General features: G+C 40.3%; 4 protein-coding genes across 4 annotated transcripts; 2 read left to right on the top strand and 2 right to left on the bottom strand.

The window, feature by feature from the left end:
• Positions 1–9,799: 9,799 nt before the first annotated feature.
• On the top strand, positions 9,800–13,145 carry LOC131303142 (uncharacterized). Its single transcript, XM_058329934.1, has 4 exons — positions 9,800–10,474; positions 11,442–11,499; positions 11,603–11,679; positions 13,002–13,145. Exons 1-4 carry the CDS (start codon positions 9,800–9,802, stop codon positions 13,143–13,145), a joined length of 954 nt encoding a protein of 317 aa, XP_058185917.1.
• An 18,843-nt stretch (positions 13,146–31,988) lies between these two features.
• LOC131303616 (rust resistance kinase Lr10-like) lies at positions 31,989–36,305 on the bottom strand. Its single transcript, XM_058330571.1, has 4 exons — positions 35,365–36,305; positions 34,933–34,956; positions 34,048–34,095; positions 31,989–33,216 (listed from the first exon to the last, which is right to left on the bottom strand). Exons 1-4 carry the CDS (start codon positions 36,248–36,250, stop codon positions 32,153–32,155), a joined length of 2,022 nt encoding a protein of 673 aa, XP_058186554.1. The 5' UTR covers positions 36,251–36,305; the 3' UTR covers positions 31,989–32,152.
• Positions 36,306–36,681: 376 nt separating this feature from the next.
• On the top strand, positions 36,682–40,027 carry LOC131303618 (rust resistance kinase Lr10-like). Its single transcript, XM_058330573.1, has 3 exons — positions 36,682–37,623; positions 38,595–38,624; positions 38,748–40,027. Exons 1-3 carry the CDS (start codon positions 36,774–36,776, stop codon positions 39,851–39,853), a joined length of 1,986 nt encoding a protein of 661 aa, XP_058186556.1. The 5' UTR covers positions 36,682–36,773; the 3' UTR covers positions 39,854–40,027.
• Positions 40,028–53,571: 13,544 nt separating this feature from the next.
• Positions 53,572–54,211, bottom strand: LOC131304763 (uncharacterized). The gene has a single exon (XM_058332131.1). It carries the CDS (start codon positions 54,032–54,034, stop codon positions 53,675–53,677), a length of 360 nt encoding a protein of 119 aa, XP_058188114.1. The 5' UTR covers positions 54,035–54,211; the 3' UTR covers positions 53,572–53,674.
• Between the last annotated feature and the right edge of the window lie 17,878 nt (positions 54,212–72,089).

Raw genomic sequence — 72,089 nt, 5'->3', positions numbered from 1 at the left:
GAAAACACAGTTGAAAAGGAACCAATCAAAATATGTCCACATAGGGCCAAAAATGATATGAAAGCAAAACTTCCAATGTCCAAAACCAGTGGCAACCTCCATTAATTAGCATTAGTTAGCAGCTCTAATACAGTTCATCGTTAGTACTAATCCAACCACAAAAAGCTTCTCCATTACTACACCATCTAAAACGTTTGTTGTAGATTTAGAGATGCGGTAAAGCTTTTAGAGTTTCAGTTATTCTCAATGGGAAATGCTACGGTGTCCACCCGCCGTTTGGGGACACCGTAACTTTTGGCATTACCGACTATCAAAAGCATAACAAAAACCAGCGATGTGTATAACCAAAACCTTACAAAGGCATAACCCCCAAAATCTCCAAAATTTCTGGGGATTTTGAGGGTTATGCCTCTGTAAGGTTTTGGTTATGCACATCACTGATTTTTGTTATGCTTTTAATAATCAGTTATGCCGAAAGTTACGGTGTTTCCAAAATGACCGGGGACACTGTAGCATCATCCCTCATTTTCAATTGGGAAAAAACTATGGTGTCTACCATCTATTTGGAGACACCATAATTTTGGCATAATTGGACCATTACAAACATAACTAAAATCAGTGATTGTATAACCAAGGCCTTACACACTGATTTTGATTATGCTTGTAATGATCCGGTTATGTCAGAATTACGGTGTCCCCAAATGAAGGGTAGATACCGTAGCATCATCCAATTCAATTGGGATGATGCTATGGTGTCCCCAGTCATTTTGGAGACACCGTAATTTTTGGCATAACTTCACCATTATGAGCATAACTATAATCCATTACAAGCATAACAGAACCCAAACAAGGCATAACCAAAGAATATCCAAAAAATCAATCAAGGTATAATAAACAATTTATGCCTTGTTATAGTTCTGTTATGCATATAATGGGTTTTGGTTATACTCATAAAGATTTTGTTATGCCAAAAGTTATGGTGTGGGGACACCGAAGTCATTCCAACAAGGCATAACCAAGGAATATCTAAAAAACCAATCAAGGTATAACCAAACTCAACTAAGGCAATTTATACCTTGTTATGGTTCTGTTATGCTTATAATGAGTTTTGGTTATACTCATAATGGTTTTGTTATGCCAAAAGTTACGGTATCCTCAAAATGACCGAGGACACTGAAGTCATTCACATTCAATTGAGAATGGCTACGGTACACACTCGGTATAACTAAAAATGTTACACCTCTCAATGGTTAAGGTTATGCCTCTCAATGGTATGGGTGCATACCGGTATGCATGGTACGTTACGCTTATGTTATGCCTTACAATGTTTTGGTTACGCCTATAATGTTATGCATATGTTACGCCTTTCAATGGTTTGATTATGCCTCTGAATGGTTTAGTTATACGGGTGCATATGGTATGTATTTGTGTACTGTAGTTTTTTTCTTTTCCAATTTTGATAGAAATCTTCCCTTATCTGTATGTCCATGTTTGTTAAATGGGTCTTGAGTCTTGACTCAGCTATATATGAAAATCATTCAATCAATAATGGTCATGTAACTAGAACTCCATAAAGCAACAAAGACTTGTCAAAATCACGTGTCATTATCGTAGAACTAATGAGAAGAGTCTTTCCTCATTTTTCCGTGTTGGTTCTGCTTATGTAACAACATGAGCTCAACTCGTTCAAAAAATCTTTCGATCATGATCATGGCATTTTTCTTGGAGTCCATAAAGTAGCAAAGACTAGGAGAAGCCATAAGTAACATAGAAAAGACAATAATAGAACGCCTTTGTTCAGTTCCCATCCTTGAAAAATATTTTTGATGTTGAGTGTTAAAGAGTAGAGAGAGATAGATAGAGAAAATTATTTAAAAAATGGGCAGAAAAAAAAAGGGTTTCTCAAATATGAAAACCAAATCCTCATCTTTCCATCTCTGTTTTGTTTTATTATAATATGGGCCTGATTGGAAAAATCTTGCAATCAATGATGGCCATATCCTTGAGAGTCTACAAAAGTTAGCGAAGACTTGGTAAAGTCAATTTAGTGTCATTATTAGAGAATAGAACTCGTGAGTTTGATTGCAAGATTTTTCTAACGAGTTCTATTCTCTCATAATGACAGTGAATTGGCTTTGCCAAGTCTTCGCTAACTTTTGTACAAAGTGTCAAGAACATGGCTATCATTGATTGCAAGATTTTTTCAATCTGCAGGCCCACATTATAATAAAACAAAACAGAGATGGAAAGATGAGGTGATGCGTAAAGTAGCACAAACTTGATAATGTCCACTTGTAGTGCATTATTGGCCATTTCGTTTCCGTCTCCATCGATTTTAGGCTCCATTTGTTTGGACGTAAAATGTTTTTGGATCAAATATTTTACCCATTTTCTGTTGCTTGGCTGGTAAAAGAAGGGGGGAAATATTTTCAAAGTAAAACATTTTACACCAACAGGGTGAAAACGTTTTCCTCTAATTTTGGCCGTAAGTCATTTTTGCATTCCACTTCCAATGGTCCGACATTTTCCAAAACCACGTATTCCCTTCCCTTCTCCCAAATCATATTAGATTCAAAAAGAGAGAGGAGGAGGAGAGAGAGATTACTTGATTAAAATATTTCAGAACCTACAATCTGCCATTTTTTTTAGAAAATATTTTTCATGTGTCAATCAAACACCGAAAAATAAAAGTTTAAAATTTATTTTCTGAAAAATTATTTTGCATGAAAAAAAATTTATATTAAAACAAACGGAGCCTTAATTACACTTGAGTTTGTTCAAGATCATGACTTGTTGATCTAATGCTATGAGAAAAGCCTAATAACTTTATGAGAGCTTAATAGGAGCTTGTCAATGGTTGTGTTAGCAGTTATCCGTTTTATGTTGCTTTCTTTTAAGTTTCATTGAGAGTGAGGCTCAAATATTTTTATCAAATAGTATCAATCTAACTGTTTTTTCTGATTACTTCTTCAATAAGAATATACCGGATACTTATAGGATAACAAGCATATGTTGTATTCCAATTTATTTGGTATTCATGCCTCAATATTTAGCACTTGTGACAATTCGTGTCCTAAAGAGCTTTCCTACTTCGGAGTATTGTTCCCTTTTCCATCAAACTTTTAATGGGAGAAAATGAATTAGTTATTTAGTGGTCTTGGGACACTACCATGTGGTGCCCCAATACCCTTTTCACTACATATTTTCGTGGTGTCCCAAGACCACCCGATAACCCTTCGGAAAAATAAGATGTTGCGCCTTTATTTTTATAGGGCATTAAGATAAGAATTTGCTATTTGGCATTCAAAAGGGGATTTTATTTTTACGGGCCTTTCGATAGTTTGATGATTGTGGCTAGAAGCAAGAGCGTTTTCTCTTTGTTGGGCCGGAGACATTCAACAGGGCTTTGGACAATGATTACCCATTTCTGAAACTATGGACACCGAGCTTTTTTTTTCTCTTTTTTACAACGCAGGAAGGAAAAATAAGTGATGGACCTTTTCAATAAGAGAGACACTTATTCATGATAGTGTTTAATTTTGATCGTCCAAAAGTGTTTTGAACTCCATAAACTTTCTTTATGGAAAGTTCCGTAATAAGTTTTTTTCCCTTTCAACAAATACTGGTACAATTTGTTGGGCTTTCAACTTCGTAAAATACTATCTACACCCACAAATACATACACATGGTCGTCGAGGACTCGCAGACCTTGAACAACAAGTTCAGAAACAAAATATTAGATGTGAGCATGGACTGGATTTGGTTCGGTCTTATAGCAAACCAAGAACCAAACCACTACCTATGGATGATGAATTTGAGAAAACAAACCAACCCACAAAAAGTATAGGACCAAACCAATCCACACCATTACACTTCGGTCCGGTTTCGGTTTTGAACCACGGTTTATTTAAAACTGAAATATCATCTTCGTAAACTATTTAAAGTACTCAGAATTGTGGAGATAACTAAGAATTGGTTTTATTTATAGAAATATAGGAAAAATTAGGAATTAATTGAACTGTGGAACCACTATTCACTAAATGAATCATTATATATTTATATACCATGTATTTTTGGTGTACCAAAATTATATGAATAATTTTTTTTTTATAACATCACTGGATTACAACACAAGCAAAACTAGGAAAAGTCCTTAATCAAAATAGAATTAAGCGCGGGCGGAATACAACCCTTAAAATGGAAATTTTAATTATTGAAATAAGTTGTGATATATAGAAGTTTATGCTAAATAATTTTGGCAGTAAATGAATACTGAATAGGACGGTGGATTGAATAGATTATTAATAATTTAGAAAATTAGTTGACTATATATAACTATCATGTATACTTGGTGTATTTAAATTAAATTAGATATATAATTATACGGTTTGGAACCGAAACCATTAACGTAAATCCACAGACCAAACCATTTAATGTGGTTTCTAATTTTTTTAAACCGGAACCAAATCACCCTACTAAAAACCCAAACCAAATCATTCGGTTTGGATTGGTTTGGACTGGATTCGCAGTTTGACGGATTTTTTCTCACCCGTACAAAATATTAGAGCTCCATCCCACCTCATCAGCACCAGCGCAGACCAGATGGCCAAAAATTTGGCAGCCTATCACCCCAAAACCCCACCAGCTCCATCCCAAGCGCACCTAAAAAACCATGCCAATCCAAACTCGAATCAGTCAAACACCAATATAAAACCAAATCCCTTCTGAATCAAATAGCAGAAACTCAATGGCATAGCCTGAAAGACAACCAAATTTCAGCCCCATACCGATTCTTGACCAACCTGACCTAGCAGAGTGATATGTTTTGGAGAGGAGAAGGGGGATAAAATAAGAAATTAAGGGCCTGCTTGGATGCAGGTAAAAAATCGGAGGTAAAAAATATGAAGGGGGAATAAGATAGTTTGGGATAAAATAGTATGTGGTTTGGATATGGTATTAAATAGGAGGATAAAATTTGACTATGTTTGGATGGTTTATAAAATGGGGGAATAAGAAGGGGGGATGATGGAAAAGCTGTCAAATGACTATTTTGCCCATGTGCAATGTTAAATTTGATCATGTATTAAAATAAGTATATAAATTCATAAATCAATATATTTAATCAATTTTGGACAATTGGAAGTATAAAAAAATAAATTAATTAAAAAATGTCTATTCTAAAAAATTTATATTAAAAAACGTTTTTTTTAATTAATGGTTTGTATTTATCATTTTTTTGATAAAATCAATTCATTTAATCTATAAAATGTTTAAGCCTTATAAATTCATTTAATCTAGAAAATGTTCATTGAGGGAGATGCAATTTTAATTTTTCGGAAAAACGAAAACATTTTTTTTGGAAAGTGATTTTTTTAGGAATTGGATTTTGATGATTGTGTTAGAATGAATTTTCATTACGTTGTTAAAGATGCTAATGTTAATCTAATTGGCTTTTGGAGATAAAATGTTAGTTTCAACTTGACTGTTATTAGGCATATTTATATGGACTTGATATAGATATTGATTGGGCTTATTTTTTGGTTTTGCTAGTTTACAGGAAATTTACTTTAGTGGGCCTCTTTTGAATATTGGGCCTAATAATATTCAATTTGAATATTGGGCCTAATAATATTCAAGAATCTTGGGCCATTTTTTGGCAAGTTGCATTCTCTCTTTCAGCATGCATCCGAATGGAACTCCGAATGGAGTAGTGGTTGAAATATAGGTCAATCGGCTGGTTGACCGGGCCTGGATCCGGTGGCTGCCAAAAAGCTTAAAAAACAGAGCACTCTGTTTTCGTCTCTCTCTCTCCTCTCTAAACATGGGTCCATATTTCGCCTCATTATTTTTTATAATTCTTTTTATATGAATTTTATTCTCACACCTATATTGATTATTTGCCTTACTCAATTTGTAAGTTGCAAGCATGATTTGAAAGTTGCATTCTTTTTCAAATTGAAGCCATCGCCACCAAAACCCTCTCTTCTTCCACAGACAAAAAAAAAAAGGGCGGCAACAGTAAAATGAGGAGGCCTAGAGATGGAGAAAGGGGAAATTAGGGATATTTTTGTCCACAAAATACCCCTCTACAGTCGGATTATTTTTGGGAACCTCAAGAGGAGCCCAAAACTAATACCAGACAAACCCTAAAGCTGGCGAAAACGAAGAGGGAGTAAAAAATAATAGGGGACGAAACTGGGATGCCAAACGAGGGAAAACGGGTGGGCTCCTCTCCATATACCCCTCTTATTTTTCCCCTCCTCTTTTCACTCCTTCCAAGCAGGCCCTAAGGATGGGAGATATGAAATGAGGAGGAATTATTTTAGGATGGACGATTAAAAGTTACATGGTATGTTTTGCAATTGATATGAGGGGTGGATTAAACACGTTTGTGTACACTTTCCAATTTTGCCTCAAAGCCAATGGGACTCAAAACGGCGTCGTTTTGGGGCTTTGCATTGTTGACTGGCCTGCACCCTTCGTCGAGTTGGCTTGCTTCCAACCCAGATCTCACTCACCTACCCTCTCACCTTCTTCTTTTCCCTTCTCCCTTCTATCATCTCCTCTGTACCGAGCAATCTCTTTCACAAGGAGGAAATATAGGATGAGATGATAATGGACATTGGCCCCAACGTTCAATTTTGGAATTAGGAAGCTAATATAAGACTCAACTTTTTTTCTTCCACAGTTTTGAACTGCTATTTTGAAGTAAAGAGCAGGTGAGAGGTTTGATGATTCCCAAAAATATATATGTAACATTTGGTTTGCGATGGTGAATGGGAACAGGAGAGAGAGAGAGAGAGAGAGAGAGAGAGGGCCCAAGGGGTTTTCGGTAAACATCCAGCTGGATAATATTTGGACTGGGGGAGGGGTGACCAAATTATATCCCCACCGAAGGGGATATATCCGGGGCTAAAATTTATCCGGGTTCTTGTGCACACAAAGAAAGGATATAATACCACCCAGATTTCTATATCCCCCTCAACTCTATATCCGGCTTCTTTTGGCTGCTACCAAACAGAACAGGGAAAAATTGCAGGGCAAAGTTCACTCACCCCATGTGGTTTGGATCATGTGCAAATACACTCATTATAGTTTAAAAGTGTGCACATAACCCCAATGATTTTGAAAATGTGCGAATGAAACCCTTGTCGTCATGTTTTTCATCAATATTAATGAAGGTGTATCTCACACGTCTTTAGAATCTAATATGAGCCTTTCATAATATATTAAATAAAGAATAGAGTACCTCCGTAAAAAAAATCATCTAGATCAGACATCCATAATCCAATGATCTAATTCTTGGTAAGTTGAAATTTGAAATTTTAATTTCATAATAAATTCGATTGACCATAAGGTTTTTATTTTTTGATCGACTTGAATTTTAGCATGGATGTAGTACTCGTCAAATTCTATAATAATATTAACGATTTGGATCTAATTTTTGGTATAGGGGATGGATTTGTTAGATTTAAGGAAAAATAATAATCAAGGGAGAGGATGAGGGCATATCAGTCTTTTAATCTTTTGTCTGTTAATTTGGATAGAAAACATCACGGCAAATGATGGCCAAACATACCCGGTGGTAATCTCCTCCGCCCTCACCGAACTTCAGGAGTTTCAATTACTCTCTAAGTTGAGGAAGCATTCAAAGGCTATTGGGTGGTCCATAGCCGATATCAAAGGAATATATGGATCTTTTTGCTCTCATCACATTTACATGGAGGATGATGTTAAGCCCTTTCGCCAGCCTCAGCGACGATTAAACCCGATTATGAAGGATGTGGTGCGAGCGGAAGTTCTTAAATTGTTGGATGTTGGCATTATTTACCCGATAGCGGATTCCAAGTGGGTGAGCCCGATACAAGTGGTACATAAGAAGTCTGGGGTGATTGTGGTGAAAAATGACAAGGATGAGCTTATTCCAATGCGTGTTCAGACTGGTTGGCGGGTGTGCATTGATTATCGGAAGCTGAACGCCAGTACAAGAAAGGACCACTTTCCCCTTCCCTTCATCGATCAAATTTTGGAGAGAGTGGCCGGGCACAAGTTCTACTGCTTCTTGGACGGGTACTCCGGTTATAATCAGATTGAGGTGGCCTTGGAAGATCAAGAGAAGACTACTTTCACGTGCCCATTCGGGACCTTGGCCTTGGAAGATCAAGAGAAGACTACTTTCACGTGCCCATTCGGGACCTTTGCGTATCGGCGTATGCCGTTCGGGCTTTGCAACGCCCCCGGTACCTTCTCAAGGTGTATTATGGGCTTTTTCAGCAACATGGTGGAGAAAATTATGGAAGTGTTCATGGACGACTTCTCAGTTTTTGGTGACTCTTTTGAGGCTTGTCTTACCAACTTGGGGTTAGTGTTAGCCCGGTGCAAGGAAAAGAACCTGGTGCTGAATTGGGAGAAATGTCATTTTATGGTGTCCGAAGGCATTGTCCTAGGCCATATTGTATCTTCAAAGGGTATAGAAGTGGATCGGGCAAAAATTGATTTGATTGGGAATCTTCCGACTCCAAAGTGTTTGAAGGATATCCGATCTTTCTTGGGGCATGCCGGTTTCTATCGGCGTTTTATCAAAGATTTTAGTGCAATTGCCCGGCCTTTGTGCCATCTGCTTGCAAAAGATGTGCCGTTTGTGTGGACACCGGGTTGCGAGGCCGCCTTCGCCAAGTTAAAGCCAAGTCTCACCTCTCCACCTATTGTGCGATCTCCGGATTGGGAATTGCCCTTCGAGCTAATGTGTGACGCCAGTGATTACGCCGTTGGAGCTGTTTTGGGTCAACGAAAGGGGAAAGAACCGTACGTCATCTACTATGCAAGTAAGACCCTCAATGAGGCTCAAATGAACTATTCGACTACGGAGAAGGAGTTGCTTGCCATAGTCTTTGCGTTGGACAAGTTTCGGTCTTATCTAGTGGGAGCTCCGATCACCGTGTACATCGATCATTCCGCTCTCAAGTACCTTTTTACGAAGCAGGATGCCAAGGCGAGATTGATTCGGTGGATCTTACTCCTACAAGAGTTTGACCTCACTATTAAGGATAAGAAGGGTGTAGAGAATGTGGTGGCCGATCATTTGTCTCGGTTAGAATTCGAAGATCATTCATCGCACATTCCTATCGGTGACTATTTCCCCGATGAGCAATTATTTTCAATTTCCACGGCTCCATGGTACGCGGATATTGTGAACTACTTGGTTACCGGTCTGATGCCTGCCCATTGGAATTTGCAAGAACAGCGTCGGTTTTTGGCCGAGGTGAAACGGTTCTCTTTTGACGACCCGTATTTGTTTAAGTATTGCGCCGACCAACTGGTCCGCCATTGTGTGCCTGATTCTGAGCAACAAAGTGTTATCAAGTTTTGCCACACGGAGGCATGTGGCTGCCATTTTTCGTTCAAAAAGACCGCCGCCAAGATTTTGCAGTGCGGTTTCTATTGGCCACATTTGTACAAGGATACGTTTGCTTTCTGCCAAGCGTGTGCTCGTTGCTAGCTTTTGGGATGTGTGACACAACGGAATGAGATGCCGCTTACGCCCATCTTGATCATCGAAGTGTTTGATTGTTGGGGAATAGACTTCATGGGGCCGTTTCCTACATCTTTTGGGTACCTCTACATCTTGTTGGCCGTTGACTATGTCTCTAAATGGGTGGAGGCCATCCCCACTCATACCAATGACGCCCAAGTGGTCGTTGAATTTCTCCGTGAGTACTTTTTGGCCCGATTTGGCATGCCACGGGCTATCATTAGTGACTAAGGGTCCCACTTTTGTAACCGATCCATTGCGGCCCTCATGCGTAAGTATGCCATCATCCACAAAGTCTCCACGGCTTATCACCCGCAAACAAATGGCCAAACGGAGCTTGCGAATCGGGAAATCAAGAATATCTTGGAGAAGACGGTTAATCATACCCGCAAAAACTGGTCAACTCGTTTGGTCGATGCTTTGTGGGCTTACCGTACTGCTTACAAGACGATTTTGGGAATGTCACCGTATCGGTTGGTCTACGGGAAAGCGCGCCACTTGCCGGTAGAGCTTGAGCATAAAGCATATTGGGCCATTAAGAAGTTAAATTTCAATATGGCCAAAGCCGGTGCCCGCCGCAAGCTCCAATTGACGGAACTCGAGGAGTTGAGGTACAATGCTTACGACCATTCTAGCGCTTACAAATCTAAACTCAAAGCCAAGCATGATAACAAAATTGTGATTAAAAACTTTGAGCCCGGTCAAAAAGTGTTATTGTATAATTCTCGATTGCATTTGCATCCCGGTAAGCTGCGCTCACGTTGGGCCGGGCCGTATGTTGTCAAAACTGTGTTCCCTCATGGGGCAATAGAAGTAGAAAGCATGAGTACCGGTTCCTCTTTCAAAGTTAATGGTCAACGGCTTAAGCCTTTCCTTGGTGGCTTTGAAGCTGGCGAGCCCGATGAGGTTTTGGCCGACCCCGTTTATACGGATGGCCCATCGGTTTAGTTTGCGTTACTTTAATTTGCACGGGGAGCGAAAGCGTAACCGCTGAACTTAACTGTTTGTCGGACCCGGCCCCCGGGTAGGGGGTACTCTCCATTGACTTGGGTATATGTAGCTCCGCACGCCGGTACTAAAAAAAGGATCGTGTGCCCAGCTCCGGTTAGTAAGGGCAATTTTAATATCAGTGACATAGGGCTTTCATTAACTTTTCTGATAGGAGTAATTCACAGTGCACCACTCACGTCTTCCAGATTAGCCCCAACGGGGGCGGCATAGATCTTAGGTTAGGCCTTGATATTCCCGTGCTCCATTACCGCACTTGGCTCTATCTTGTGCTTGCCTGGTTACGATCTTAGGGGACGCTGGACTTCATTATTTGGCAGAGTCCAGCTGTGACTTGGACGCTCCGAGCTCTGATATTAAATTCTGTATGTTTGTACATTTGTAAATATTGCTTTTATGCTTTGTTCTTTATTTATCATGTTTTGGGATACTCTCACCAAAAGATTTCACCAACGCATCATTGTATCGGGCTTTAATTAGTCCTTCTTTGGCGTAGTTTGCCGTTAACGACCCATGCTCACCAGATATGTCCCTATCGGGGGCAATTTAGGTCTTTGGGTGGGGCTTGCTATTCCCGTGCTTTGGCACTAGGCTCTGTCTTGCATCACTTTGTTTTGATCATAGGGAACGCTGGGCTTAATTGCTTGGCGAGGTCGAGTGGTGAATTTTACTTCGGGCATGATGTAACAACTTTGATGGTCTAGTATAGCCACCCGCGTTTTGCCTACTCGAAAACGCGGGAAGAAAAGTATGACTCATAAGATTGCGTGAAAATCGGGTGGTGTTCTTTGTTGTGTTCCTTTTTATGTATTTATGTTTGATGGCGCCCGGATAACACGAGCTAGGCGGTTCTAATGTCATTTGGCTCTTAGTAGGTAATTCGGGCTTAAGTCTTTTACAGGGTGTACGTGCTACCACACCAGCCTTGGTGGATTGGATCTACCGTCGGAGTGATTGCGGCATTCAGGAGCCCTAAGCATGGGTGCGATTACGTGTCACGGTTGTTAGTCCAACAAAGCTTTGGCCATGATCCTGTGTGACTAGCTGTGGTTCCGTTGGCAGAGCCGAAGGAGTTGACCTTGGAAGCCGTTCGGATGACGAAAAGAGCTGGTGACGCAAAAGCCTCCAACTTGCTCCAGGTATAAGGGGGTTGACATTCCCCCGTTGGTACGCTCTTTTGTTCCCTTTCTCCTTCCTGTGTTCTCCATGCTATGGGGACATAGCACCCTTTAAGTTGGGGGGAGGGATATAGTTACGATATATATGTTGTTTCTTTGTTTTCATTTTCGGTAAAAAAAAATTTCGTTTTTAGGTTGCAATCCTTCCGTTATTACAAAATTTAGTGGATTAAAACAACTTGGCACATGCTTATTGTTTCTTAATTGGCAAGAGCTCGGTGTTTGATATTAAGTGAGAGTGTACATTTCAACTCATAAGCATGATTAAAGATGAGCAATTAGGTGTTGAGTATGTTTTAAGCAAGTTTTACCCATATCCCGTTCATGTTTCATCTTAAATTCGTAGCTTAGGTAAAAATACTTTCTTGTCATACCTAAGTGTGCTTGATATCATTGTTGAATCATTTTGGAATCTATAGCGTACTGAGGAAGTGATACAAGGCATTCTTTGTTTAATTAAACCACAAATATGTCCCCTCATCCTATTTTTTTATCTTGGTCCGTGTCCTTCCATTTGTTCAATAACTTAGGGAACCGGATGTTTGGAGGGTGGTTTGGAATGCTGTTTTACCTGCTTAGAGGTGTTCGGGGGATGTTTGGAAGGTGTTGGGAATGAGCGGAGTTCGAAATGTTGAAGTGGGCAAAAATTCAGAAAATCAGGAGACATGAATCGGTACTGTGAATTGACCAGTACCGGTTCATATAGGGCAGAGTTAAACCCAGAATTTCAGATTGCATGAACCGGTACTGGGATTTGGCCAGTACCGGTTCATACTCGACAGAATTTGAAAAAAAAAAAAGGGGTCGGTTCACTTTTTATCTTCTCTCTCCTACCCCACTATATAAACACAAAACCCTATTCTCTCCTACCCCACGACCCAGTCAACAGAACCCACCCTCTTGGCCTCGATTTCTCTCTCAAATCCCTTCCAAATCTTCCAAAATTTCCATCAAACCTCCATTAAACCCCGGATTGTCACGCATGCTTCAAGATTCAAGGGGTATTTCGAGAGTTTCAAGGGTGGATTCTCCCTCTCAAGGTCCAAAAATCTCCATGGCCAAGGTAACTTCGAACCCCAACTTTCTCCCAAGGAATTCCATTGTTCTTCACCATTGTTCATCATGTTTATCCCCCAAAGTGAAGGGTTTTCAAGTTTCATGAAAAGTTTTGCAAGATTTTGAACCCTAGATCCCCAAATCAAGGGTAACCCGAAATTTCTCTCTTTTTTCCCCCAAATTTTTCGAAAATCACCCATAACCCATCATTTCTGACATTGTGCTAGTTCGAGGTTGTTTTACGGGCTATTTTTGTGATCAAAGCGTTGTATGTGTTTGATTTCCGGGGCAGGCTGTATTTGTTTCTGAAATTGGGGGCTGAAATTTCAGTTGTTGTTCTTGTGTTATCGGATTTTGCATTGTCGGGGTAAATTTTTGTGCGAATTTGCTACTATTGGACTGTTTTCGTTATCGGGGGCAAAGAATTGCTGCAAGTTCAGTAGTTTGAATTAAGTTTTGGGGATTGCTCTGTTGTTGCTCTGTTTTGTGGGCTGTTTGTTGCAATGGGGAGAGCCAAGAAACTTATGGGGGATGCGATAAAGTCAGTAGATAGTTCCGGTAAAACGTCGTACATTAAACGCTTCGATCCGGAGAAGAATGCTGAGCGAGCGGAGAGAAGCGAAAAGGAAAATAGGATGCGAAAAAGAGAGAGGAAGGAGGAGGAGAAAAAGAAATGGGAAAAGGAGTTAAAGGGTCGGAAGTATATTTGTGAGCGTCAAGTAGATCGTGCGAAGTTGGGAACTCACCCCATCATCGATATCATTAACCAACGAGGATTACATTTCTTTTTCGATCCAATCAAAGGCTTTAAACCCAAGTTGGTGCTTGATTTCTATGCTAATATGGAAGTGGATGAGAAGGAAGAGAAAATAACCTCTCGTTTGGGGAAGAAAACTGTGCTCATAACCCCGACTGTCATAGCCAAGTACCTAAAAAACTACCAACGCCCCTCACTCCAAGCTATTACTTACCCTGCTAGAGGATGGTCTAAGTCAGAGGAAGAAATCCAAATGCTCTAACTGATAAACCCCTGAAGCTTGACCGTTTTGTCCATGGCAGGTTATTCGAGAAGTATCGGGTTATTAATAAGGTGGTTCATTATAATCTTTGTCCCCATGGCTCGGAGAAGCTTCCACGCAAGGAGGATGGCGAGGTTATTTTTGTTTTTGGTTCCAATGATGAGATGGTTGATTGGGCTTTGTTCATTTGGAAGTCGATGGTGAGGTTTAGGGAGCGTTCGGCACCGTCAAAGCCTAATATTCCATTTCCGGCTATGGTTACCGCTCTTTGCGAGTCTCAAGGAGTACTAGTTCCGAAAAGGCTTCTTCCGGGCACCCCCGGTCCTATTACGGGTGGCTCTGTGGAGAAAAGCAAGGCATTATCTCAGCCACCTCTGCCCGACAGTTTCGGTTTCCCTACGCCTACTGCTAGGACTCAGTCTGGGAGGATTAAAGAATATACTAGAATTATGGCTACTCAGCTCCAATCAGTGCAGAGGAAACAGAAAAAGCTTGAGACTCAAATGCGTCGTACGAGGAAGGATGTCTCGGCCATAAAGAGGGGGATGTTATGGATAACAGCTCGATGTGGGAAAGAAGGTGATGTGTATGTTCCCACGGAGGCCGATATGAGAGAATCGACTCCTGAGGAACCAGAGGCTGTACATGGTGCTGGGATTAGTGGTGGTGGTGAGTCGAGTACTCGGAAGCGAGGTAAAGAACCTGTTCACGAGGAGGATGATGACGAGGAGTCATCGGAAGAGGATTAGGGTCGGTGGTTTCGCCTTTGGAAAATCCCTCTACTTGGTCGGGGTACATGGTGGTTGACAGTCCTCCTATCCTATCTTGTTTTTCATTTTTTGTAGGTGAATTCATAAATAATAGTCTTAGGAAGTTTTTGTTTAGGCCGGCATGTAGCCTTTTGACTTGGTAGTTTGGTGTCGGTGGCGGCCTAGGGTAGATAAACCAAGCTAGCATATGGCCGCTTCCCATTTTGCTAACCGTTCTTTTGTTTAACCAAGGTCATTACAAGCTTTAAAGACCTTAGTTGATCCTTCGTACGTTTTGATTCCCTTTTGATTCAAATTTTTGAATGTGGCATGTTTAATCTATGGCATTTTGCTTTTCAGTAAATTTATGGCTGCTTAGTTATTTTGTCTTTCTAATGGTGCTCTTCACTTATATTTGGCTTGGCATTTTTTGTTCACCACGCCTATTTCCGAGCACCTTTTGCGTGGGATATGGTTACTTTTGTTATTAAAGGTTGTAGGAAGTCTCGTATCCACCTCTTTGATTTTAGATACTCCTGTTGGATGCTTAGCATTTAGTTGCTCATTTTATCTCCGACTGTGAGTTGCTTTAGGGTAAATGGGTTGTTTTTTTATCTCTTGCGCATTGGATTAATCGCAGCATGTGCCATAGTTGTTTTGCCGGAAGGATTGTTTAGCTTTCCCGTATGTTGTTCTGCATCATTGCTCGGGGCTAGCAATGTTCAAGTTGGGGGGCGTGATGAGCAACCAAGATTGTATAATCTTGGTGCTCTAGTTCCCTAATTTGTAGCATTTTGATTCCCTTAAATATCATTTGTATCTCATTTTGCACGTAAGGTTTTGTTTTGGTTGTTTCAGGTAATACAGGGTGCTAAGGCGATTCTTAACGCCAAGGATCGTAGTTGGAAGTATCCAAGGGTTCGAGGCAGTGAGGCAATGTTCCACCAAGCCCCGTCGGGTGATTAATCTAGTGGAAGAGGGTGTCGGGTCGCTGTCGGGCTGTTTAGGCCAAAGCAAAGCAAAAATTGAAGTTCTGCCTCCTATGAATCGATACTGGGATTTGGCCAGTACCGGTTCATGCTGTCCAGAGTTTACATTTTCCAGCTTTTGAAGACCTATGAACCGGTACTGGGAATTGGTCAGTACCGGTTCATGCTGCAGAATACAGCCACGTTTTTGCTGTTTTTTCTACTTTTTACTTTTGGAATATCTTCCACTTTTGGCTACTTTTAGGATATTTTTTGAGATATTTTGTGAGAGAAAGACCACCTTGTACAAATAGGGTCTCTCTCTCTCTCTCTTCTTGATCATCTTGTCATCTTCCACTTTAAGTCTTTTTCATTTCTGGAACTCCATTAATGGCTTTCAAGTTTTTCTAGCTAATTTCTTCAAGAACTCCTCAAGGTATTTGTCGTTTAATGTTTTCTCGTTTATTAATGTTGTAGCCGCGGACTAGATCCTTTATAAAATCAACTTTATTCTCATTTCTATCGGTTAAAATTCATGTCTTATTTCTATGCTTTGGTTTATGCTTTAAGTATGTGTGAGTAGTCGTTCGGCCAAGTCTTGGGATAATCTTTCCCGAGGACTTAGGTGATTATTTGGTTCTCAAATTTTAGGGCTTAAAAGCATGATTTACGGAATAGAGCTTAACTTGCATTTTTGGTCTAAGCAAGGGGTGTTAACTACTTGGTGAGGCGTTTGTCAAGCGGTCTTGGCAAGCGGCTCCCTGAGGGCTCGTGGCCTCCTATGTGTTCGATAAATTTGTCAAACAAGTTGGTTCGCCTCCGTTTAATCACACCTTTCTTTAAACGTAGTCATTAAAGTTAAATTCTCCGGGCGTGAGCACGCGGTCGTGACTCTCGCCTGAGTTATTTTGAGAACCGGTAACCTCCTTTGTCAAGGGTTAGAAGATCCTTAGACTTGCCTCTTTTAAGTTAATTAAGCTTTTTCCTAGTCTTTTGCCCGGGCGATTTTCACCGATTCTAAGAAAAATCAAGTTGGCCGTTTTGAACGCTGCAGTCTACCTTTTCAACCTACAATCCGTTTAAGCTACCTTGCGAATTCCCTGTAGTACGATCCCGGTCTTGCCGATTTATTATGCTACCGACGACCTAGCCCTACGCTTGGGGTGTTTCAACCTTATTGGAAGGCGAGGATTGGAGGCTAAGCACTTTGTCTATTGGCTTATTTCCCTTCCTTTACGTTACGATACAGAATTTAACGAACCCTTTACCTTGCAATTTCCCATTTAGTTTTAGGAGCGGAGGGAGTACATCATAAAGAAGAAAAAGCCTCTACAAAGTCATCATAATAAAAAGAAGAAAAAGCCTTTGAAAAAGCCTCTGCAAAGTCATCATAAAGAAGAAAAAGCCTCCGAAAGTCATAATATTGCACTATGAATGTGGTCCCTAGATCATAAAACGACAAAAACTTTATAACAGTATTGAAGTTGAGAAGAGTGTTTGCTCATCCAACAGTCTTTAGAATTCTCTAGAAGAATTTTTATTGGCTTTGTCTATTGGCTTATTTCCCTTCCTTTACGTTACGATACAGAATTTAACGAACCCTTTTCCTTGCAATTTCCCATATCGTTTTGGGAGCGGAGGGAGTACATCATAAAGAAGAAAAAGCCCCTGCAAAGTCATCATAAAGAAGAAAAAGCCTCCGCAAAGTCATAATATTGCATTATGAATGTGGTCCCTAGATCATAAAACGACGAAGACTTTATAATAGTACTGAAGTTGAGAAGAGTGTTTGCTCATCCAACAGTCTTTAGAATTCTCTTGTAGAATTTTAATTGGCTTTGTCTATCGGCTTATTTCCCTTCCTTTACGTTACGATACAGAATTTAACGAACCCTTTTCCTTGCAATTTCCCATATCGTTTTGGGAGCGGAGGGAGTACATCATAAAGAAGAAAAAGCCTCTACAAAGTCATCATAATAAAAAGAAGAAAAAGTCTCTGAAAAAGCCTCTGCAAAGTCATCATAAAGAAGAAAAAGCCTCCGCAAAGTCATAATATTGCATTATTAATGTGGTCCCTAGATCATAAAACGACGAAGACTTTATAACAGTATTGAAGTTGAGAAGAGTGTTTTCTCATCCAACAGTCTTCAGAATTCTCTAGTAGAATTTTGATTGGCTTTGTCTATTGGCTTATTTCCCTTCCTTTACGTTGCGATACAGAATTTAAAGAACCCCTTTTCATTGCAATTTCCCATATCGTTTTGGGAGCGGAGGGAGTACATCTTAAAGAAGAAAAAGCCTCTAGAAAGTCATCATAATAAAAAGAAGAAAAAGCCTATGAAAAAGCCTCTGCAAAGTCATCATAAAGAAGAAAAAGCCTCCGCAAAACCATAATATTGCATTATCAATGTGGTCCCTAGATCATAAAACGACGAAGACTTTATAACAGTATTGAAGTTGAGAAGAGTGTTTGCTCATTCAATAGTCCTTAGAATTCTTTAGTAGAACTTTGGTTGGCTATGTCTATTGGCTTATTTCCCTTCCTTCTTACGATACGGAATTTAACGACCCCTTTTATTATTGAAGTTGAGAAGAGTGTTTGCTCATCCAACAGTCTTTAGAATTCTTTAGTAGAACTTTTGTTGGCTTTGTCTATTGGCTTATTTCCCTTCCTTTACGTTACGATACAGAATTTAACGAACCCTTTTCCTTGCAATTTCCCATATCGTTTTGGGAGCGGAGGGAGTACATCATAAAGTAGAAAAAGCCTCTGCAAAGTCATCATAAATAACAAAAGCCTCCGCAAAGTCATAATATTGCATTATGAATGTGGTCCCTAGATCATAAAACGACAAAGACTTTATAATAATACTGAAGTTGAGAAGAGTGTTTGCCCATCCAACAGTCTTTAGAATTCTCTTGTAGAATTTTAATTGGCTTTGTCTATTGGCTTATTTCCCTTCCTTTACGTTACGATACAGAATTTAACGAACCCTTTTCCTTGCAATTTCCCATAACGTTTTGGGAGGGGAGGGAGTACATCATAAAGAAGAAAAAGCCTCTGCAAAATAATCATAATAAAAAGAAAAAAAAGTCTCTGAACAAGCCTTTGCAAAGTCATAAAGAAGAAAAAGCCTCCGCAAAGTCATGATATTGCATTATGAATGTGGTCCCTAGATCATAAAACGATGAATACTTTATAACAATACTGAAGTTAAGAAGAGTGTTTGCTCATCCAACAGTCTTTAGAATTCTCTAGTAGAATTTTGGTTGGCTATGTCTTTTGGCTAAACGAACCCTTTTAGTACTGAAGTTGAGAAGAGTGTTTGCTCATTCAATAGTCCTTAGAATTCTTTAGTAGAACTTTGGTTGGCTATGTCTATTGGCTTATTTCCCTTCCTTCTTACGATACGGAATTTAACGAACCCTTTTATTATTGAAGTTGAGAAGAGTGTTTGCTCATCCAACAGTCTTTAGAATTCTTTAGTAGAACTTTTGTTGGCTTTGTCTATTGGCTTATTTCCCTTCCTTTACGTTACGATACAGAATTTAACGAATCATTTTCCTTGCAATTTCCCATATCGTTTTGGGAGCAGAGGGAGTACATCAGAAAGAAGAAAAAGCCTCTACAAAGTCATCATAATAAAAAGAAGAAAAAGCCTCTGAAAAAGCCTCTGCAAAGTCATCATAAAGAAGAAAAAGCCTCCGCAAAGTCATAATATTGCATTATGAATATGGTCCTTAGATCTTAAAACGACGAAGACTTTATAACAGTATTGAAGTTGAGAAAAGTGTTTGCTCATCCAACAGTCTTTAGAATTCTCTAGTAGAATTTTGATTGGCTTTGTCTATTAGCTTATTTCCCTTCCTTTAATTTACAATACAAAATTGAACGAACCGTTTTCCTTGCAATTTCCCATAACGTTTTTGGAGCGGAGGGATGCTTGACCGATTCCTAGTCCTAAAATAATGAGTTGCCCCAAGCGTAGGGCTGAGACCGATGGAGCACAATATCCGGTAAGTCCGGAGTCGAATCCACAGAGACGGTGATGTGTGCTGACTAAAAATTCGGGTTGTTATAATTTAAATGGGCTCTTAGGTAGCCACCCCTTGTCGATTGATTTGAGATTAAACTAAACCTACGAAATTGATTGTACTTTTCAGAAAATTAAAAGGAAGGTACGGTCGTAGGACTCATAGCACTTGTAACTAGTCCGGATTAACCTGCTCTGTTTGGAGTTCTTAAAAACATTTAATTTTAGATTGAAATAGATACCCCGCAAGATGCGAGACCCTATGGTCGCCGTATACCCATGCGCAGCGAAGAATGAGTTTTGGACCCCCATTCTCCCGTTCATATGGGCTTCGACGATGCCCGGGTTCGTCCGCGGGAAGTATTTTCCAATCGAAAATCATTTAATTTAACAGTTTGATAAAAGGAGCAGTGCCCGAATTAGCCACGGTGTGTTAATCACCCCACGACCCTACCCATATGACTACTCGCTCATTATTAAACAAAAAGCAATAGAAACCCTAGATTGAAACATGCTTCTATTACGCGAGATAAAATTATAAACAAGAAACATCTACTAATTGAATACCAACGAACAACTTTAATTAAGAACAGAAATTAAAACACCAGAATGCGAGTAATTGAATAAAGCTTCAAAGGAAAACTAACTCTGAAAAATCTAAAACTTCTGAAAGATAATCGGAACAAAAATCAGTCTGCTGCCCCGTTCTTTTTTTCGTTTTCTGTGTCGCGTGATCCCAATAAGATATCACGGCAGACCCTTTCTTTGTTTTTCGTCCGAATAAAAAAAGACCTCCGGCGCAGCTTTCTTTTCTTCCCTTTTCTCTTATGCTGTTGTCCCCTTTTTATATATATAATAATATATAAAAACCTATTCCTTCGCTGCCCGTCAGAGCCGTGAGCCACATTAGCTGTCGAGAATTGGCTTCCTTCATTCTTTTACTGGGCCCCAGCACTAGGCCATTGGGCCCACCATGTAATGGATTTATCCAAGTCCAATTCTTTATTTACTTTCGCTGAACGTCCGTCCCTGGGCCCATCAGTGCTAAACTGTTAAACTCGAACAACCCAATTTTCGAGCACCATTTAATATTTCAACTTTGCACTTTTTGTATCGAGCCCTCCAAATACCTACAACACAAAAATAAAGCATAAAACTCTGAATAATAATATAAATGAAACTTAACAAAGATAAATTAGAGGGCGCTAATGTGAACATTTACGCGTCTATCACACCCCCCAACTTACACTTTGCTAGTCCCGAGCAAAGAAAATAAAATGCAACTAAAGAAAACAAATTAAAATAGATAGTTCTTTTAAACCCCCAGGCGGTCCCGGTAGGACGAGTGAAGTCTCGTGAGGGTTTTCAACAGTGATCACCCACAAAACACCACGAATCCTTTCACATGAAACCCAAAAACCTGTAAGACAGCTCAATGATATCTCAAGTAAGGATTATGAAGCCAACGCATAGAGATTACGACATAAGCAGTTCTAGATACTATCAAGTCATAAAAATGAGTCATGGCACCTATACTTAGCGTGTGTGATCAAGGGCTTCAGTCACAAGTGAAAAATAACAAAAAATTCTCTCTGAACCGAGTCTCGACTTCAAATCTCACCGTGTTATGCACTCAACAAATGAAATCACTCCAAACAAGGTGCATATTACTCTCAATATGTGCGGGCAGACGTTATGTAAATGAAAGCAAAATACTCCGCACACAATGACACGAAAAGAAAGCTCTTTATATTAGACACACGATCTCATGAACGGAATGCCAAGTATTGAAAATTCTCTCTATCCACCAATTTACAGCCCATTGCCCCTAGGATCAAATAGGACTTTCATTCTGGGTTATAACATCAGGTAAGGAAAAATATTTCAAGGCTAGGTGAGAATTCAAGTGTCCGAGAATGACTTAAAACAATAGGGCAAAATAATGTGTGCCCTTTCTTACTTTTTTCCTTTTTCTCTTTTCAACTTCGCCACATATCTCTTCCTACCTTTAATACAATCTCACATTAGGAACAAGTGTTTTTTCCTTTTCACAATAAATTGGTATCTTCCCTTTTTGCTATTTTATTTTTTTCCTCTTTTTTTGAATGGGAAAAATCACCAACAATCAAAGCTCAATTCTTACAACGTTTACCCTTTCTTTTCTAAATAATTCACCTCCACATAATTACTAAGCCTTCTCAAGACACAATATAGATGGTGGAGCTCAACAAGAAAAAGGCTGTATGCATGAGGCTCAAATGGGCTCATAATGGATAAATGTATGAAAAGAAAGAAACGAACTGGCTCAAGATATCAAAGATGGCCTATAATCCTCTCCAAGGGGCAATACAACCATGCAACTTTTCAAATCCAAGAGACAAGTAGGCAATTCAAATTATTCTCAACACTTGACAATAACAAAAATAATGAGATCAACAACGAATTTGCTCTTTTGTGACAACAAGAGTTTATTTGACATCACTCTAAGAAAAGATAAGGCTCTAAACTCACATGGGCATAAGTCTCCACTAAACTAGCCATCGAGAATAATCAAGTCACAGCTCACAAGCAACTAAAGCCCAAACAGACGTGAAGTGCAAATGTGCTAAAAATAAATGCCATGACCAATTCTTCGCGACAAGCTAGCAAAAAGAACTACAATGCCACTACAATATTACAAGAAATGACTATCATATCTCAATCAATCGCAAGCCAATCTCAACAGCTTTCAAGTCTCATGCAAAAAGAAACCCACTATTTTTTAAAAAAGAAACCCACTATTTTTTCAATTATTTTTTCAATTTCTTTTTCTTTTTTAACAAAATAAAGAACAAAGTGATCCTTCCCCCCCAACTTGAACTATTCAATGTCCACATTGAAAGCATGAAAATAAAGATAGGACATAAACAGAAAAGAGAGGATAGATATCACCTTGAAAAAGAGAGGCTAAGCAGTGTAAACTATAGATAGAGGGAGACCCCCCAACTTGGATCGAACAACCTGCAAAATGTTAGCCTCCAAGACAAAAGAAATAAACAAGAAAAGAAATAAAAGGAAAGACAAAAAAATCATCCGCTTTCTTCACGCGAAAGACACGGGTACTACTTTTCTCCCTATTTCTCAAATGAGAAACGGGTGGCTATACCAGACCAAAAAAAAAAAAAAAAATTTATGTACGAGCAACCAAATGAGGGTACCGAACATTTATCATGTTAACGAGAGCTAAGACAATGAACATAGCACTCCATTCTACACCTTTTATCAAAAATTGAATTCGACCATGCCACAAGATAAGATACTTCGAATAGCGCATTTGCCGAATTCGATTTAGACACTTAAGTTCAACCAAGTGCTTAGCCCAAACTAGATCAATTTTCAAAGCGTTGATAAATTCCACGAGATATGAATGACAAACTAAATTAAATTCATCAACACCAAGAAAATCAATCTGCTTCACATTTAAAACCTCTCGCGAAAGTGGAGACTCAGAAACAGGAGTGGCACAATCTAGAGCTGAGAGTACTTGATTATTCAGTGCAACTATTGGCAATGACTCCTCAAAAAGCATAAAACCTGGTGCAACTATAGGCAATGACTCCTCAAAAGGCATATAGCCTTCACAAATAACAAACAGCTCTATTTCCTCTTTTTCTCTCGCATCAAAATCCTTAGGAAGTAGCTCTATTTTCTCTTTTTCCTTAGCATCAGAATTAATATCCTCGGGAAGCGACTCTATTTCCTTTCTTTCTCTACAATCAGAACTGGTATCCTCAGAACTTTTGGTCAACTCACTAAATTGGAGCTTTTGGGTTAATTCATCTAAGAAATCCCAAGCGTCTTCAGGGGTTTTATCCAGAAATTCGTCAGTGGACCTAAAATCCACCTCGCATGACTTAAGATTTAAACCACGGCAAAAGATAACCAAAAGACTGCCAAGCTCACAATTAAACGACCAAGAGAATACAACAAATTTAAATCGCTCCCAACACTGTGACAAAGACTCATCATCATGTTGAGAGAAATCTGATAGTTCTTGTAAAAGCATGTGAGTCTCATATGAGGGATTGAAATGATTGAAAAATTGTATTACAATCTCACTCCATGTCAAACTTGGACTCAAACAATTAAACCAATCTAGAGCACTATCACGCAAAGATGCTGGAAATACATGTAAAAGAGCCACTTCATCACTAGCAAAAGCTTCCTCAAGTTTATGAACATGCGAAAAATGATTTTCTGATGCAAAACCATAAAATATAGGAAGCGACAATGAACAATCAAATTGTTTTGCATAACCTCCATACCTCCCCGCAAAATGGGCCATTTTTTTTTTTTTTTTGCTTTTCAACGATAAAATTAAAAAATAAAAAATAAAAAATAAAAAAAATAACTTCCCGAATTCTTAACACACGTAACCGTCCCCGGCAACGGCGCCAAAAATGCTTGACCGATTCCTAGTCCTAAAATAATGGGTTGCCCCAAGCGTAGGGCTGAGACCGATGGAGCACAATATCCGGTAAGTCCGGAGTCGAATCCACAGAGACGGTGATGTGTGTTGACTAAAAATTCGGGTTGTTATAATTTAAATGGGCTCTTAGGTAGCCACCCCTTGTCGATTGATTTGAGATTAAACTAAACCTACGAAATTGATTGTACTTTTCAGAAAATTAAAAGGAAGGTACGGTCGTAGGACTCATAGCACTTGTAACTAGTCCGGATTAACCTGCTCTGTTTGGAGTTCTTAAAAACATTTAATTTTAGATTGAAATAGATACCCCGCAAGATGCGAGACCCTATGGTCGCCGTATACCCATGCGCAGCGAAGAATGAGTTTTGGACCCCCATTCTCCCGTTCATATGGGCTCCGACGATACCCGGGTTCGTCCGCGGGAAGTATTTTCCAATCGAAAATCATTTAATTTAACAGTTTGATAAAAGGAGCAGTGCCCGAATTAGCCACGGTGTGCTAATCACCCCACGACCCTACCCATATGACTACTCGCTCATTATTAAACAAAAAGCAATAGAAACCCTAGATTGAAACATGCTTCTATTACGCGAGATAAAATTATAAACAAGAAACATCTACTAATTGAATACCAACGAACAACTTTAATTAAGAACAGAAATTAAAACACCAGAATGCGAGTAATTGAATAAAGCTTCAAAGGAAAACTAACTCTGAAAAATCTAAAACTTCTGAAAGATAATCGGAACAAAAATCAGTCTGCTGCCCCGTTCTTTTTTTCGTTTTCTGTGTCGCGTGATCCCAATAAGATATCACGGCAGACCCTTTCTTTGTTTTTCGTCCGAATAAAAAAAGACCTCCGGCGCAGCTTTCTTTTCTTCCCTTTTCTCTTATGCTGTTGTCCCCTTTTTATATATATAATAATATATAAAAACCTATTCCTTCGCTGCCCGTCAGAGCCGTGAGCCACATTAGCTGTCGAGAATTGGCTTCCTTCATTCTTTTACTGGGCCCCAGCACTAGGCCATTGGGCCCACCATGTAATGGATTTATCCAAGTCCAATTCTTTATTTACTTTCGCTGAACGTCCGTCCCTGGGCCCATCAGTGCTAAACTGTTAAACTCGAACAACCCAATTTTCGAGCACCATTTAATATTTCAACTTTGCACTTTTTGTATCGAGCCCTCCAAATACCTACAACACAAAAATAAAGCATAAAACTCTGAATAATAATATAAATGAAACTTAACAAAGATAAATTAGAGGGCGCTAATGTGAACATTTACGCGTCTATCAAGGGAGTACATCATAAAGAAGAAAAAAGCATCTGCAAAGTCATCATAATAAAAAGAAGAAAAAGTCTCTGAAAAAGCCTTTGCAAAGTCATCATAAAGAAGAAAAAGCTTCCGCAAAGTCATAATATTGCATTATGAATGTGGTCCCTAGATCATAAAATGATGAAGACTTTATAACAGTACTGAAGTTGAGAAGAGTGTTTGCTCATCCAACGATCTTTAGAATTCTCTAGTAGAATTTTGGTTGGCTATGTCTTTTGGTATAACAAACCCTTTTAGTACTGAAGTTGAGAAAAGTGTGTGCTCATTCAATAGTCCTTAGAATTATTTAGTAGAACTTTGGTTGGCTATGTCTATTGGCTTATTTCCCTTCCTTCTTACGATACGGAATTTAACGAACCCTTTTGTTATTGAAGTTGAGAAGAGTGTTTGCTCATCCAACAGTCTTTAGAATTCTTTAGTAGAACTTTTGTTGGCTTTGTCTATTGGCTTATTTCCCTTCCTTTACGTTACGATACAGAATTTAACGAACCCTTTTCCTTGCAATTTCCCATATCGTTTTGGGAGCGGAGGGAGTCCATCATAAAGAAGAAAAAGCCTCTACAAAGTCATCATAATAAAAAGAAGAAAAAGCCTCTGCAAATTCATCATAAAGAAGAAAAAGCCTCCGCAAAGTCATAATATTGCATTATGAATGTGGTCCCTAGATCATAAAACGACGAAGACTTTATAACAGTATTGAAGTTGAGAAGAGTGTTTGCTCATCCAACAGTCTTCAGAATTCTCTAGTAGAATTTTGATTGGCTTTGTCTATTGGCTTATTTCCCTTCCTTTACGTTACAATACAGAATTTAACGAACCGTTTTCCTTGCAATTTTCCATAACACTTTGGGAGCGGAGGGAGTACATCATAAAGAAGAAAAAGCCTCTGCAAAGTCTTCATAATAAAAAGAAGAAAAAGTCTCTGAAAAAGCCTTTGCAAAGTCATCATAAAGAAGAAAAAGCCTCCGCAAAGTCATAATATTGCATTATGAATGTGGTCCCTAGATCATAAAACGACGAAGACTTTATAACAGTATTGAAATTTAGAAGAGTGTTTGCTCATCCAACAGTCTTTAGAATTCTCTAGTAGTATTTTGATTGGCTTTGTCTATTGGCTTATTTCCCTTCCTTTACGTTACGATACAGAATTTAACGAATCCTTTTCCTTGCAATTTCCCATATCGTTTTGGGAGCGGAGGGAGTCCATCATAAAGAAGAAAAAGTCTCTACAAAGTCATCATAATAAAAAGAAGAAAAAGCCTCTGAAAAAGCCTCTGCAAAGTCATCATAAAGAAGAAAAAGCCTCCGCAAAGTCATAATATTGCATTATGAATGTGGTTCCTAGATCATAAAACGACGAAGACTTTATAACAATATTGAAGTTGAGAAGAGTGTTTGCTCATCCAACAGTCTTCAGAATTCTCTAGTAGAATTTTGATTGGCTTTGTCTATTGGCTTATTTCCCTTCCTTTACGTTACAATACAGAATTTAACGAACCGTTTTCCTTGCAATTTCCCATAACGTTTTGGGAGCGGAGGGAGTACATCATAAAGAAGAAAAAGCCTCTGCAAAGTCTTCATAATAAAAAGAAGAAAAAGTCTCTGAAAAAGCCTTTGCAAAGTCATCATAAAGAAGAAAAAGCCTCCGCAAAGTCATAATATTGCATTATGAATGTGGTCCCTAGATTATAAAACGACGAAGACTTTATAACAGTATTGAAATTTAGAAGAGTGTTTGCTCATCCAATAGTCTTTAGAATTCTCTAGTAGTATTTTGATTGGCTTTGTCTATTGGCTTATTTCCCTTCCTTTACGTTACAATACAGAATTTAATGAACCGTTTTCCTTGCAATTTCCCATATCATTTTGGGCGCGGAGGGAGTACATCATAAAGAAGAAAAAGCCTCTGCAAAGTCGTCATAATAAAAAGAAGAAAAAGCCTCTGCAAAGTCATCATAATAAAAAGAAGAAAAAGCATCCGCAACGTCATAATATTGCATTACGAATGTGGTCTCTAGATCATAAAACGACGAAGACTTTACACCAATACTGAAGTTGAGAAGAGTGTTTGCTCATCCAACAGCCTTTAGAATTCTCTAGTAGAATTTTGGTTGGCTATATTTATTGGCTTAACGAACCCTTTTAGTACTGAAGTTGAGAAGAGTGTTTGCTCATCCAACAGTCTTTAGAATTTTTTAGTAGAACTTTGGTTGGCTATGTCTATTGGCTTATATATTTCCCTTCCTTCTTCTTACAATACGGAATTTAACGAACCCTTTTAGTACTGAAGTTGAGACGAGTGTTTGTTTATCCAGTAGTCTTTAGAATTCTTTAGTAGAACTTTTGTTGGCTTTGTCTATTGGCTTATTTCCCTTCCTTTACGTTACGATACAGAATTTAACGAACCCTTTTCCTTGCAATTTCCCATATCGTTTTGGGATTTTGAATTTGAATTTTGCAGGTAATGAATATATACAAAAATAGAATAATGATTAAAAATAGGAGTAATGATTGAATAAAGATTGAAAGAAAAATGAGAGTAATGATTGATTAGAAATTCAGATAATAAGTGGATAGAGAAATAGGATAATGTTTAAAATTCAAAATCTAAAATCCTTAAACGAACGGGGTATTTTAGATTTACCGATCTTAGCTCTACTTCTCTAGGTATGGAAATTTTAAAACCGACAGGCCTAAATGTGGCTTGTATTTCTCACCTTTTTCTACCCGGGGTGTGATTTTAGTTTTGAAAAATCATAGTACCCAGTCAGTTTTGGTTTGGTATAAGAAAATCTCCACGCTGAACCCCGAACCCAAACACAAATCTGAATCCAAACTGAATACCATCCTAGGACTTCATATTTCCAAATGTAAACTAAAGTTATATACAGCATACATCAACTTGAAATTTATCATTCTTGGTTTTTAGAGTGTAAAAAAAGGGTTTATGATATGTTGATTTAAAACTCAGGCATTGTTCAAATCTGGCGACCACTCGTGGCCATATTCGTTGGACTTCATAAAGCAAGGAAGACTTGGAAAAGCCATTTGTCATTATAAGAGAATGGACAAGAAAAGTCTTTCCTTATCTTTCCATCTCTTATTTGTTTTTTAACAATGTGGGCCTGATTTGTTCAAGATTAATAATCTTGCAGCTACCACTGGTGGCCATGTTCTAAGACTCTATACAGCAAAGACTTGCAAAATCAAGTATCATTGTTACACAACTAGGGTTGCCCCAGTAGTTCGGGTGGATACTCAAGTTTTAGGAGTACTCCTTAAGGTTTGAGGTTCGATTTTTCATTGGGTAAGTACCTTGAAGTAAGTGGGGTGTTGTGACTAGTATCGTCGGGCTAACTCCCCCGGAGGTTTGGGTTGCGCAATTGGATCCATTTAGACCCCGTTCATTTTTAGATTTTGGATTTGGATTTATAGGTAATGAGTGTAAAGAGAAATAGATTAATGATTAAAATTAAGGATAATGATTGAAGAAAGATAAATAGAAAAATAAGAGTAATGATTAAAGATATAAGTAATGAGTGGAGAGAGAAATAGAATAATGATTAAAATTTAAAATGCAAAATCCTTAAACAAACGGGGTCTTAGTGGCCTAGCTGTAGTACTATTCCTTCATTTAAAAAAAATTGTAAGAAAGATCTTGCAATCGGACTACATGCCCCGTTCTGCTAAATAAGCTAATTGGCTTATTTTTTTTGTCCTTGTTAAATTTTTTTCGTATTTGTTAGCTTTTTTATCAATTTTTTGGAGATTATTGCATCATCATAACTAGAGGAATCTAAAAAGTAAAAAATTATGATCGAATTCAATTTTTTTTGAATAAAGACGAAAAAATTTAGTTTATTGACTTATTTTGTCTTTATTCAAAAAAATTAGGTTTCGATCGTAATTTTTTACTTTTAAAATTTCTCTTGTTATGACGATGCAATAATTCCTAAAAAATTGACAAAAACTAACAAATACGAAAAAAATTAAATAAAAAATAAATAAATCGGTTAACTTATTTAGCTGAACAAGACCGAAGCATAAATTTGGCGAAGACCTCGAAAGTCTCATGTCCTCATGCCAACCCTCTAAAAGCATTTCGTAAGTGTTGCTTCACGTCACGAGGTCCCCTGTCCACAAAACCTGCAAATACTGGAAGGGAAATGCTGAATTCTCTCCGAGTTAAGAAGAAAACGGGCATTCTTTGGGTTTTGCTTTATTGGAGTATTATTTGGGCTTTTTACTTTTTTGGCCTTATGTGTAGGTTGTGCTTCATTTGTATTTGTCTGGGCATTTTAGACCTTCAGGTGGTGTTATGAATTTTGTCCTTATGGCTGTATGCCTGCATGCTTATTTTTTTTCCTGTCCTTAATAAAATGTTGCTTTTGTCGATAAAAAAAGAAAGAAGATGATGGGGTAACCGATGGAAATGGAAATTGGGTGGACATTTAAGCACCAATCTATCTAAGAATTTTGATATGGATTTCTATTCGTTGTATTGGTGATTAGATGTTACTCCGTACTAGAGTAGATTTTATTTTTTATTTTGGATTTGTGGATAGCGCATGGGCCATGTAATAATTAATATATACGATTATCATCGTTAATATAAATTTAGTACTACATCTCTACGTTCGCAAATAAATTGGAATCGTACATGATTGTTTGGTGGCTAAGAAATTTGAAGCGCCATGTACCATATCCCGAGCGCGCCCAATAATTTCATTTCGCATTCAAGGTAACAAAAACTGACTTGGAGTAATTTGGTGTCGTAAAGTAGAAAGGACAGGACTCTGCAATTTGGACTAGTAATGTGGGCTTTAAAACATCAAAGCCCGCGACGAAGACTTCTAACAGTCAAGTTGGGAAGAGTGGTTACTCAGCCAATAGTCTTAAGAGTGTTAGTTGGCTTATATATGTCCAAAATCCCAAAGGCTTAACCCTTCCTTTACGTTAGGATCATTTCCTGTAACCACCTTGTCATTAATATATACAATAAGGACAGTAATCTTACCATCCTGTTTCTTTAAAAACAAAGTGTGATCTGAATTATTCTGATAGTATCCAAAGGCTCTCATGGATTTTGTGAATCTGCCGAACCAAGCTTTCGAAGACTCTTTCAACCCGTACAGAGATTTCTTTAATTTGCACACCTTTTAACAGTGTACTTCAGGTATCATGCAACCAAGTGGTAAATCCATGTATACTTCTTCAGACAACTTGCCATGTAGGAAGGCGTTTTTCACATCAAATTGTTACAATCAGAGAGGAGAATTTGTATTCATTCATGTCTTTGCAACCTCTATACGTACATATTTATACAAGCCAACTAATCTTTACAATCCCTACAATTAAGCCTATCTAATCTCTAAGTTAGGAAAGAATAGATAAATTAGAAAAGAATATCAATTACAAGATAATTACATGATCTCCGTGATTCACAGTAATCAAGAGTGATTCGCGATAACGGGATATCGTAACACCTCGCAACTATTTGTTGGCTTAGATTTGCCTAAAACCCTTTATTACGGAAGAAATGGGAACCAAAGAGGCAAATTAATTGCCGAGAGTATTTCGGGGAGAACACGCACACAGGAACCAGAGCAATGGGGAAAGCACTCCCAGATTTTTCTCATTCCAACAGTTCTAGAGATTTCTTATTTGACTTTTACGACTTTTTTCATTGTTCTTATTTAATTTTTGATGCATTTGTTAGTTCTGCGCCAAATTTTTGTGGATTATTGATTCGTTTTAATGAGAAGACTCGGAAAAGTAAAAACGTAAGACACAAAACTAACAAACGCGAACATAATTCAAATAAGGACAAAACAAAACAAAAATAGAAAAAGTTGTTAGTGGAATGGGATCTAAGACTAGACTATTAGACCTTACTTGGCCTACAAATTTCACACATTAACCCAACTATAAAACAACTTAAACAAGACCCAATTATAACATTTTATGGCCAAAATTAAACATCACATTTTCGTCCAAATACAAAAATACAAGAAGACATTATTTTCAACACTCCCCCTTAATGACTACTTAATTGTGTGACACCCACTTTTCTCTAAAGTATTGAACTTTGAAACTTATCCTTTGAAAGCGCATTGGTGAAGATGTCTGGATGTATTGATGCTGAGCATAAAAAAGAACAGAAAACCTTCTTTATAGAGTTTTTCGTAAATAAGGATTTACGAAGCCCAATCACGTCCATCCAAAGTATTTTTGAATAGTCTGGATTGAAAATCAATTATGACCGGTCATAATTGAAAATGAATCTCAACCATTGATTGCACATATGAACGGTTGTGATTGCACCAATCCGTGAACAACTCCGTGAATAAGGTTCTCTCAAAAAAGAAACGTTGTATTGAGGGTTTCCAAAAATGCCACTTCAATTCATATCAAACTAATCACAAAAAGACACACCACCCAAAATGAAGTCACTGGATCAACTTGGCAATTTCTTCCTAGATTGTTTTCATTAGCTTCTCCTGCTTGAAACCTATCAATATTATATATGTGTTCACAACAGCAGACTGCCAAACTCCCTTAACAAATTGGCTAGTGAATAAAGCAAGCTATTTTTAACTATGAAAGCGTGAAAGCCAAATAATACAAGCAATAACTTCTCACAAGACAATTAGATGTAGTAATATTTATTGAACAAGTCACGACCTTTCCTCACTCTATCTTGATAAAAAGTCTACAAACATGCAATAGTCCAAAAGACAGTACTCTATTATATCACTACAACTAGTAGAAAGAGCAACTCAATAGATAGACACAAGTTCATTCATTGATCTTCAATTGGCATCTCTTGAGGAGTTAAGAAAGGCTTGGGAGGCATTCCAAGAGCTTCAGCAGTTCCTTCAAGCATCTCTACAACTTTGTTCATCGAAGGACGATCGCTAGGTCTCATTTGGATGCACCATAAAGCCGTTATAACCATCTTCCTCACCATCTCCCTTTCCTCGTCCGTGGCTTCTCCCATATCGATTTCCTTTCCTTCTTTGAATTGGTCATATACCCAAGATGGGAAGTAAATTTGGCTCGTGTGATCGGCGAATGCATTCAAGTTCCTCCTCCTGCCTGCCATTTCCATCAACAACATCCCATAACTGTAAACATCAGCTTTGTATGAAACATGTCCAATGTTTTTGTAGAATAACTCTGGAGCCATGTAGCCCATTGTTCCTCTTGCCGCAGTAAGAGACACCATGCTATCATCTGTTTGATTTAGTTTTGCAAGCCCGAAGTCCGAAACTTTTGGATTGAAATTCTCATCTAAAAGAATGTTGTGAGGCTTGATGTCAAAATGTAGAATTTGCATATCACAACCTCGATGCAAATATTCAATCCCACGCGCCACTCCAACAGAAATGTCATACATTTGCTTGCAACTCAAGGAGATGTTTTCTTCTTGAGAGAATAAATATTTCTCAAGGGAGCCATTAGGCATGAATTCGTAAACAAGAGCTCGTTTAGATCTCGTAGCACAGAATCCAATCAATCGAACCACATTGACATGATGAATCCTTCCGATGGTAGCAACTTCATTGATGAATTCTTGTCCATTGGCTTTGGACTTTTCTAAAATCTTTATTGCCGCGACATAACCGCTTCGGAGCTTTCCTTTGTATACAGAACCATAGCCTCCTTGTCCCAACTTGTCCTTGAAACCTTTGCTCATCTTATTTATTTGGGAGTACGAGTACCTAATCGGCATCAGGTTGTTCTGACTTTGTAGGAAACCTTCAATGGTATCGAACATTGATAAATGTCTTCTCCTAAACTTATAGATTAAAAATGCCAATAGGCATAAAATCCCACATGTGGTTCTTGCTGCAAGGATGCCTCCTGCTCAGGGTAAAGTAAATATGACCAAATACGAAACCAAAAATAATAATAATACAAAACAAAAACAACTTCCAGGTCTTTGCCATTACCGCCAATGCATGTCCTAGAATTATGGTATATAATGGCCACTTTTTGTTCTTGAATCGCATCAAATTAATGAGATTTTTTAATTTTTTTTAACCGAGGAATAACCCTACTGCCGAGCCACTATTGGACCCAACTGCACAATCCAAATCTCAGGGGAGACTAACACAACAACTCACCGCCATGGCCCCCCACTTAAATCATGATTTGTCTCCAGGGGGAATCGAACCCTGCTATGTTGCAAGCGCAGGTTCGCCCTTACCATATTGACAACCCATGAGATTTTGCATCTTTGAAACAGTGCTTCACATTCCCACAATTTGTGTAGAATCCCAAATAAATCAAGAAAATTTAAGCCTAAATTTATCCCTGATTCCCACTGCTTATCCCTTCCCTTCCCTTCCCTTTCCAGTCCAACCCAACAGTATCAGAAAATATTGATCCCTAAATTTAAATTGTGGAATTTGCACTTACACCCCTCATACTATCACTCATTTGAAGATATACCCATTGTACAAATTTTTCTTCTTTCACTTCAAAGTACAGGGGTGCAAGTGCTTAAAATTTAAGTATAACGGGTGTATATTTAAATTGGTGATAGTACAGGGAGTGTAAGTACAAATACCCAATTTAAAATCCCAAAACTCCGCCTAAACTTGCACATATTTTCCTTCTTCATGCATTTGTAAGTGATTTTCTCAAGTTTTTGGCCAGTAAAGGACAAGTGGTACTGCATATAGATCTCACCTATAACTGTGAACCCACGAACTTTGAACCCCTCTGGAAGCAAATAATCTGCAATAAACATGTTCTATGTTTCAGTCAACCGCGCGATCAAAATAGTTCCATAGAAGTATGAAATTATAACTCTGTCGTCTAAGAGGCATTTACAAGTCTTACCATAATTAAGTTCGGTTGATCTAAGGAGTTAGAATATAAGATCGAGCCATTAGAATTGATGAGACCAAACTCGCAGCCAAGAGGAAAATTCGTCCCTTTAATTTCTTAAACTCTTTAACATTTGAAAAAATAGGTAATCTCGGAAAAGTATTTTTCATTTTAAGTGCATGAGGAGATGACTAAATTTTAGTATTGAACATGTTTTTTTTTTATCTTATAAAGTAAAGTAAATGTTGTTTAATATTCTCTTTTCATGAATCTAACTAACATGTCTTACAAACTTCTCACATTCCCATATTAGGTCTATAAATGTAAGGTGAAAATTATGCAGCAATTACATTAAAGGTATTGAACAAAATTCACTATGCCAAAATTCTTGTAAGATGGTGATCAGGCATGAGACATAGGTGCTGTCTTCCTCCTAATTAAGATCACGTGCTCGAAACCTCTCAGGTTTTATCAACTTTTACAAGACCCGTCCATACGGAGCTTGCAGGGATACTCAAAAGGTTTCATACAGTAACAACAACAACAATACCTCCTTCCCTTAATAAAATTTTACTTTTGCCGATTAAAAAGGAAAAAAAAAAACAATAGTAATAAAAGAGGACCAAAGTAATCTTTTATAGTTGCTGACTTGCAGGGATACTTGTGGCTATCAGGTTACAACAACATTTCAATAACATACTGTACGCTAAAAGAGTAAAAACAGATGAGACAGAGAGCACTTACTATAGAAAATAACCTCCAAGCGACCTGCAATTTTTGAGGGAATGAATTACATTCAACATACAAGTAGTTGTGTTTTGCTAATCGTCGTATGTTTACTTACCGAAAAAACTTCACAAGAATGCAACGTGCATAGCCTCTACTTTAAAGCTCCCTTTGAATGGAGGGATTTCATAAGAAAGGAAAAGAAATGATTGATTTCTAGCCAAATCATTCATTTGAATTGAGCATTTTGGTAAAAAATATTAAGAGAAAAATACAAAAATAATTTTTTTAATTGGCTATTTCCATTTCTCATCAGAAGTGGTGAGATTAGGTGAGAATGGACTCCCCTTTCTCACCACATCCATCCGAGGAGGCTCTTTGAGAGATTAGTAATTACTGCTTGAACTTTTGTGGAGCAGCAAGAGTTCTCGAATAGGAAATCTTACGCACATGGAAAGGACCCGTTTTTGAAATCGCTTCTGCTAAAGCAGTATTTGTAGCAAGTGGCAGCTGTTGAATTAAAAGACTCAATATCGCAATAGGCTCGACGTCCTTGGCAATTTTCACAGAGAATGGACAGCCAGGAAAGCTCAAACCCATACTCCAATTTACTGTGGAAATCCGAGAAGGAGAGGTTTGCTTCGCCTTTATCGGCTGGCCATCGCAACGTCGACATAACTATCTCGTCTATTTTGCACTGATCCGCCACATCCGAAGCGCTTAAGTTAGTCCCGAACAGAAAGTAAGAATAGCGCCTCTTTTCCCCCGAGGAGAGCGAATCGGAATAGGAAAAAGTTGGTTTTTCAATACAGCTAGAAGCACTGGTGTAACTGTCCGTATAGAGTGGAGGTTTTCTTACTGGCTTTTCGCAATCTATCCATAATGCTACAGCCATATTCCATGGGATTTCATCAAATATATCACGAATATAAAATTGCTCTTCCATCAGCAAAGAATATGGATTTGCGTCAGAACTGCTAGTGAAGTTGAGATACGATATGTAATAAAGAGGGAGGGAGGAGCAATCTCCGTGTCGTAAGCCGACATCGACTAGTCGGATTGTATGGTTGTCGTAGTTGATTGCGCGGACCAAGTATTTTGCAGGGGAAAACAAGTAAAGCACAAGACGATCCTGCACGCATTCCAGTTCGTATTTCTTTTTCCCGCAGTTCTCTGGGTCTCCTTTCACTCGAAATGGGTGCTTGATGGGGATATTTCCACAAGATGAGACACAATTGGGACTTGTTTTAGCACAGCAGTTGCCCAAAAACAGGGGAACAAGAAGAAGAAGGCTACGGGTTTTGTAGACATCGGAGAGAAGCCTTCTGCTAGACATAGGAGAGAGAGAGAGAGAGAGAGAGAGAGAGAGAGAGAGAGAGAGAGAGAGAGAGAGAGAGAGAGAGAGAGAGAGAGTGAGTGAGTGAGTGAGTGTGTTATATGATCAATCTTGCAGTTTAACATGGCTTCCCAGAAGTAAACTAAAAAGCAATTGTGTGCCATATACCAAAAATATGTGCAAAATGCACCAAAAACAAGGAGAGTCATTTTGTCACTCCCTAAATTTTTAATCCCACTCTTCAGGAGAGTGTCAAAATCAACCCATATTAATTTGTTACTCTCCAAAAGTTAATAATTTGAAGAGTGGCAAAATCAACTCATATTGATTTTGGCGCTCTTCATGAGAGTGTCGTTAACAATTTGGAGAGTGACAAAATCACTCCCAAAACAAAGCATAGGATTCCTATATATGGTACTCACCAATGTGTACCATACTTTGCACGACCTTGACGTAAAGACTTGAGGTCCTTTGAGTTAAAGAAGAGGGAGATATAGAAGTACTCCACATCAGTGTATCATCGATGACGAAGAACAAACTGATGATCTTCCTCTTCCTCTTATTCTTCTTCCTGTTGCAGGCAGGAGTTGGAGCCCAAGCAGACGACCGCGATCGGGATGTTGAGTGCCTGCCCAAGAGGTGCAGAGCCGAGGGCCCAGAAATTCGGTTCCCGTTCTGGCTAAAGGATCGTCAGCCAGACCGCTGTGGCTATGGGCCTGACTTTGCTCTAACCTGCTCTTCCACCGAAAGCAACGAAACCCTGCTTGACAGCCCATTTTCTGTCAAGGTAGTGGTCAAAGAAATCAATTACTATTGTCAGATCATAAGATACGAGCTCTACGGTACTTACGATCCGCACGATCAGCAAAACCTACGCTTAATATTCGACAGTACCTCTCCCTTCAGTCCCTTCCAATTGTGGCTCAACACTGTCCCTGACCGCTACGGAGCCCGTTGTCGCTACTACCCGGGATATTTTGATCGATACGGTTATACATATGGTGCGTCGTTCTGTGAATGCCCTATGTTCAGTTGTCCCTCCTCCTTAGAAGATCCATTTACATATCGTTATTATAACAAATATGCACCACTTCCATGGCTTAGCCGTCCAGGTCACAAACTCTATTTGTTGAACTCGGATTATTTGATCATGAGGACCCTGTTGAATTGTTCAAAGATGCATACTCTATCAGTTCCATGTTTTGATCTGTCTCGAGAGGGATACAATTCTGAGGGCTTACGGGGCTGGTCAGCCTGGTCCGAACCAAGTTGTGTTAAATGTGAAGAAAAGGGCACGTATTGCAGATTGAGTAGGAGCAATCACAGCAAGTTGAAGGAAACCGAATGCTTCGACATCCGTAAGCAGCCAAGAGGTACTCCTCATTCATCTCCTCCTACGGAAAATTAAAGTTTAACTTTTTCTTCGCGCTTTCAGTTTATTTGCTTATTCAGTTAATTAAAAAGCTCAGAATAAACTTCTTCAAGTTCGGTTTTAGAAGCTTGTTTGAAGTTATTATAGTTCTAAATTAAAAAGAGGTAGGTTACTATCAATCTCCTCACAAATAGAACACATATAAGACTTGCTGTGGTTGGGAGGAGGCACTGCTTGTGCCATATAGTATTCACCTCTGTGAGTACCACGTGGAGCTCGCTCGGCGCATCCGAGACGTTAATTGCATTTTTCGACGGCTTGGATTCGGAGAGAGAAAAATGAGAGAAAAAGTGTTTGGGTGAGAGGAGAGAGAGAGTTTCAATCCGAATTGTCCAAAAGTGTATTGGACGGCCCCGGACGTGCCGATCGATCAGGTACCACGTGGGATATACCCACCCGGCACCAAAAAATTTCTCACCTTTGAGGCTTTGTTCCATCAGTTCTACCTCTATGATTATTAATCTCCCCACAAATAGAATATATACTTGTAAAAAAAAAACAAATAGAATATATATATAGATATATATATATATATATTTATTTAGATTCCGGCAGTCCTATAATATTTGTCCGGTCCGCAAAACGGAGACATAAAATTAATACTATTTTTGTAAGAAAAGTTGAAAAAAAATTCAACAATTTACTAGATCTCGACGAGTTCTTTTAGCTTATGAAAAAAATTTAAATTTCTTCTCGAAAGAAATGCATTATTTTGTAGTCCTCGTTTCGCGGACCGGACAAATATTATGGGACGGAAGGAGTATATATATATATATATATATATGAGATTGAGATTTGGGGTATTTTTTTGGGTGTCTCTTGAACCGCCGCGTATATATATAATGTTTGGATTTTATGTATCCCCTTGTATGATTATTGATTAGTGCTTTCTATATGATCTTAATTATTCAGGTGAAACGAAAAGACCACATGATCAAACAGGTGAATTCTCTCTCTCTCTCTCTCTCTCTCTCTCTCTCTCTCTCTCTCTATATATATATATATATATATATATATATATATATATATATATTGCCTTTGTAATTTTGTTGTTTAAACTTGCAGGTTTGATCCCGACTAGTCTTTTTGTCCTTGTTGTACTAGTCATAGCTACATATTTTATCCACGGAACAAGCAATTTAAAGAAAGAGGATCAAGTAAAGATCGAAAGGTTTTTAGAGAATTACAGGGCTCTCAAGTCTACAAGGTACACATATGCTGAGATAAAGAAACTTACACATAATTTCAAGGACAAACTCGGCCAAGGAGGTTATGGAATAGTTTACAAGGGAGAGCTTTCCAAAGATGTTCCTATTGCAGCCAAGATCCTTGACAACTTCACTGGTAATGGCGATGACTTCATCAACGAAGTGGCAACGATAGGTACGATCCACCATGTCAATGTGGTTCGCTTAGTCGGATATTGTGCAGATGGGTATAAAAAAGCTCTTGTTTACGAGTATTTGCCGAATGATTCTCTAGAAAAGTTCATATCATCTGATCATAAAAGAGCTTCACTTGGTTGGGAGAAGCTCCAAGGTATTGCTCTAGGCATAGCCAAAGGAATTGAATATCTTCACCAAGGTTGTGATCAAAGAATCCTTCATTTCGATATTAAGCCTCATAACATCTTGTTAGACAAAAATTTCATTCCCAAAATTTCTGATTTCGGGCTAGCCAAGTTGTGCTCAAAAGAACAAAGCGTTGTATCCATGACAGCTGCTAGGGGAACCGTGGGTTATATTGCACCGGAGGTGTTCTCTAGGAATTTCGGCAATGTGTCGCACAAGTCAGACGTTTATAGTTTTGGAATGGTGTTGCTTGAAATGGTTGGAGGGAGGAAGAAGAATATTGATGTCAGTGCAGAAGTTTACTTTCCTGAATGGATTTATAATCGTTTAAATTGTGAAGAAGTAAATAACAATGAAGCTGAGGAAGGCGGAGATGCCAAGATTGTTAAGAAGCTAACAGTTGTAGGACTTTGGTGCATCCAGTGGTACCCAGGAGACCGGCCTTCAATGAAAGCTGTGGTTCAAATGCTTGAGGGAGATGGAGATACCTTGGGCATGCCCCCGAATCCCTTTTCTACCACCAATGGGTCAATTACAAGGGGAAACATGGGCGGAAGGCATTTTAGCACTACGTTAGAGATAATTTCTGAATCCGATTGAGATCGAGAAGTGTTGCATAATTGGACAGCGTTTTTAGGGGTGTCAAATGCGCTATCTTTAATTTGTTTGTGAGTATCGTGTAGAAGTCTGGACTCATCTATATATTGTTGTACCCTTATTCAAATGCTATTTACGACTGGTAGAATAAACTCGAAATTAATTTTTTTGGATTTCTATGAGAGTCAAGTAAAACAATGGTGTATGCATAGTTTTGCTTTGTTGGTTATTTGTGAATCGCTTTGTTTTCTTTTTTTCTCCATTTAATTAAGAGCCATAAGAAGGATGAAATTGTAATTTACTACTCTAGGACTTGAACTCATATAGGGAGTAAAGCACCTCAAAACATTTATTTATTTATTTTTTGATAAGCAGCACCTCAAACATTAGATCTTCCACTTTTTCATTGTAGAAGCTCACACGGCAAACTTGGTCATCAAAAACTACACCCAATTTAATTTTGCAATTGAAAAATGGACTTGCTTTTGAAAACTAAAAAGGTTAGTACAAATTAATTTGGAAGAGAAATGATGGTTATCACTTTTCAGATAAATTGTGTCTAAAAGTGAGATGAAATTAGTACATTACTTTTAAAATATTTACAGAAAACTTAAAGTATTTATCCATATCTTTTGCATATACATACTGTGATTTTTTTTTAATCAAATATTCCTCTCATGAAGTTTTAGATTCAAGGTGATTTGAAGAATTTGAACATAGCCTGGAAGTTTTAGTTTTAGAGATTTTCTTTTTTCATCAACCAAAAAGAAAAAAAGAAATTAATTAATCGTCGACAATGAAAGTATAAACATGAAAGGATTTATCAAAGGGCATGAAAGCATCATAACAGGAGGAAGCATCCCAGCTAGCTAGATTTGGACGGTCGCCCTTGATAATCAGATTTGTATACCCGCCAAAACCCCAAAGGAAAACACAGTTGAAAAGGAACCAACCAAAATATGTCTCTACCTAGGGCCAAAAATGATATGAAAGCAAAACTTCCAATGTCCAAAACTAGTAGCAACCTCCATTAATTAGCAGCTCTGAATACAGTTCATTGTTACTATTCCAACCACAAAAAGCTTCCCCAATACTATTACACCATCCAAAATGTTTGCCGTAGAGATCGATACTGTATAGCTTTTGGAGTTTCAGTATTTTCAATTTCAATAGAAATCTTCTCTTATCTGTCCATATTTGTTAGATGGGTCTTGAGTCTTGACTCAGCTATACAAAAAAATCTTTCAATTACTAATGACTATGTTACTAGAACTCCATAAAGCAACAAGTCACATGTCATTATCATAGAATTAATGAGAATAGTCTTTCCTCATCTTTCCCCGTTGGTTCCGTTTATATAAAAATGTGAGCTCGACTCGTTCAAAAAATCTTTTGATCACTCATGGCCATGCATATTTCTTAGAGTCCATAAAGCAGCAAAGACTAGGAAAAACCGTTAAGTAATTATCAGAGAAGTCAAGAATAGCATCTCCTTATCTTTCCATCTATGTTTTGTTTTATTATAATGTGGGCCTGATTAGAAAATTTTTGCAATCAACGATGGCCATGTCCTTGACACTCTGTACAAAAGTTAGCGAAGACTTGTCAAATCCAATTCAGTGTCATTATTAGAGAATAGTGCTTGTTAGAAAAATCTTGCAATCAGACTCTGTAAAGCAGAACAGACTTGGTAATGTCACTTGTAGTGAATTATTGACAATTTTGTCTTCGTCTCCATCGGTTTTAGGTTACGTTTGTTTGGATGTAAAATATTTTACCCATTTTTCATTGTTTGGCTAGTAAAAGAAGGGTGAAAATATTCTCAAGGGAAAAGATTTTACACCAATGGGGTGAAAATATTTTCCTCTAATTTGGGTCATAAGTCATTTTTGCATTTCACATCAGATCGTTCGATATTTTCCAAAACCGCGTATTCCCTTTCCTTCTTCTCCCAAATCATATTAGATTCAAAATGAGAGAGGAGGAGGAGAGAGAGAGTTACTTGATTAAAATATTTTAGAATCTCTTGAAAAGTATTTTTCATATATGTGCCAATCAAACACCAAAAAAATATAAATTAAAGTTCATTTTGCAAAAAAATATTTAACATTGTAAAACATTTTACATCGAAACAAACGGAGCCTACTTCCGCTTCCATCCTCCTCTCCAACCTTCAAATCTATGTCCAACTGTCACTAAAACCCTAACCCCCCAATCCTAGAGTTATATATTCTATTTCAAACTGGAGTGCAATTTTGTTCACCCTTCCTATTATTAGTTGAAATATTGTAAATCACACCACAAGTGATGTCATGTTTACCTCTATAATACACTTTTTGGGTAAACATAAACCTTCTCCTGTTTCATTGTTTTCCCTTTAGTAGAGATTTAGCGCCTACGAAGTTCGTCGAAACGCTTCTTTGACTCCGAACTCTAAACGTGTCAGCAGAGTTATCAACTTTGTATGTGGTCCATAAAATCTCCTTTCGATTATCTTAGTTCTTAATTTTGTAAAGCTTGGTCTTGGAACAACAATCATGCGAAAAAAAGGCCCAGTTGAATACTTTTTGTAAGTAGTCGATCAAATTATTTGATTCATATTGATACAAATTTCAAGACTAATTAAATCTTTGAACCAAGACAAGTCATGTTATCCGATCAAGCACTTACGTACGAAATTCCATTAAATTGATTTTTCGTATGATTTGATGGAAAAGTAAATCCTACAAAAGGAATCAATCATTAAATTCATACAAAGAAGTGAGTAATAACCTTCTTGCTGCATGCGTTGAATTTGGTTCACTATGTGAAGAACCACGACTCACTTTCATAGTATTTTCGGGGTTGTTCTGGAGCATATTCACTACCGAATCACATTAAATGTTTTCCTAATTCTTGTTGTACCTCAGAGGTACACAATATGTACTCTCCGCTTACCCATTCAGAGTAGTCCTTTTGTTGTACATAGAGATGAAGTTAGCTTGACTGGATATTTTTCTACGCCTTTAGAACTAACTTCGATTTTAGGCTATTTAATATAATGAGTTACACTTTTAATTGTTTGTGCCTTTTGCTGTGATGCCCTGGAGCTTGGATACTTCATCAACTATATATTTAATCCCATTATCTGATTCTTTGGATTTGATTTTCTAGCTGCCCCATAGATGATTAGTTACTCCAAGTTATAATTTTCTGCTTTATAGACGTATCCTATCTGCACCTTTATGCTTTTCTTTTCCATCTTTAAGGTCTTGTGGTAACTCTAAGGTTTCTCTAGAAGATCCATCGGTAGAATGAGCAAGTCAATTGATTCCATGGCACAAGATGCTTATGCTTATGCTTATGCCTGTGCCTCTGTTAGCTCCATGCACCACATTTTAAAGGCTTTACAAGACCAGCAAGCATATAATCCGGGCTTGATCTTTCTGCTACTCTGATTAAAATACATGGAGAACATCATTTGATCATAAGTATATACCTTTTCTGTTTTATAGACATTATGTCGGAAATTCTTGATACGTACGCCATGGAAGGAGAAAGAAAATTCCTACTATAGATCTTGCCATATCCAAGTGCAAATGCTTGTTTTAAATCTTCGAGGATTGTGTTAAATTTGGGAGGGGGACGACAATTAATAGATAACTGTTCAACTATAGATCTTATCGTTGTGTCTTATCGTGTCTTATCGTGTCTTGGGAGTTGGGAATGACGAAAATTCCTACTATAGATCTTATCGTGTCTTGGGAGTTGGGAATGACGTTTTTCAAGAAGTATAAGAGAAAGAACCAATTCTATCTGTCTATTTTCTTTTGGGATCAGATCCTCTCTAGTTTTGGAGATGACTATACTGGTGCAACGTTGGTTTTTTTGGTTCCGGTCTAAGACCCATTTGGGTGATCGAATACCGTTCATGTTGTAGAGTTTGTCAAGAAATTCAACCATTTGAAACTAATAGATAACTGTTCAACAAGCGATCGATTGGTATTTCTCTTAAAGATTGGGTTATGAATAGTATTTGATTTCTCACTCTGTTTTTTTAAGGATAAAAGTTTTTTTGAATTCATGCTAAACGAAGACTAATTAACATGAGTATTGGTCGAAATAATCTTCTTGACAATCTCCACAAGATTGAATGATAGTGATCATCAAAATGGGTCCTGAATGTGCCCCGAAATTCTTAAACTTGACCTACGCAGGGAGGAGCCGGTCCCTTTATTTTTTGCCCGAGTCCCTGAATCCTACACAATGAAAATTCAGACTGACTGTGTCTTTTCTGCAACTATGAATCGCAATTTCAATGCAAAAAAAAGCACACAATTGAGGGAGTTTTGGTTGGAACTTGGAATTCTCCAAAATTCCTGTTTAGTTGCAAGAGGCCGTACTCTTTCCCATAGTTTCTGTGAGTTTGTCGGTTAATTTTCTGATACTGTATTGTAGAGGCATTTTATCCGCGGCATTGCCAGGAATGCAATCCGATGGCGTGGCACTTACGAAGGTTCAAAAGATCAAGTATCTGATTATAATGTCGGGGGGCAAGCACGGCGGAACAGGATCCAAGTTTTGTACTTCCATCTTTTGATGTCGATCATATTATTGACCTGTAACTTGAACCGTATTGCAAGACTCAATCGGTAATTGTGCATTGCAATCTCTCTTATTTGCGATTTACAGGTGAAGCAGATTTCTTTAAAGAATCAGGGATTGAGTTATTGGATGCATTTGTCGATCTGCTTGTGATCCATCATCAAAAAGGGCACACAATAGCAAGACTTGGTTAGTATTACGCAAATATATCCGTCTCTCACATACAACTTCCCAATATATGTGCTCAACAAATGCTGATTGTGTAGCATAGAGGCGTAAGATTTCCGAGGAATTTAAATGCATTTTGAACAGGTTAAAACACGTTTGAATCAATTGACTCATTCCCTGATCCACTATCAAGATTTGTGAACGACATGAAAACCATTCTTCAAAATCCTAGAACAGAACGGTGGTTGAACCTAATCGGCCATCAGTAAACTTACTGTGTAGTTGTTGGCTTGTTTCCCGTATATGTTTACGACTTGGAAGCAATTTCAGATATGATTGAGGAAAGCTTTACACTGGTGTTTTGTTTCTGTCAATGTCCCATACATTAACTGGCTGTAAGAACTAATTGTGATTTGCATTTTCGGGTTTCGTATTTGAACAAATGAGAAAGGTCTGAAGACGATGCTCAGCTTCATCGAAAAGATTGAGGAGATGTAACTGCAGCCAACAATCGAATTTGTCTGAAATGATACCGCGCGCAAATCTAATTTTCGTCTTACCATATCGTGATTTTAACGGAATTATGCTATGAAGGATAATGCATCTGGGACCCCAAGATGTGTATTCGTTATGTCTTATTTTGAGAGTACAATAACTATGAAGGGTTCGAATTTTACCGACCCTAAAGAGGGTTAGCATTTATTCAACTAGAATTTCACTGTTTTCAGAAAAATATACAATTGTGAATGGTTACAATGTCTAGCATTCGTTACAAAGACTAAAGGAACAAGAATTTGACGGCATTATATCCTTAAACAAAGCTAAGAACAATCTTGTGTTCAAGAATCCGGATCCAAATTCGAGATTGGAAGAAGCCAACAAAGGACACACCAAATGGGCCAAGCCCAAAACACCAATGAGCCGAAATCCAAACACCTAAAAGGGCCAAGCCCAGAACCTAAAAACCAAAAATCCTAGTCAGATCTCTACCCTCTGCCGACCCAAGACCTGCTCCGCGGCACACAGATCCACTGCTGCCACAGCCACCGAGAAGCCATCTCCACCTCTAGAACCAGCAAGAGCGACTGCCACATGCCTACCTGCCCGACTAGATCCAAGCTTCAGAACACTGGCAAACCGCGAGCAACATCCACCAAACGAACCACCTCCGGCCGTCACACGAAACACCGAGAAAGGTTTGGAGAAAAAAATTAACTAGCTTGCCCTGCCCCAGTAAACAAAGGGAGAAAATCCTAGGAGTGGACGCATGATCATGCCACTGTGAAATGTTTTATGAAAAGACGCACAAGCGGGTACGCACGAACTTTTAATTTGTTTCCTATATGTCATATGAATGTTTCATTGGCATATAGTATTAGGATTTAGGACAGGTAGAAGTAGTTTTATTAAGAGATCCAGATAGGTCCAACGCCCGATAATTCTCGAGAGTTAAAGAGTGAAAGCCAAGAGGGAACATTCTCCCACCAACTTTCTCGCCTAACTTCTAGTAGGAAATATGCTTCGCCGCACAGTGGGCAACCCTATTGCACTCACTTTTAATTTGTTTCCTCCACGTCATATGAATGTTCCACTAACCACAACACAGCAGCCTCTGAATCACCCAAAAACAATCTCTATCTTCAACTTCTCCATCAATATATCTTCAAAATTTAATCATTCTACTTGAAGTTCAATAGCAGATCAAACTTGACAAAAACAACAAAATTTCGAACCAAAAACTGGAAAATTAAGGAAACAAAAACAGTACTAAAACACCATAACAAGCTCCAAAACATATGCCTAGATTGAGCAAGACCAAAATGAAGGTTGTGGCAAGACCTTGGCAAGCAAACCTAACAGCAGCATAGCAGCAACAACAGCTTGATAGCGTGCGCACCAAGAAATATCACCAGCAGCGCCAAATAGATCAGCACAAGGCAAAAACAGCAGCAACAGACAAGCTAAACTAAAAAAGACAAAACTGAAAATGGAGCTTAATAAATTAACTTTACTTTCACCAAAAGTTTAGAGTTATTTTTACCAGCATAAGTGCAAAGTAGAACTAAGAAGAAACAATTAATTGATTGTATCACAAGTCCCAGAAAATTGTGTAGAGTGAATTTAAGCTACTCCAAGGTGATTGTCTAGAGAGTTCAATATCACATATTCCTTCATCGATCTTGAATAGTCGATAACAGTCGACTTCTAGTGAGGGATCCCGCAAGTCCATCTTTTCTGCTTTCGTTAGTTTTTGTCTTCTAATTTAATAAAGAAGGCGTTTTTTACAACTTACCGAAAGACTTGTTAGAATACGATCCACCAGGTATTTTTAATCAAAACGGGATTCTCGGAAGATAGAAAAAGATATGTATAACTTGACTTCACAAATAGCCCATATGCCAAAGGTCTGTAGAATGAGGACAAGACCGGTTGTCAGTTGGTGATCTATCTAATAACTCAGGTGATCAATCTTTTTTCTAATAACTCAGGTGTCTCGATTGGAGGAAGTTTCAATCTAGCTAACCAACCAAATCATGGCATAGTCATTTGAATGACCACTCAAACGACCCATTTAGTAGTACTTCAACGGTCTAATTTGGACTAGTCGTAGATTGATTTAGATATTCCGCGTATTTAATTAATTCACCCTCCGAGACCTGATAGGTATATAAAACTTCTCATGGATTCTATCATTTTCGTAACAAGTTATTAGGCCGGCAATGGTGGATCCTTAACTACTAGTAGTATCATAGCACGACTTCAGTCTATGCAGTGAGAACTACCTTGAGAATCTCTACGCGTCACCTCTTGGATCCGTTGTATCAGAAAAAAATATTGTATAAAATTAAGTACTATGCCGTGGCCACCGGGGAGAAATTTGATTGCTTGTCATGGGGGGCAACGAGGACGTTGCGCATTCAAAAAAATTTTTTTTTGAAGGAGATGGTGACATTCGTGACGTACGTTGTACATCTAAGGAGAAACACTACCTAGCTGGGACCAATAATAACTTGAGCTTGGTTTTGGGCCATATGATATGGCGTACTGTCACAACTTATTAGGTTAGCATTTGTCGATTATATAATAAAGGGTCAAGCTACAATGCGTACGTACTCTCTTGACTGGAGATTTCATATGCATCCCATAACATAATTAAAAAAAACTTGCGTAACATTCACCACGAAACAATATAACATTTTTTTTTTTAAACTAAAAGAGACGTAACATTTTGGAGAATGAAAGAGGCATATATATGACATTTCACCAAAAAGAGACGTAACATTTTACTGGAACAAGTGTAACAACTACATAGGTGCATACATTAATTATGTGCCCTTCATCATAAAAAGAGTAACATTCACCAAATTAGTCGTAACATTTCATCTAAGTTGGCGTACTATTCCTCAAACATAGGCATAACATTAGGTACATTTGGTTCAATTAATGAAATGAAATTGACAATGAAAGAAAATTGATGTTGGAATGGAATTGGATGAAATGAGATTGAAATATCCATTCCCATTCCCAAGTTTGGTGGTGCTAAGAAATAGTCGTTCTCATCCACAATGAAATGGTGTGTCAATAGTAATTTTGGTGTGTCAATAGTAAATTTTGGTGTGGCAATAGTGAATATTAGAGTGGCAATAGTAATTTTTGTATGACACTGGTAATTTTGGTGTTACAAAAGAAATGGAATGGCAATTTCTTTATTTTATTTTTTTTAGTTGAATGACAATTCGTCTAATAAGTTGAATAATAATTCCATTTAGAATGATCATTCCATCAATTGATGGTGAACAAAACATACGAATAAGTATATCATTGAAATGACCGTTCTGTTTCAACGTTGATTTCATCGAACCAAATATACCCAAAAAGTAAGGGCATATATTGTAGCATTCCCCTTTTAATTTACTAGTTGGTTCTCCAACACCTATCCACATTTTTGCAGCTACTCATGTATATTTATACACATTCTCTATTCCTTAAGGGTCCGTTTGATTTGCGAGATAATACTTAGTAAGTGCAATAAAGAGAAATATATATATATATATATATATATATATATATATATATATATATATATATATATATATAGGAAAATGATTTTGTCACTCCCTTTTTTTGTTAACGCCGCTCCCCTGACTTGCAGGGGAGTGACATTAACAAAAAATGGAGTGGCAAAAGCAACGGCATATATATATATATATCGGGGCGGTTCCGTAAATAACTAATTAGACACCTAAAAAAACACATCATAGTTCTCGATCAAATTTTTATGATCCGAGCCGCTCAATGTGATCAGAACATAATTTTAAGGGTACCCGTGATATATCAGTAAAAAAAAAGGACCGGGAATGGCTCGATCTGAGCAGTTTTTAGCTTTAATTTGATGAACGGTTCAATTAAAAACTGCTCAAAACAAGTACTTTCCGGCCATATTTTTTGCTAATTTCTGGCGAACGCTCTTAAAATCACATTCTGCACACATTGAACGGTTCAGATCATAAAAATTTGATCGGAAGCTATGAGATTGAGATTTAAGGTGTTTTTTTAGGTGTTTAATTAGTTGTCTACGAAACTGCCTCGTGTGTGTGTGTGTGTGTGTATATATATACACACACACACACACTTTTTGGTATTCACTTAGTAAAAATGTCCTAAAAAGTGGTAGAATGAGGATGAGGACGATGAAGTGGATACTCCGGTGTCTGAAAGTGATACTAATGGAGCCTCTTCGGTTGCGGAGCTGATCGTAGGACAAGGGAGTGAAACCCAGTGTGATTTAGTAAGTGGTGGGACTGATTCTAAGCCCAAGGAGACTAATCTTGAAGGGGATAATTGTTGGGTGGAGGAGTATTGATCACACACTTATAATGTATGAAACTCATAAGAGAATTACACAAACATACACTCACAATATATTGAACTCACTTAATCTGAAAATAACATACAAGGAGGAGGAATTTCTCTCCCTCTGTAACTCTCTTATTCTCTTACTCCACTCATATCTTTTACAAAATCAGAATACATTCTTTTATAGGCAAATCAAGCAGACAAGTAGATAATTTTGCAATAAATGCAAAGATCACAAATTGAAATACGGAAGCTTAAATTCAATACCCACGTTTTTGTTATTGTTCTTCTTGTAGGCTTATCTAACTTTCATTCTTCACCAACTTACCCTTCCACTTGCAGGCATTCATAGCCTCCAAAACAATAGTTCCACACGTTCCAAATCAAGCTTACTGATTTTTCAACATCCCCCCTTAAGCTTGATTCTCAGAGATTCCTCATTCCAAGTATTGTCTTCATTTTTACGAAAGCTTCATGTTTGAGGGGCTTCGTAAAGATATCAACTGCTTGATCATATGTCCTGCAAGAAACTAACTCCACTTCCTTTGCTTTTACATGCTCTCTGATGAAGTGGTAGCGGGTATCGATGTGCTTGCTCCTTTCGTGATGAGTCGGGTTCTTTGCAAGCGCAACTGCAGAGCGGTTGTCGACGTAGATTTCTGTGGGCAATTTTTGCAGAAAGCCCAAATGTTTTAGCACATTCCTTAACCATATAGCATGACAAACAGCTGAGTTGGCGGCAACATACTCAGCTTCACAAGATGACAACGTCACGATCGCTTGCTTCTTGGATGTCCAAGTGAAGGCAGTATCTCCAATGAAGAAAACGAACCCTGTTGTGCTCTTCCTTTCATCCAAGTCTCCTCCCCAATCGCTATCTGAATAGCCGGAAAGATTCAGGTCACCGCCTGACTGATAGAACAATCCATCACTATGAGTCCCTTTGATGTAGCGGAGAATCCGCTTTGCTGCAAACAAATGTGACTGATCTGGTGTCTCCATGTATCGGCTGACTAGCCCAATACTATAGAGTATGTCTGGCCTAGTACAGGTCAGATATCACAGACTTCCAACCAAGCTTTTGAAATAGGTTGGATCAACATTGCCAGCATCACTTTTCTTCAGTTCCAGTCCACTATCGACTGGAGTCGTCACTGGATTGCACGTCTCCAACCCGTACTTATTCAGTGTCTCCGTGGCATACCTACTTTGGGAGATAAAAATTCCTTGTTCACTTTGCGTCACTTCAATGCCTAGGAAGTGAGCCATAAGTCCGATGTCCGTCATTTCGAACTCTTGAAACATCGTCTTCTTGAATGCTTCGAACATGGCTGGATTGTTGCCTGTAAATATCAAGTCATCAACGTAGAGGCATACATACAGCTGGCTTCCATCAGTCTCCTTCTTCATATAGAGTGCATGTTCGTAGGGGCACTTCTCGAATCCATTTTTCTGGAAGTACTTGTCAATTATGGTATTCCGTGCACGAGGCGCTTCCTTCAACCCGTATAGCACCTTCGTTAATTTGTACACTTTGTCTTCACGACCTTTCTTCACATATCCAGGTGGCTGCTCAATATACATTTCTTCTTCAAGAAATCCATTCAGGAATGCTGTCTTGACATCCAACTGGTAGATCTTCCATCTCTTCTGAGTAGCTAATACGATCATTTGCCTAATCGTATCCATTCTGGCAACAGGGGCAAACACTTCACCATAGTCTATGCCTTCTCTCTGTTTATAGCCTTTCGCTACAAGTCTTGCCTTGTATCTCTGAACCTCTCTTTGAGCATTCTTCTTAGCTTTGTAGATCCACTTTACTCCAATTGCCTTGTGACCTTTTTGGGAGGCTGGTTAGCTCCCAAGTCTTGTTCTTTTCTATGGACTGAATCTCTTCATCCATAGCCTTCTTCCATTTTCCTTCTTGGGTAGCTTCCTCGAAACTAATTGGATCACAACTGATTTGCAGACAGAACATGGTAAAATCTGCATCCATCTGATCTGTATTCTGATACAGATCATTCAAGTTCCGAATTCCTCTGGGCCTCATGTCTGAAATTTCTCGTTCAACTGGTGAGGATGGTTCACCTTGTTGTGGTGAAGAGAAACCACGGGAAGATGCTGGCTAATCTTCTGGTCTCCGAAGTACATCTCTGGTTTGTACCTGCTCTTCATCTTCAAGTGTTAGCTCCATATTCCTGGTAGCTTCTATTTGACCCCAACTCCAGGATTCATTTTCCTCGAAAATGACATCTCTACTGAAAATCACCTTCTGAGTGATGGGATTATACAACCTGTATCCCATTGTTCTGTCACCATATCCAACTAGGATACACTTAACTCCTTTGTCTTCGAGTTTGGTTCTATTTGCCTCCGGAACTTTGGCATAGGCAATACAACCAAACACTCTGAGATGACCCACACCTGGCTTGTGAGTGGACCATGCTTCTTGTGGTGTCTTCGACTGCACATTCTTCGTAGGACACCTATTCAGTAGATAGACTGCACACTGAACTACTTCAGCCCAAAATCTCTTGGGCATGTCTTTATCTTTCAACATGCTTCTAGCCATGTTGAGAATGGTGCGATTCTTCCTCTCAGCTACACCGTTTAGCTGAGGAGTATAGGCAGGTGTGCACTGGTGTCTGATTCCTTATTGCCTAAGGAATCCCTCAAATTGATCTCCAGTGTACTCTCCTCCTTGGTCTGACCGCAATGTCTTGATGTAGTAGCTACTTCCTTTCTCAACAAGAGCTTTGAACTTTTTGGACTTTTCAAATACTTCTGACTTCAATTTCAGAAAGTATACCCACGTCTTTCTGCTATAGTCATCAATAAATGTGAGTAAGTATCTATTCTGACCGTTTGAGATTGGCTTCAATGGACCACAGACATCTGTGTGTACTAGCTCGAGTGGCATGGATGCTCTCCAATCAACTTGCTTTCCAAAGTTATTGCGGTGTTGTTTGCCAAGAATGCAGCTTTCGCATATCTCATTTGGACGTTGAATATGAGGTAAGCCCTTGACCATCTTCTTATTTGCCAACAGCTTTAAGCTTTCAAAGTTGAGGTGTCCATATCTGAGATGCCATATCCAATCTTTGTCATTGATAATGGCATTGAGGCACTTTGGCGTGTCATGAAGAACAGTTAGCAGAAACATCCTATTCTTCGCCATCATTACTCGAGTAATTAGCTTCCCTCAAGCATCTGCAATCGTCAGTTGCATATCCTTTAGGCTAATTTGATAGCCTTTTTCCAGCAGCTAGCCAAGACTAAGAATATTATTCCTCATATCTGGAACATAGTAGACATTGGAGATGAATGCATTATCTCCATTCTTCCTTTTGATTATAATATCACCTCTCCGTCGAACTGGTACTTTAGAGAGGTCACTAAAAGAAATATCTCCCTGAACCTTTTCATCAAGTTCAGTAAAAAGCTGCCTTGAGCCGGTCATATGATTATTGGCTCCAGAATCAAGAAACCATGTACCTTGATCCTGCTTGGTAGGACTGTGTGCCATGAGACTCATTGAATCTCCTCTTGCTGGCTCCTTGTCTGCAAAATTGGCTGTTTCGCCAACTTGATCTTATGTTGGTCTTCCCCGGCACTCGTTGCTATAGTGACCATACTTTTCGCAATTGTAACACTGAACGTTACTTTTGTCAACGTTCAAACGGTTATTGTAACCACCTCTTCTGCCTTGTCCTCATCCTCTTGGATTATGACTTTGCTGTCCTCGTCTACCTCCTCTTGGAGCATAGTTTTGTTGTCCTCGACCACCTCCCCTTGGAGCATGATTTTGATTCCCTGCTCTGGAGAATCCTCTACCACCTCTGCCTCTGGAATTTGAATTTCCAGAGCCTTTTCCATGGGACCTATAGCCTCGTCCCCTCTGAGATGTCCCCTCTTGCTCGTACCTTCCTTTATTGAGGGATAACTTCATTTGTAGAGCTTGTTCCGGGGCTCTATCATCGTCTCTGTGCAACTTCTGTTTGTGGGCTTGCAGCGAACCCACGAGCTCTTCAATAGACATGGTTGAAACGTCTTTAAGTCGAATCTGCGATCCAAAGATTGCAAGATCTTTTTTATAACTCTCATGTCGGTGAGAGCTTCGCCATTTCTCCTCATTTGATTTGAAACCACCATAATTCGAGCATAATACTCAGAAATAGATTCTGAGGATTTCATTCGTAAAGACTCGAATTCACCTCATAGAGTTTGAAGGCGAATCCTCTTTACTTTGTCAGCACCTCTGTAGGTCTTCTGCAGCATCTCCCAAATTTCTTTGAAAGTTTTGGCGGAAGCGATGATCTCGAACGTGGCTTCGTCAAGTCCTTGATAGATGATGGACTTGGCTTTGCAATCCTTCTTTCTCTCGGTACGGAGCGTCGTCTTTTGTTCTTCCTTTAAAGCTGTTTCAACTTCTTTTGAGGTGGGTTCATCGTAACCTTCTTCTACCACCTCCATAACATCTTGAGCACCAAGCAGTGCCCGTATTTGGATGGACCAATTATCATAATTGTCCTTGGTGAGCTTTGGAATGACGGCTTGGGGTGTTCCGTTAGCCATCGAACCTGAAAAACAACAGAAATACGTCTGGCAAGGATTGAACTACAATCTTTCAAACTCCAGGGACCTAAAGTTTAATTAGGCCTGTTGAATCTGTGTTCCAGATGCACTGGATTACTCCTCCTTCTTCAACGTTACCAGAATTTAATGCTTGGTAACTACCAGACTTCAATGCTCTGCTTGAAATATCTTCTTTCACTTTGATAATAACGAAATCAGGAGGTGGGTCTGAATTAATTCACACCGAAAAAAAACTTTTGCTTGCTGAACTGTGAACTGTGATCTCCTGGTTGCATCACCGTCAGTCGGAATAAATTGATTCCGGTGGCGTTGGTATCGTCTTGGCGAGGAGATCTTGATTCGATGCTCAAAACTTGGTTTTGACCGAATCGATTTCTGGGCTGCAAAAAACAGTCTGTCTGTTTTTCTTTTTGCCAGAAAGCTGTCGCCGGAAATGCAAAGCGGCGTTTGGGTGATCGGGCTTTGTACTCAAAAAATTAATTTTGAGGGAGCTAATTTCTAGTTGAAAATAGCAGAACGTTGAAGGTATGTTTTTTTTTCATGAGAGATTTTTCGGGATAAGCCTAAGGCTTTGATACCAATTTGTTGGGTGGAGGAGTATTGATAACACACTTATAATGTATGAAACTCACAAGAGAATTGCACAAACATATACTCACAATATATTGAACTCACTCAATCTGAAAATAACATACAAGGAGGAGGAATTTCTCTCTCTCTATAACTCTCTTATTCTCTTACTCCACTCATATCTTTTACATAATCAGAATACATTCTTTTATAGGCAAATCAAGCAAACAAGTAGATAATTTTGCAATAAATGCAAAGATCACAAATTGAAATACAGAAGCTTAAATTCAATACCCATGTTTTTGTTATTGTTCTTCTTGCAGGCTTATCTGACTTTCATTCTTCACCAACTTACCCTTCCACTTGCAGGCATTCATAGCCTCCAAAACAATAGTTCCACACGTTCCAAATTAAGCTTACTGGTTTTTCAACAATAATCAGTTAGTGGCCTTCTCTGAACCTATTTAGGTCGAAATTGATACTAAGGATACATCCCAATCCTTGGCTGATGATGGAGCAATTAATGCAAGGGATAATTTTCCTTGTGTTAGGACCATGGGTCACGGTCTCTCTGTGTTGGCAAATTTCAAAATAAAAACACACATTTAATTGTATCCCCAATTATGGAGTTGTAATTTCTTTTTATCTTGTCTAAGCATTGCGAGTCTGTATAGAATTAGAGTGGAAGAAATCTTTTTATGTAACTGAGAGTGAGTGTTTCGTATGAGTAGAGAAGGAAAGAATTATTCTTGGGAGGAAAGGAATTGGTGCTCACGGAAATATTTGCGACACATGGTAAGATTGAATTATCATTGATCAGTAAATATATTGGAGTACATATTGATCTATGGATCATTGAGCACAAAATCTATCTCCAAGAGGTTTCAATATCATCTCCAACCTACTTCAGAAAAGCTCTACGTGGATTCTTAGGCAAGTTAAAGTCCTTCGGTGGTTTTTCGAGAGGCAAACGGAAGGCTTGTGGATTCAAGACAGTGGCGGTCAAACACTGGGTGTGGTGAACGTGGATTCGGCAAGTAGGTCTTAGACTCGATTGTGAGGATTCAAATCGTAGGGTAAGATTACTTGTAACTACACAATGTTTATAGTGTTTGATTCATTCCCGTGGTTTTTTCCCGTTTAGGGTTTTCCACGTATATCGTTGCGCTCGTTGTTTGGTTGCTTTTGTTTGTGTGATTTGTTTAGTTATTGATTGGTGAATCGTTGATTGAGATTTAAAAATAGCAAATCTATAAACCGAGGCAAGCTAGGATTTTTCACCTTGCTTAGAAGATGGACCTTTGGATATTGGCACAGTTACAGAGCAAGCAGAACCTGATGTAGGCTTTTATAATCTTTCGGAAGTAGGTTTTTTGAATGACAAAGAAGTTGAGGGCCTACAGTTAGTTGTTGATCTCAATCCAATCGAGGTGACTAAGGATACGGAGAAAGGAAAATGGAAGCAAAAGTCAATAGAGAACATGTTGGGCACTCCTAAATCCAAGAAGAAAGGTGGAAAATAGAAACAAAGTTATGCTCTGATGAGATCAGCTGTTGCCGCTGCTGCTTTACCAATCTCTTCTATAGGCACTAACATGACCCATCTAAATGAGGCTCAGGTTGTTTGGTCCCTTAACAAGATTATGGGCCTTAGCTATTCGGGGGACGAAAAGAATCTCACTCGACGATTAGCGATTATGGAAGCTGAAGATGAGGAAAGGGCTAAGGCACATGATCTCCAACATAACGATTGACTCTTAGGTGTCGTTTCGGGTGTTGTCTTGATGTTTAGGCTTGGGTGTGCCCCTTTTGGGTTTAGCTTTGGGTTTTAAGTGTTTTCTTTGTTTGTTTTCTGCCAACCTTGGTGTCTTATTGTTTTCCCTTGGGGTCCTTGTTGGCTTGTGATTGTTGGAGTTGTTGTTTTCCCTTGTGGGTTTTCTCTTGCTCCAGTTTGAAGCTGTCTGGGTTCCTTTTAATCTTTGTAATCTGTTTTCAAAGATTAATAAATTTTTCGCCTTTCAAAAAAAAAAAAGTGGTAGGAAGCAAATTTTTTCATACAACCCTCTAAAGCTAGAAAGTTTGACTTACTTTTTTTCACAAAAAGTGCAGGAAGTTTATTTCTTGTGAGAATCAACAACAATTACTCTAGCTTTCTTATTTTCGTACATAACTTTCTTCCTAATCAAACGGATGTAAGAAAAATAATACATTATTTTTTCCTTTCTTTACTTCACTTTCTCTCATTTTCACTTTTCATTATATTTTTCTCGCTAATTAAACGGACCCTAAGAATTGAAGTGTAAAAATTAAGGCATCTGCGTGCTTCTTGATGCTGTTTTTCTGTAATATATATATTTTTTGAAACGACAGAAATATTATTTATAAACTCGATAATGAATACATCGAGCAGGAAAGGAGGAGATGAGAGAACAGAAAAAGAAAAAGAGGCACCATGACATGCCATGCATGAAGCCAAACCAAAACAGAGAGAACCAAAACAAAACTTCCTACGAGATGTTGAAAAACAAAAAGAGAGAGATAGAAGTGGGCACGGATTGTAAGAGCACCAATCCAATCCACACAGCAATAAGCAAGTCTTGGGAAAAAATTTCAGTCCCGAGCGGGTATCACGTGGTGCCCGCTTGCGCATCCGAGCCTTTCATATCGTTTTTGAACGGCTCAAATTTGGTGAGAGAAAAGAAAAGAGAAAGTGTGCTCGGCGAAGAGAGAAAGTGTTGGGGTGAGAAGAGAGAGAGGGTTTCAATTCAAGCAGTCCAAAAGTGTATTGGACGGCACCGATGCGCCGAACAGATACCACGTGGGATATTCCCGCTCGGCACTCAAAAATCTCTCAAGTCTTGATAGCATCAAACGTATCAAATCTGTCTTTAGTGTTATTGATTTGACTGGACAACACCCAGATTTGTCTAGCCATGCATGCATCCCCGTCCTTTATGTTGCAACAACTTCACGATGATTCTGTAGGAGCTAAATACTACAAAACTTGTTATTGTTATTTTTCTACATTAATATTCTACTTTTCTTCTTAACTTCTCGTATAATTGACTAGGTTATTTTATGTTCTGGAAAATAGGCGTGTGGGGGCTCCGTTCCATGTGGTTTATGTTCTGTGAATGTGGGCTTTAGATTAGCTCCTGGTTCCCAACTCTGTCCTACAAAATGAAGCACAACTAAAAGACCACGCCGGAGGTTCTCCGGGATGGCCCTCCGGTGCAAGAGTCAGTTTACTTGCAAGGAAGAATTTAGAGAATAGGAGCTAGGGTTTGTTCTGTGCGTACCTCTTCCAAGAAGGCATAATGGGATATTTATAGGGAACCCTTAGCTTGGTCTCCAAGGTCGCACCAACGCTCAACACGCGTCTGTGGGCAGCGTGCCCTTCGGAATTTCCGGATTCCGAGACACGAGGGCCCAGATCGAGGGAGCGCGAGCGGGGAAGCAAGCGCTCGAGAAAATACAGAGTCGCCACTCGGGTTTGAAGGTCCGACACCCAAGGAACCGTATTTCGAAGCACTTGCCGCGCTGATTGATTTGAAAAAGTTAAGGAACCAGTTCGTCATAACCATATCTGGGTTCGGGAGCCAGGTTACGAGAGGAGAAGGGTTTTATGGCACCCCTCTCGCCCAATCCGGAGATCGGTCTCTACTTAGGCATTTGCGAAAAATGTTTGTTTGCAATTCTGTTTGATTAATCAATTTTTAGCCAATTAGGGCGGGGGAACAGTTAATCGGGGATTAAAACTGTAACAGTTTGCAGGATGTGATGGATAGCATGCATGAGCAGTTAGTATAGGATGAGAACAGATTGGTGTGGGAGTTTAAACAAACTGGGAGGCCCCTGTTTTGGAGTGACGTGCGTAGGAAGAAACCAGCATGCACTGAACGAGTCACTGCATGCTGTTTACTCATGCGCGCATAACTCCAAGACACGCGCGCGCCGGTGAGCTCAAACCCACAGCCCTTATTCTCAAACCATCTGGGCTCTGGAAGGACCAGTGCATACCCAGGACAAACCACGCAGTTCATATAGCAGCATAATATACAGTTTAAAGGCTGTAAAGCCTTAAAAATTAATAAAACACCCCATAAACAGTGTGGGGACAAAATAATGACCTAAAACTAAGCTACCCGTGCAAGGCCACTCACTGGTCTGAGGCATACTGTCGCGCGATGGAGTCACTCTGGCGCGTGAGGATGCGCCCTGGCGCACTGTCGCACGATGGAGCCAGTCTGGCGCGCGATGGTGCGCCCTGGCGCGGACCAGTGTTTGGTTTACACATTTCTGGGTTCTGGGACAGGTCCAGAATGATCCAAGGGGTACTCCAAAACAGAAGACATGCAAATTGAACTACAGCTACAATTTCTAACAAAGGAAAGCAGTAAACTGGTTATTAATATGCTCAACAGAGTGATCTATACATAAAATAAAGCACGAAACAGTAGGACACCAATCCCCACGCGGTCCATCTCATGCAGCACCGGAATGTCGCGCGAGAGAGTGGGACCATCGCGCGTTGATTCCTACCTCGACGGTTTTTGAAACCTTGCTAGCTTTAGGACCAGGACTGGTATTGATTACCAGCCTTGGCCCTGCCAGCCCCCCTCAGGGATCAGAACAGAAAACAGAACAAAGGTAAGCTATACCTTCGGTTTTGAGTTTGAAAGGTGTTTGAACTTTGATGTTTGAAGGCTTGATTGAGGAGTTTGAGTGGTAGAAGCAAAGAACAAGCTTTGTTCTTGGATGGTTGAAGTGTGAAAATGGAGGGTTGTGAGTTTGGAAGAAAAGCACTAGAGCTTGTGCTTAGCCTTTCAATTTTTGGAACCCAAGGTGTATGGATCTTCTAGCCCTTCATGTATCAATTTTTTTAACCCTTTTAATGGAAGAAGAATGGGGGTATTTATAGGGATGGATGGTGATAAATCTGGTTGGTGTAAGGAGAGGAGCTCAACCAGTCCACGAGGTTGGTTGAGGTTTGCTTGGTGGCTAAGCATCCCAGCTGATAAAGGTGATGGGGATAGCTTTGACCATTGCGCGACAGAGTGAGTGTGTCGCGCGATGGTGCGCCCTGGCGCATTGTCGCGCGATGGAGTGAGTCAGGCGCGCGATGGTGCGCCCTGGCGCGGAATGGTTGCGCCCTGGCATGCATCAGTAGGGTTTTTGGTTTTTGAAGTGGCTTAGGCTAGGTTAGGTTCAAGGGTTTTGCAAACACTTAAAGCTCAAACACTCGACATTCCCGGGGTGTTCTTAATCCATTTCATCATCGGGGAATCAAATACCGTAAGTAAACTAATCTGGAAGCCCAGATTGGGGTGTCTACAGTAGCCCCCCTTTGACGGCACTTGAAGCACCATTGACTTGGTACAAGTAACGTCAAAGGTTTCTAGACACCCCTCAAGGCAATCTAGAGCAGATCATACTAGCAAAGTAGACAAGTAAACTTAAGGAACCTGGTCGGTGGAATGGACTGGCTGTCCATTGTCGGGGATGGAAGTAGAAGTGGACGAGTGAATCGCCGCTTGTTGATCGAATTTGGACAGAACAGGCTGTCGTTGCAGATGTGGACGGGACAGGCCGTCGTTGCTGGGGATCAAGCTATCCTCGGCACAAAGTATTCCAACGAACACGGGTAGGTCGTGTCAGGCAGGTTGAATTCCATCTATAGGGAATCAGAGCCAATCTCCTTATCAAAGACCACCCGAGACAGAGCAATAAGCCTGCTGGAAGATGCCCTTGCGGCTAGACTGAGGGTGTTTGTCGTTCGGGACAGGCCAAGACGGACTCTCCTGGGGAACAATCAGTTGCGAATGAACGGACCATCGAATGATGTTCTGGTCGTTGTTTGTGGATTTGACAGGAAGGATCATCAGTATAAATGATCGAACTGTTGAAGTCTAGATGGGAGGATCATCAGTATAAATGATCAAACCGTTGCAAACAGGATGGAAGACGGGCTGATCAATGTGCAGAATGATCAAGCCGTTGATTTGGTAGAGATAGACGATATGGCTGACCGTCATGGATGATATGGCTGACCATCGTTGAATGACTGATATGGCTGACCGTCATGGATGATATGGCTGACCATCGTTGAATGACTGATATGGCTGACCGTCATGGATGATATGGCTGACCATCGGGTTGATTGAGTCGGACGATATGGCTGACCGTCGTTGATTTGAAAGGGCAGATCAGTGTGCAGAATGATCGAGCCGTTGAGAAATGGATAGGACCGGCTGTCGTTGATTTGAGACGGGCAGATCAGTGTGCAGAAAGATCCAGCCGTTGAGATATGGACAGGACTGGCTGTCGTTGATTTGAGACGGGCAGATCAATGTGCAGAAAGATCCAGCCGTTGAGATATGGACAGGACTGGCTGTCGTTGATTTTAAAAGGGCGGATCACCATACAAAATGATCGAGCCGTTGAACATTGGACAGGACTAGCTGTCGTTGATTGAGATGGGCGGATCATCAGTCTAAATGATCGAGCCGTTGAAGATTGGACAGGACCGGCTGTCGTTGATTGAGATGGGCGGATCATCAGTCTAAATGATCGAGCCGTTGAAGATTGGACAGGACCGGCTGTCGTTGATTGAGATGGGCGGATCATCAGTCTAAATGATCGAGCCGTTGAAGATTGGACAGGATCGGCTGTCGTTGATTGAGATGGGCGGATCATCAGTCTAAATGATCGAGCCATTGAAGATTGGACAGGACCGGCTGTCGTTGATTGAGATGGGCGGATCATCAGTCTAAATGATCGAGCCGTTGAAGATTGGACAGGACCGGCTGTCGTTGATTGTTCTGCAGAAGATCGCATTGCAAACCTTGGCAAACAAATGATATGACGGCAACCATGCTGGCCATCTTCCTGCTCTCAACATTTAATACGCACAATATGCAAGAGTATGTATAATATACTGAAAATGTAGATGCAAGCTAAGGGCGGCTCCTAGGAGGACAACGACACCTAAGGACTACCACTGAGCCCCATTACTGTACTGTCTGTTACTTCTGAGACGCGCACCCAGATTGATAGACGCCGAACGAGCTAGCGTACCCTAGTTGACAGAATTGGGCTTGCGTGCCCTTTCTTCGATGCTTGGGCAGATGTGCCGCAGAGACATGCTTTGCTTGGCCTTGGGCCGACATGCCCTTGATGTCCACAAGATTCCACTGCTTGTGGGTTACAGATACTAGGGTAGCAATGTAAAAATTGCGTTTTCCAGTTTATTGACCCTCTTTTACAAGTGTTGAAGAGAATGCAAAAACTAACCACTAATATCTAATTTGCATTGACAAGTGATTTGAATCGACACACAGACGTGCGCACATAAACAGACTCGCCTAGCTCGAATGAAAAGGGAAAAAGAGCCCCAGGGTATAATGCAAACCCTTAGAAGACCTGTACAAACAAAACCAAGAAAAGCATCTCGAAACGACAGTTGATTGAAAAGCTGGAAAAATGTCGCAAAAATGGACATAAGACACAGATAATGACTCGTATAGGCCCGGACTGAAACCGACACCCCCGTGCAGTCACATTAAGTCCATATGACTTGCATGGTATGACAAGACTTGGCAAAAGCCCCTGGAATGACATTCGAGGGCAGTAGCTAACTGCTACTGTCTGTTGCAAGAAGCGTGCGCAGGTTTGAGACCAACGTGCATCACTTCGAACAAACGCGCCGCGGTTGCTTATACCAGACTTCGCTGAACTTAGAATAAATTGTGAGCCGGTTAAGGCCTCTAGCATTTCGTTCTGTTTTTGATGCTTCAAATATTTTAAGACTTATGCTCAGCCTGTAAATTGAAGAAGCAGTTTGTAATAAAATTGAAAGACAAAGGTTTTCCCCCTTCTGATTCCTCCAATGCAGCTTGATCTGATCTTCGATCCTCTTCAACCTTTGATGTGTACCAAAATGTCAACCATGGATCCAATTGATAGAATGTGACCGAGTCTCAAAAAGAGACTGCCTACGTATCCCAAGCTAGGGAATCAGGTCAGAACGTAGTTCAGGCCAAGGTTCACTCGAGTATTTTACCTTACCTTTTACGCTCTAACTTTTGCCTAGAACCGCCCATTCGGGTTTTCGGTCTAGCGAGCTTTCAAATGTTGCCTTTACTTTTGCCTAGACCTCCTTCATAGGTTCTTGGTCTAGCAGGCTGCTCTAACTTTTGCTTGGAACTGCCCACCCTTGGGGTTTTCAGCCCAACGAGCTTCTCTCAGGGAAAAGACTTTTGAATTGATCCATGTTGACCAAGGTATTTGAAATTGATTGCCATCGAGGTCGTCGAGATCGATGATCTCTGGCCACAGCCTCGGATAAAACGGCTTTGATAGCGCAGAGTCCAGTGTGCTTCGGTTGACATGTCTCGTTCCAGACCAATTTTGAACTTGCTAACTTGTACTTGGTGGAACGCTGTTCCTACAAACTTGAACATGTATGAGGCGTTGGACCTTTTGAGCTTCTGCTTTTTGGCTTGGCATCCGGTAGCAAAGGGATTCGATGTTTCTTTATCTCAAGATCAATACCAGGCGTGTCTTTGTGAGACCACGCCAAGACATCGATGCTTGTTTGACCGGGCGCAATGCTCCTTTGAGGACAGTGTTGAACCAGTTTGAAGAATTTGGAGGTCTACTTCATCTTTCAAGTTTATTTGAAACTACTTCTCCTTTTAATAGGCTGAGCATGCCTTTTGTCTTCCCTTTCGGCGAGGGAACACATTTCCTTAGGGATGATCCCATCGAAATCTATCCCTTCGTCGTCAGAGTCGACACAGTTTATATAAAAGCCAGCGAAGTACTTAGAAGCAAGATAAAGCATATCATAAAGAAAGCCCATCGGGGTTGCCAAGTACAACAGACTCAAAACTTGAAACAAAAGCTACGACGTGGAGGGCCAAGAGGCACAACCTCCGACTCAGAGCTAGACTTAGATGACTCAAAAGACTCTGTGTCAGACTCAGACAAAACGCCAATGCAAACTATACGCGATTTGAAAATGCAATATTAAAAAAAAGCTACCCATAGCTTTCACAAAAAGAGGTAGGATCCAGCGGGTGTCAGGCCCAAGCAACAGCACTTCGGCTTCCTCAACTTCTTTGACCAAACCTACTCGGTGCTCCCATGAACAATGGACCTCAGCCCGTCAGTCTGCTCCTTCATAAGTTCCTCATTACTGTCAATCCAGGTGTCGGCAGTGAAGACCGCAATTGCCCAACCTACAGCTATCATGTTAATCTCCGGTTCGAACGGGATGGATATGATTGGTTTGGGTTGGCTTTCTGGGACGATATAGTGGCTAGGGTTGAATATGGTGGAGCTAGGGTTGATTTGAGTGGAGGTGATAGATATCTGACCAACCAGAGGGTCAGAGTTGTGTTGAGGCAAGGAGTTGGAAATGACGTAGGGCTTTGGTGGGACTTGAACCGTGCCATTGTCAATGAGATCTTGAATCTCATGTCGAAGACGATAGCATGCGTCAGTGGGATGGCCAGGCATTTGATGGAAGGCACAGAAGAGGTGAGGTTTGTAACCAGAAGGTAGGACTTTTGGCAGGGAAGTTGGGGTCAAGGGTTTGAGATGCCCAGACTTGATGAGTTTTTCCATCACTGCGGACAGAGATGCCTCGAAGACAGAGAAATTTTGAGGCTGGGTTCGGGCCCGGTAGCTTTGGGCGTTCTGGACTTGATTGACATCGACAGCGCGATTGGAGTCGAAAGCTGGAGCCTCGCTCCCACTTGTAGCTGTATTGGAGTAGTTGCTGTTACCAAACAGAGCGCTACTATTTCCAGAGTAAGCCCTCGGTTTAGCTTTCTGTGAGGAGGACTCTCCCCTAGGCAGAATTCCACTCTGCAGTGCATCCTCAATGGCCAAACCAGACTCAAAGAAAGTCTCAAAGTTTGCAGATGCTTGAACCAACACGAGGTGCTTGGCATAGTCAGGCTGGAGATTGTGAGAGATGATGCGAAGTTGATCCCTCTCGCTCGGGCGATCAGTCATTAGTGCAGCCTTGGCTCTCCACCTCTTAACAAAATCCGCAAAGGACTCATTTGCTTCCATTTTGGTGGACTCCAACTCACGAGTAGTCATCTTGAGCTGAGAGTTATAATTGTACTGCGAGACAAAGGCAGCCCCTATGTCTTCCCAAGTTCTTCTTTTGGAGATGTCAAGCGACAGAAACCAATGGAAGGCAGGCCCAGAAAGAGTCTGTGGGAAAAGCTGAGACATGGCCTCACTTTCCACACCCAACAGCTTCATGGCAGCATGGTAGCCAAAGAGATGAGTCTTGGGATCACCGCTCCCATCGAACTTAACCAAGTCAGGCATCTTGAATTTGTTAGGAAGCCTAGCATTAGAGTACAGGCAGAGACGATCCAGGTCAATTCCTCCTGCGCTGATATTCTCAGATTTTGAAATAGCTTCTTCCAACTTAGCCATCTTGGCCATAAGAGCAGCTATGTTATGGTCTTGAATAGGCCTAACAACAACGGGATTTGGAGCAAGCACACGAGCCTCTCTAGAAGTGGGCTGAACGATAAGCCGGCCTTCACGGTTTGGATCCTCAACAAGGACGGGTTCCGCATGAACATCCTCATCGTCCTCGCCTTCCTCTTCGGCCACTGGTGGAAGACGAGTGTTGATAAGGTCATTTAGGCGAGTGATGTTAGCATCTGTCTGAGTAGCCCTCTGTTGCATAGCAGTGATGCTAGTCTGGATATTCATGAGGATGGTTTCCAAAGTGAGCGGTTGATCTGTCATCGCAGGTTTTTCAATGGAGCTTGAAGAAGCTGAAGATGGGGAAGCCGGTGGCGTGGCTTTTTGCAATATCGATGGCGAACCAGACTGTAGGGCGGCCAACAGTGAACCTGGAGAAGCCTCCGTTGTGACTGACAGGGAATCTAGCCTGACAAGCCTTTGAATTGGATTCTGAAGACGTTCCCAAGTAGTTTTGGCTCTTCCTTTCGGTACTCTCTTGTTCGGTGCAATGGCCTTAAGCTTTGGACAGCAAAGTAAGACAAAAGCTCAGTGGTGTTCCTACAGCAAAATGCAATGTACACGTCGTTGTCGGTGTCAACCCTAGACTCTAGAACTAGAGACAAGTCTGTCTCATGATGTTCGGAGGTTGCCAGAATCCTCGGAATTCTTTTTGGGGGTGTATCCTTTGAATAGATCAAACTGATCCTAAGAGATGTCAAAACAGACCAAGTCTTCGACTAGTCCCATTTGAAGATTCGACTTTGAATTAGAAACAACTCGGTATTGACGGCGTGACACCTTAACCGGGGTGGCGTGAGCAACGCTGTGCTTTAGCCGGGGTGGTTGTAAGTGACAAGGCACTTGTAACCTGAATGATATCAATGTCACGACATCAATACTTTGGGGTTCCTTATTGTCGGTCGAATCCTTAATCGGGCATGAGCCAAGGACTTAATAAGGTTTGATTTCTCAAAGTCTCGCTGATCTAAGGACTTTGAAAAAAAATTAACAATGTGCACCATCGAGATGCACGACTCTTCATCGGGTCTAGCAGCGTCCTAATAAGCATAAGACAGACTCGAAAGAGAGAGACAACCTAGAAGCCGCCCTAATCATGCTCCTACGCAAAACAGAATGTATGTATGTACAGTTCCAGAGACGAGTTTGCCTCACGAATTTCAGACGTTGCCAGAATCCTCAGGATTCTTTTTGGCGATGTGTCCTTGAGTAGATCGACAGATCCTAAAAGAAGTTAAAATAGACTAAATCTTCGACTAGTCCTATTTAAAGGTTCAACTTTGAATTTGGAACAACTCGGTAGTGATGACATGGCACCTTAACCTTGAACACGGCGGTGTATAGTGACTTCGTACTTCAACCTGGGTGGCGTCAGTGACATGGCATCACTACTTTTGTTCCATATTTTCGGTTGAATCCTCAATCAGGCATGAGTCAAAAATGTAGTAAATTTTGATTTCTCAAAGTCTCATTGAACTAAGGACTTTGCAATTGATAACGAACATTCAACAGAATGAACGACTCCTCATCGGGTCCAACAACGTCTTAGACAGCGTAAGACAAACTCGAAAGACAAAACAACCTTAAGCATGCTCCTATAGATGTACAGTACATGCGATAGGGAAAGCAGTAACACGTAGACAGTATATGGGGGTTAGATGCAAAATAGATCTTACCCTGTAGGTACCTGTCCTATTTTGGAGAGTTCTAATGCTTTGTATATGCAAAGGCTGGTTTTGGCTTGTAACGGGTTCCTTGGACTAGAGCCAAGATATACCTCCCACTGCCCGCGTAATCGCTGAGCAACAGTCAAACGGTAGAATGACTCATCATCGTCGAAGGTTGTTGGTCATTCGGGGTCCCCGAGCTCCGGTATACCGTGCCGGATTGCCAAAACGATCCAACGCGGCTTTATCCCACATCAATGCATATGAAAAATGCTAAAGAATTTGATTAATCGAACAGAATTGCAAATTCGCAAATGCCTTTTCAAATTTGGCTCTCTTTATTGATCAATACTTAGAAGAAACTACACAAGAGAACAATCGGAAAAGCCCCAGATTGGATGGCCGGACACGAGGTCTTGTTAAATCACCAATCCTTTCTTTAGTAGCGCGAAGCTCACTATTTTGACAGACTTTTGTGGGATTGTTCTCGAGCGTATTAAAATCTAAGTATAGACCAATATTGATTCGATCCCCAGCAGAGTCGCCACTGTGGGCAGCGTGCCCTTTGGAATTTCCGGATTCCGAGACGCGAGGGTCCAGATCGAGGGAGCGCGAGCGGGGAAGCAAGCACTCGAGAAAATACAGAGTCGCCACTCTGGTTTGAAGGTCCGACACCCAAGGAACAGTATTTCGAAGCACTTGCCGCGCTGATTGATTTGAAAAAGTTAAGGAACCAGTCCGTCATAACCATATCTGGGTTCGGGAGCCAAGTTACGAGAGGGGAAGGGTTTTATGGCACCCCTCTCGCCCAATCCGGAGATCGGTCTCTACTTAGGCATTTGCGAAAAATGTTTGTTTGCGATTCTGTTTGATTAATCAATTTTTAGCCAATTAGGGCGGGGGAACAGTTAATCGGGGATTAAAACTGTAACAGTTTGCAGGATGTGATGGATAGCATGCATGAGCAGTTAGTATAGGATGAGAACAGATTGGTGTGGGAGTTTAAACAAACTGGGAGACCCCTGTTTTGGAGTGACGTGCGTAGGAAGAAACCAGCATGCACTGAACGAGTCACTGCATGCTGTTTACTCATGCGCGCATAACTCCAAGACACGCGCGCGCCGGTGAGCTCAAACCCACAGCCCTTATTCTCAAACCATCTGGGCTCTGGAAGGACCAGTGCACACCCAGGACAAACCACGCAGTTCATATAGCAGCATAATATACAGTTTAAAGGCTGTAAAGCCTTAAAAATTAATAAAACACCCCATAAACAGTGTGGGGACAAAATAATGACCTAAAACTAAGCTACCCCTGCAAGGCCACTCACTGGTCTGAGGAATACTGTCGCGCGATGGAGTCACTCTGGCGCGTGAGGATGCGCCCTGGCGCACTGTCGCGCGATGGAGCCAATCTGGCGCGCGATGGTGCGCCCTGGCGTGGACCAGTGTTTGGTTTACACATTTCTGGGTTCTGGGACAGGTCCAGAATGATCCCAGGGGTACTCCAAAACAGAAGACATGCAAATTGAACTACGGCTAGCAATTTCTAACAAAGGAAAGCAGTAAACTGGTTATTAATATGCTCAACAGAGTGATCTATACATAAAATAAAGCACGAAACAGTAAGACACCAATCCCCACGTGGTCCATCTCATGCAGCACCGGAGTGTCGCGCGAGAGAGTGGGACCATCGCGCGTTGGTTCCTACCTCGACGGTTTTTGAAACCTTGCTAGCTTTAGGACCAGGACTGGTATTGATTACCAGCCTTGGCCCTGCCAGCCCCCCTCAGGGATCAGAACAGAAAACAGAACAAAGGTAAGCTATACCTTCGGTTTTGAGTTTGAAAGGTGTTTGAACTTTGATGTTTGAAGGCTTGATTGAGGAGTTTGAGTGGTAGAAGCAAAGAACAAGCTTTGTTCTTGGATGGTTGAAGTGTGAAAATGGAGGGTTGTGAGTTTGGAAGAAAAGCACTAGAGCTTGTGCTTAGCCTTTCAATTTTTGGAACCCAAGGTGTATGGATCTTCTAGCCCTTCATGTATCAATTTTTTGAACCCTTTTAATGGAAGAAGAATGGGGGTATTTATAGGGATGGATGGTGATAAATCTGGTTGGTGTAAGGAGAGGAGCTCAACCAGTCCACGAGGTTGGTTGAGGTTTGCTTGGTGGCTAAGCATCCCAGCTGATAAAGGTGATGGGGACAGCTTTGACCATCGCGCGACAGAGTGAGTGTGTCGCGCGATGGTGCGCCCTGGCGCATTGTCCGGCGATGGAGTGAGTCAGGCGCGCGATGGTGCGCCCTGGCGCATTGTCGCGCGATGAAGTGAGTCAGGCGCGCGATGGTGCGCCCTGGCGCGGAATGGTTGCGCCCTAGCGTGCATCAGTAGGGTTTTTGGTTTTTGAAGTGGCTTAGGCTAGGTTAGGTTCAAGGGTTTTGCAAACACTTAAAGCTCAAACACTCGACATTCCCGTGGTGTTCTTAATCCATTTCATCATCGGGGAATCAAATACCGTAAGTAAACTAATCTGGAAGCCCAGATTGGGGTGTCTACAGCGTCGGCTGATGTCACTCCTACATCACGTTTAGGGTTTCGCAACCGTTTTCAAGATGAGCTGGCACCTTCACGTGCCCCCATCATTATCCTCATAACCATTTGGATGACGTTATAACCATCGTCATTGCCACGGCTATTGTTCCAACGCAGACGGACTGAATCGTCGGCCACGCAACGCTCGGAACCGAGCATATTGTGTGACCTTCGGCAGCTGTCCAAACGAACGTATCTTCCACCCGAGCAGATGCAGGGAATGGAGCGTTTGAAGGAAGTAGTAATTAGCGGGCCCCTCGGCTACGGTTGCTGTTCCGAACGTCTAAAGAAAGACGACTTGAGTTGAAAAGGAATACTGGATCACGTTCGGCATTGACTCGAGCCATTTTGCTCGGCCTGCTACAATAGCCCCTCAACCCATGCCGAAGCTCTTTACTTGGTATAGGTTGATTTAAGACTTGGCCGAGCTTGAACCTGCAACAGATTAATCCAAGCCCCACATAAGATGACAGTTGTCAAGAATTTTGAATGGGTGTGTCAGTTGAAAAGACGTCTTAGCAGATGAGGAGACGGCTGGCACGGGCAAGGCTTTAAGTTGCCACGTGTCACATAGTGGTTGGCGAGTGGTTCGGCGGTGAAATGATGGGCCGGAAATTCGAAAAGCCCCGCTCCGTTTATAAATACTGGTGAAGAAGGAGAGAGAAAGTTCTTCTGCACTTTCTCTCTCTAGCGCTTGGTGCTTCTCTCTCTACAACCCCGTTTCAGAACTCGATTCGAATCCAGATCTTCAACTTCAAGCCTTATTCCAACAGAAATCTTCAGGTATGTCATCGATTCCTATCGTTTCACTTTTTCCCTTTCTTTTCATGCACATTTTCTGGGCTTTTGGGGTGATTTTGAGGGTTTTTTTGTACTATATGAACAGTAGATTACTGGAAGGAACGATGATGTTCATCCCTGAACTCAACTTGTTCTTTCGAGCCCCCATAGGATGCCTAGGGCTCGCCGAACGATTTCTTATGATGGGGATAAATAACCGAACGATCCCCAATTTTTTGGTTTGCCGAACGTAGGGAGTCTTTACAGAAGTACCAAGCCCATTATAGGTTAGCATATGACTCGTGAGCCGATAAGATGAACCGAACTTCCAAACAATTTTCTTTTGCCGACGCAGATTTCAACTGCTTAATACCCCTTTGTTCTTTTCCTAGGTCTGGCTCACGAGGTCATCGACGTGTCTTCAGACTCGGATTGCTCGGAGACCGAATCCGATCGTCAATTCATCAGCGAACTTCTCGAGCTGCGTAGGTTGAGGAATAGCCGAGCGATAGTATCAACTTCAACAAGAATGTCGGCGACTTCTCCCGTGTCCGACGACTCTAACGCCGAGCGCGATTACGAATATGCTGCCGACGACTTCCTCACGGAGCCCGAGATAAGTTTCTCTCCAGAAACCCAATCTGAAACCGAGCCACAGGTGGGGCAAGAAGCCAAGTCAAGGCTTATGTCAAGAGCCGAAGCTTCGACATCGGCTCCGAGCGACGCCGATCTTTTTGATAAGGGCTTGCTATGTCCCTACGCTCACTATTTCAGTGGCAGCCCTGGGGAGTACACAGCATTCCGAACGAAATACAATATTCTCGATGATGTTCTGATTCATAGAGTCAAGAGCACCGACATAAAAGACCATAGGGATCACCGTCCCGAGCATATAACCGTGCCTCTAATGGCCATCTGCGAGGCCGGGCTTTGGTTCCCTATACATCCTTTCCTTAGGGAGATCCTCTGGAAGTTCAGCCTGGCCCCTCACCAGCTCGCAATAAATAGTTACCGTATAATCATGTCGGTGATAGCTCTGATCGAGAGCCAGAACCTCGACTTTACCCCAACCGACCTGTTTTTTACATACACCATGTCCAGACATGGCAAATCTGGCCGTCGGTATTTGTCGACGCGTCCCAAAAAGGAACCCCTGATAGACGGACTTTCGGATACCAACAAATGGGCTGATTTTTACCTCGAAATGCATGTAAACTTCGAGTTCGGGGACGGTCTCCGTCGATACTCCGTTCCGAAAGTGGCTGATACGAGAGGTGATCAGACTGAACGTGCTCAACTCTTTTATTTCGTTCTACTTTTGTCTTCTTCGCTGCTAAGGGTATTTATTATTATTATTTTTTTTTGATTTGTTGTTTTTGCAGAGCTCGGCCCAATTTCCAAGGTACTTAACACTAACTCTCGGGAGAAGGCGAGTGAGACGCTGCTTGCTCAGGTTTGCCGTCACGCTCCGACCCTTCTTGATTACCGACCCTCCTACAAAGGTGTGCTGAGGAGGAAGGAGAAAGGGAAAGAGGTCATTCAGAGCAAAAAAAGACATCCAGTGCTCCACCTGCCGAGGCTGTACAAAAGAAGAAGGGAACCTCCAACGCCGTCGGAATCCGAAAGAAGAGGCAACAGGGAGGAGTGAAATTGACGAGGATTGGATTTACAGCAAAGGAGTGGCTTACTCCTTTCGATTCTGCCGAACTTCCCCAACCCTCTTTTGAAGATATGTCAAGAAGGAACATTCCAAGGCCCGTGATCCCAACAAAGACGGCTAATCCTGGCCGAAGCCGACGCTCTTCTGAGCAGCAGAGTCAGAAGGAGAAGAGACAGAAAACATCAGAGGACGTTGTTCTGCCGACCATTTCTCAATCCGTGCCTCTTGACACTGTCCCAGCCCCTCTATCA

This window comes from Rhododendron vialii, chromosome 10a, assembly GCF_030253575.1.
Source record: "Rhododendron vialii isolate Sample 1 chromosome 10a, ASM3025357v1".
NCBI lineage: Eukaryota > Viridiplantae > Streptophyta > Magnoliopsida > Ericales > Ericaceae > Rhododendron > Rhododendron vialii.
Note: the sequence above shows the minus strand (reverse complement) of the source record. Positions and strands in the feature narration are given on the sequence as shown.

Bases quoted from the DNA above. Each gene is read 5' to 3' on its own strand.
- LOC131303142 (XM_058329934.1), top strand. From the start codon at position 9,800: ATGCGTAAGTATGCCATCATCCACAAAGTCTCCACGGCTTATCACCCG. The intron at 10,475-11,441 runs GTTTAGTTTGCG...AGTCTTTTACAG, and splicing joins TTTATACGGATGGCCCATCG to GGTGTACGTGCTACCACACC. The intron at 11,500-11,602 runs GCATTCAGGAGC...TTCCGTTGGCAG, and splicing joins CTACCGTCGGAGTGATTGCG to AGCCGAAGGAGTTGACCTTG.
- LOC131303616 (XM_058330571.1), bottom strand. From the start codon at position 36,250: ATGTCTAGCAGAAGGCTTCTCTCCGATGTCTACAAAACCCGTAGCCTT. The intron at 34,957-35,364 runs GTGCGTAAGATT...CAAAAATTGCAG, and splicing joins CAAAAACGGGTCCTTTCCAT to GTCGCTTGGAGGTTATTTTC. The intron at 34,096-34,932 runs GTAAGTGCTCTC...TGTTTATTGCAG, and splicing joins CTTGGAGGTTATTTTCTATA to ATTATTTGCTTCCAGAGGGG.
- LOC131303618 (XM_058330573.1), top strand. From the start codon at position 36,774: ATGACGAAGAACAAACTGATGATCTTCCTCTTCCTCTTATTCTTCTTC. The intron at 37,624-38,594 runs GTACTCCTCATT...TTAATTATTCAG, and splicing joins CATCCGTAAGCAGCCAAGAG to GTGAAACGAAAAGACCACAT. The intron at 38,625-38,747 runs GTGAATTCTCTC...TTAAACTTGCAG, and splicing joins AAGACCACATGATCAAACAG to GTTTGATCCCGACTAGTCTT.
- LOC131304763 (XM_058332131.1), bottom strand. From the start codon at position 54,034: ATGGCTAACGGAACACCCCAAGCCGTCATTCCAAAGCTCACCAAGGAC.